Raw genomic sequence first — 58,961 nt, forward strand, 5'->3', positions numbered from 1 at the left:
CTCTCTGTCCCTTGTACTCTAAGTCTACAAGCTCAGTTGTAGGAATCAGCTGTTTAATTCCCTCAAATCCGATTGTCTTCACATATTCTCTAGACATAGGGAGGTGCGTGGCGCCTTCAGGCTTCTGTGTCACCACCAGCTGGCACCTCCCACTCGGATCTTCCGGGCACCCCTATAGGCCAGCTGCTGGGCCTCCGTAAGGGTTCATCACTCCTGGAGCAGGTGTAGTAGGAGGCCAATATCCTCCTCCTTGGCTCCCCCCTGCGCCCCCCTGGGGCCTGTTGCAGCAGGTACAGGCTAGATGTCCATTCTGGTCGCATTGGTAACACGGTTCTAGCATCTTCTTCCCTGCTGCTGTCCATCCCCCTGGTGGTGGTCCTTGGCCAGGCTGTGTGTACATCTGGTATGGAACCGCTTGCACCCCTGGTGGCCCTTGTGGGTATGGATACCCCCCTTGTGGCCCCTGTGGGTAGGACTGGTAAGTAGCAGGATACCCCCCTTGTGGCCCCTGTGAGTAGAACTGGTAAGTAGCAGTCTGCACTCCAGGTGGCTGTTGCTGTGGGGCTAAAGCCTGCACTCCCTCTATGTTCCTCTCGCTTTCAGTCAATTGCAAATGAGTCAATATTCTGAGGGATTCTTCGTCTCGTGCCTTCTGTATCTGAATGTTCTTTCGATATAACTCAACTTGATGAGCTACGTGGTCTATATAAACAGCTTTGTTCATGTGTCGTAGCCCCACCACTTCTGCTAGCTTATCCTTAACTGGGGTAGGAAGCCCTTCTTGTATTTTTTCCCTGATTATGGATTTTTCTAAGGGGTTATCTTCAGCGTCTTTCCCTGTCACACTTCTCCATTGAGAGTGCACACGGGCAACATAACCCCTGGGATTCTCATCCCCCCCCAGTGGCTTCACAATGATATTGTCTGGGTGAATGTGAGTAGGGTAGGTCTCTCTGATTGCTTTCCACAGCCTGCCTCTGTTTGCTGCGAAGAGCTCTGGATCATAAACTGATGTATTGATATATCTATGAAGTCCTGCCTTCATCAATATTTCCTGCATTGTATCCAATCCTGCAATAAAAGCTAAGAGTCTTTTCAGGTCTCCCATCGCGGCCTGCGTTCCTGTCAGTATCACGTCGACCTCTCGCGTCCACGAATGTCCTCCCTCTTGAAGAACGGGGAGTTTCTCGATCACTTCAGACAGATCTGTATGATGCCACGGATGATATTCCATCTTGTTACCCCGAATCAGCACTGGACAGTTCTTTAATGTATTTGATGACATTCGGTGACAATCTCCCTCTTTCTCCGGGCGTCTTCTCCCACCTTTCCTTTCGGCTGTGGCTATCATCTTCCTGACCTGCGCGTTGTAGCCTCCATCTGCATTGTCGTCATCACTTGAGTCTTCACTGCCATCTTCGCTGTCATCTTCCTCGTCACTCCTGTCGTCCCCTTTTCCCCTTGGCTCCTTCTTCTTCTGGGAATGATCCTCCAGTGCCTTAGCATATGGAGGGGGACTGGAGGCAGGACACAGGTCTGGGGATGAAATGTTCAATTTCTGTTCCAGTGTTCTGGCCAATTCTTTTTTCTTTTCCGGTTCCATCTGAGCTATTTTCTGTCCCTCTACCTTAAAGAGGTCTAAGATGTCTAATTCTAACTTGCGTTTCTCTGACCTATCTTTCCCTTTCTGATTTGCCTTGTGCACAGTGATAAGTATCTCCAATGTTGCAATTAATTGTAAATTAAGGCTGCCCTCTTTCGGCCACGGCTGTTCAATGTATGCCCAACGGCTATTCCATTTCGTTGACATTTTGCTAATTTCCCTAACAAGAGGATTCATTTTTTCCACTATAGCCATAGGGGATAACGTAGCCAACATTCCACGATGTTCACTAATATCTTTTAACAGCTTCGTTGAATTCGACCCCATTCTACTTTGCTCAATATGCTGACAATATTCTATATTAGATAAGGTGTACGCTTCTTACAACCCACCTTATTTTGTCTTGTTTGCTAAACAAATGCTAGTCCAATATAACTGTATTAACCATCCCCACAAAAACCCTGCAACTTCAGAATAACAGACTTGCCTCTTGTGTATGTCAGTGCAGTATTAACTTAAATCTAATAGCTGTGTAAGTACTTTATACTTAAATGTGTTTCCTAATTGTTTATGAATATGTGTCACTTGATTACTCATTCAATACTAATTACAGTTCTGGTCAACACAATTATTAAATCACAAAGGCTGGTCACACCTAAGTATTCACTGATCCACAAAAACCCTTTTACTGCTCAACTATCAAATATGTACTATTCTGCTATTCCTTAATCAAACACTGTGGAAATGACCTAACTAAAATAAAAGATGTAAATTACAAATATTAATTATAACCTGTAAAGAAATCGACTTGTTATTTGGAAAAGAATGAATGATTAATTATTAATTACAATCTGTAAAGAAATCGACTATTATCGACACAAAGAAATGGTTATTATTAGATTATCACAAAACAATTGATCAAAGTTCTGTGAAACAGAAAATGAAATGATCTGAATAATTAATTCAATCAATTAGTAATTAATTAAATTAATTAAAGTAATATCTAACAATCATCTACAAACATCATCAATGAAGGAGGGTTGTATTTCATCAATTTACAGAGCCAATGTTTTAAAAATGTCTTGTAACTTTTTTGTCCAGCAGGCGGCGCCAAGCAACCGACTTGCGTATCGATTGCACATGCGCCAGCTCCTCCGTGTAAAATGGAGTAGGGGAAGGAGGGGCTAGTCTTTGTCCTTCTGCTCTGTGGGGAAACCGCTCCTGTGAAGAGATTAGTCTCACAACATCCACGACACAACAACTTCACGATTATCTTTCAATCCAGTTAGACTATTATTTATCTCATTCAAATATTCTACAATGCAGTCTCTTCACAGAGATATCTAGGCTTCTTTGTGTCCGCGTGTCTGCGCGCGTGCCCGAGCGTGCGTGTTATCGCTCCGTTTACACAGGACAATACAAATGGCGTCTACGCTCCGCTGACAGTACACTGCAAATGGCCGCTTACACAATGGCGTCCTTTCAAACAGACAAAGAGCCTCACATGTTCTCCACTGCTACAATACAAAACAGACTACCCAGTCCACCCACACTCCAACACATAAACACAACCTCACCGAATTTTACACAGACACACACGATATTCCAATACCGTACAAACAAATCACATACCTTACCATCAAACACTATATTTTACAAAAAACGGGCTTCAAAGTCCGGCTCTCACCACCCACTTATTAAAGATTATGAAAAGTTTGTTTCTATTCCAACAAGATTACCGTTACACAAAGATTCTTTTGACTATAACTTATCTGAGATTTACAGTCTATTTTGAACACACCAATCGACTAGAGAGAGAGGTCTCTGCAGAAAATCTACCTTCTTCGTTAGATTGAAGTTTGCAAAATACTGTAAATTAAGCTATATTATCTCCGTTGCTTGCTCGCCATTACTGTCGTGTATTTCTCTTATTGGTTACGAATCAAAGAACAATTATTGAGTTTAAGATGATTTAATTAAAGTACAGAAACAGGGTATACGTATACCAACACTGGAGCCTTGTCTCTGTCCTCCTCTCCTGGGATCCGCTGGTCAAGAGAGCCCCCCTTGGGTCTCAACCCTATCCATCCACAATATGCAAATACAGTCACAGGTCATAGCCTATCACCTTATCCAGATGGCCATGAGGGCCGTCCCCTGTGATGTCACCACGGCCCCAAGTCCGAGGGGCTGGTCAGATTACAAGAGCCATTGCACAACACTAGAAAATAGGATATATATAGTAGAAAATATACGACATTGTTTTATGGGACTATATTCTGTGGCGGAAGGATATATGTATTCTGAAATGATAGAAGTTGTGGAACAGCAGTCAGTCTTCGTCAAACGAAGAAGTGAGAGAACGTGCTGGTATAGAGATGGTAAGTAAGCACGCAGGTCAGAAAGAGAAGATGGAAGTACATCGGCCACGTGTTGAGGAAAAGCCCGGATGACCATCAACGCACAGCCCTCAGATGGACCCCTGATGGACGAAGAACAAGGGGGACGCCCCAAAGAAACCTGGAGGAGAACCGTCGAGAGGCAGCGGGACATGCCGGGTCTGAGACCCCGGGAGGCGGCGGCCGCTGTGGCGAGGGACAGAGACCGGTGGCGTAAACTCGTTGGAGGCCCTACTCTTCACACCCGAAGAAAAAGGACCTAAGTCAAGTAAGTCAAGAAATGATTAATGATTGTAAATAAATGAATTTAATGTTACAACTTACAACTGTGTATTTTTTAATAATGTTACATCTGTGTATTTTTTATAATATGTGGTAGCTTTTGTAGAAAAGCAATTAACCATTCGAGGGCAGGGGGTTGTGGAGACATTTACCACTAGGGTACTCCACAACTAGGGCTGGGCAAACAATCAACATTTCTTTTTCGATAATCGCAAGAATTAACGATCAATTATCGATTAATTGATACGCTTTTTTGAGCTTTTTTTTTCATTTTTCATTTCATTTTATTTTTATTTTATAAAATCCCTTCCCAGACTCATACACATCTACAACCCTCTTTCTGCAGGCCTCAGAGAGCTCGATGTATCTCTCCATGGTGACACCACTCACTTCAACAATCAAGAGCAAACCAAACTAAATGTCTGAGGTTTAAATAAGACAGGCTCCTCCAAAATCCTCTCTAACAATGTTCTAATCATTTACACACAGAGTAGCAATACACAAAGTAGCAATACATGTGGGGGGTGTCTTGTTTTTGCTCACAAGAAAATTGCATTTCCATTAATTCCATTTTACAAATAGATTAAATATTTAAGAAAATAATAATTTCTGTTTCATTTGATTAGTTATATTACCTCCATCCATCAATATTGTTCAAATGAAAATCAAATGTCCATATGTTTAAATATGTTGAAAAAGACAATGGTTTTCATGTAGTATCCTATCTTTTTCACATGACGGCTGCCACTAGAACTGGGATACTTGTCTTAATTAGTGTTCCTACTACTACTACGTAGGAACAGTATTGTTATTGGTGGTATACTCCTTATTATTCTTTTTCCCCGCTTTGGTCAAATAGCTCAAAAAGTCCCTGACCGAAAATGCTATAAATGTGCATGCCACAACTAGAGAGCATCAGTAACTATGGCAGAAAGAATGACCATGATTAAACCATAGGTGGCGCTATAATAACCAAAAGTAAATAATTAACTTCAGAATGCTGGCATTTCCACCCCGGATGTATGAAACTTGGTACGTATGTGTCTTTCCTCATGGGGAACATATTTGCCTCAAGAACCGATAAGGTCCGCCATGATGGATTTTTCTGAAGGTGCAAAATCTGGCCAAACTTATAAAAATTAACTTAAAATCACCTGTAAGTCTGATTGGTCCAAAATTGCATATGGACATGCATGGTGCATGTATCTTCTTATGGTTTTAAAGGATAAGAGATCCATTCCAAGTTGGCGGAGAAAAAATATGACGGTCACAGTACAATTATAATGTCATAAAATCAGGATTTATACTGTGTAGACTAGGGATGCTCCGATCTGGATTTTTGGGGCCGATACCGATCACCGATTTTTTTCCTCAAGATCAACCGATACCGATACCGATTTTTTTTTAAATACATAACTGTAGGCCTACTGACTGGATAGCCTACATATTATTTGCTTTTTAGACAAAAGTTTTGATCCATTAGGCACCAAGCAAACGCAGACCCATTTTTATGGCATAGTAAAGGTCTGGCCTATCACCCAGTTAGGGCCTGAAGCCCAAGTCAGTCGATATGGCTGTATAAAAGACATCATAAACGTGGCCTTCATGGTTTACATACTGTTACGTCCTCCTATGTTTTCTGTTCAGTTATCTGTCTTCCCCAGGAAAAAAAAAAAAAAAAAAGGAATTTTTTTTTTCCGGTTTTTGCGATCGGCCATTTTTGCCGATAACCGATCGAGTCATTTGGAGTGAAATCGGCCGATTTAAATCGGTGGCCGATAAATCGGAGCATCCCTAGTGTAGACCTGTTCACAACAATACTACCAGACTATAACTGTGGTCCTATTAACAACAATACTACCAGACTATAACGGTGGTCCTATTAACAACAATACTGCCAGACTATAACTGTGGTCCTATTAACAACAATACTGCCAGACTAAATTGTGTAAACACTTGTGCCCCCTGTGGGGAGCATGCAGCGTCTGGCCAGTAGAGGGAGCTACAGGACTGGTGGAGAGTAGATGAAGACATGATTGAAGACTGGTTGGTGTCAATCATGTCATTGTCATTTGGCATTTAACTTGTGTGTTTTTTTTCTCTTCCGACAATCATTAGGAAGTGATGGTGAGACCAAGACATAGGCCTACACTATGGACCAGTGATTCAGTAGGAGACATAGGCCTACACTATGGACCAGTGAAGACATAGGCCTACACTATGGACCAGGACAGCTTGGCCCGTGCGTCCTCTCTCTCCCTGGGTCGGCGCACGGAGACGGAGGCCCCCCTGGTGGGGCTACCGCAGCAGCAGCAGCAGAAGCCTCCGGGTCTGGGCGGGTCACTCTCCTCCAGCCACAGCCAGTACACCATCCTCCTGGAGGAACCCCCACCACCACCCCACTCCTCCTCCTTCTCTTCCACCCGGCCAGGCTGCTCCACACCGCCTCCTCCTCCTCCTCCTCCCCTCCACCCCCACCTCCCCCATCGCCCCAGGGAAAAGCACCACCACCCCCACCACCACCACTGCCAGGGCAGGCAAGTTCACTCCAAAGTGCTCTTCAGGTAGCTGCTCCCCTCTCACAGGTAGTAGAGGAAGTCATCCAGGTTCATGTTGGGCTCTCTGTGGATGCTCTGTCCCACCAGGAAAGCAAGCTTGTAGGCATACTGGCAGGGTGCAGGCACTCGGATGATCCCCTGAAATAATTGGGGCAGACAATCAACGACAATTTATGCATCAAAAAACAACTTGCATGCCTGAAATGGGAAAACCATATGTAAATACAGTATGTTTGATTTCATAACCAATATGTCGGTGGGGGGGGGACGGCGTCTGGGGTAGCGGGGGGCCCGGGGCCGGGGACGAGCCCTACTTCTCCCCCTCCACCTCCTCCTCCGCCACCTCCCCTCAGGGTGCCCCCCAGGACAGCTTGGCCCGTTCGCCCTCTCTCTCCCTGGGTCGGCGCACGGAGACGGAGGCCCCCCTGGTGGGGCTACCGCAGCAGCAGCAGAAGCCTCCGGGTCTGTGGCTGCTCCACACCGCCTCCTCCTCCTCCCCTCCACCCCCACCTCCCCACCCCACTCCTCCTCCTTCTCTTCCACCCGGCCAGGCTGCTCCACACCGCCTCCTCCTCCCCTCCACCCCCACCTCCCCCTTCGCCCCAGGGAAAAGCACCACCAGGCCCTTCTCTGGGGTCACCGCCTGCATGGACTTCTGTGCCCACGCTCACAAGGACCAGAACAACCCCTGGCTCTCCTCCAGCCACAGCCAGTACACCATCCTCCTGGAGGAACCCCCACCACCACCCCACTCCTCCTCCTTCTCTTCCACCCGGCCAGGCTGCTCCACACCGCCTCCTCCTCCTCCTCCTCCTCCCCTCCACCCCCACCTCCCCCATCGCCCCAGGGAAAAGCACCTTTGAAAAGAGATATGCAAGACACGTAATGAAGTGCTTTTGGGCAAACAATGATGCAACAATCAACAATACATTTTGTTGTCCTGGTGACGCCATGACGTATAATAACATAACGTCATCATACATTGATATATAGCCCATAACAATCATCAACAACATTCAGACACGCTGTATCTATCAGAGAGTACACGTATTGCGACAGACTGCGCTTACTTATCTATAGCCATGGCGATGTTACCGGACCGTTAACATGTCAGCCACTTCAACCAAATTCGTGCGCTTCCGCGTGCCCTTGCAGTCGTCTGCAAGCTTGGATCCAAGCTCGGTTCCAAGGTTGGTTCCCAGCTCGGAGCTTCAAGGTTTCGATGCGGTCATTGGATTGCAGCTCATGGTGTGTATCCTCTCCTTGCTCTGGCTCCTGAGCTGGATGATTAACCGGAGGAAAGGTGGCACCGGCGCGCTCCCGGCAAGCGAGGTAAACTGCGCGTCAATATTAATATTAATGAGCGTAAAGCACCGTTGGGCTAGTGCTGTGTGTTATGATTAGGGTTGTGTGTCAGGGCTGTGTGTTTTAATGCTGTGTGTCAGGGCTGTGTCTTAAGGCTGTGTGCTAGGGCTTGCGTGTATTTAAAAGGCTAATACTTACATTACATTCCCATTTTGTATTTGAACAGGAGGAAATCTCGACACCAACAATTGACCAAAAAATGTAAGTGTCATTAATTATGATTTGTCATAATTCTTTGTTAAACTAAAGTGGTTTGATGATAACATGAACAGCCTAAATGCCTGCTGTGTTAGCCAGAATGAGAACCCTGTTTGTTGTCCTCCTGCAGAAAGCTGTTGTTCACAGACCAAATAAAAAAAAAGCGATTGGAGAAGATGCTGGACATCCTGGAGTTTAAGCTGGATACTCACCTGGGCTCTGACTCCTCCTCTGACTCCGCCTCCTGCTCCAATTGGCCCTCCTCCTCGGCTCAGTCGTCCAGCTGCTGCTCTCAGAGGCCCTGTAGAACGTGTCGCCATAGGAACAGAAGAGGGGGGGGGGGACAGGTGTCCAGGCATGCCAGACTTCTTCCAGTCAAAAAGTTCAGCCTGCCAGCAAGACTCCAGTGCCTGTCACAGTTCCTCTAAGAACACGACCCGTGACCCCCTGCTGTCTCTGGATTTTCAAGACTCTGACCCGGACCTCCATCACAACCAGCACAAACAAGACCTGACCACTAACCCCCACGCCACTCTCAACCAGAGCCCCGAGCAGAGTACTACCCACGCCACTCTCAACCAGAGCCCTACCCCCAGACCGGGCCGGCTGGTCGTGCAGTGGAGGCGTGGACCCCCGGAGGCCCAGTGCCACCCCAGACGCCCCCTGGAGTCCGGCACGAGTGCCTCCTGCCCACGGGCCAACTCTCCGTGCCAGCCTGTCACCACGGCAACGGAGGGCAAGCCCATCATGATGTTCCTGCGGGCCGCCTCCGTCCCCTTCATCTCTCAGGAGACCAGAGAGAAGTTGGAGTCGCACGTCCGAGGCAAACTCAGCCATCGTCTCTGGGGCTTCCCCCAGCGGGTCACCAGGTACGTGGGAGACCTGACGCCTCTTCTGGTGCCCTCGCTGGCCACGGGAGACAGCAGGGTCATGGGCCATGTGACCGGCTCTGTGTTCTCTCTGTGGGACAGCCGGCTGAGGGACAAGAGCAGACCACAGGTTAACCCCAACCTGAACACAAAGCCTAACCTGAGAACGGTCATCCTGCCCCAGCCGGCTAGTACTGGTGACACCAACCCTTCCCAGAGGGCTTTGCAGGAGAAGCAAGAGCCCAGGCTGGACATGAGCCTGAGGAGGAAGTGTCTGGAGGTCAAACTGTCTCACAATCAGGGAGATTCCCTCCATGAACCAGCCAACCAGGGAGGTACCCTCCACCAACCATGTCATCAAGGAGGTTCCCTCCACCAACCAGCCAATCAGGGAGGTTCCCTCCACCAACCATGTCATCAGGGAGGTTCCCTCCACCAACCAGCCAATCAGGGAGGTCCCGTCCACCAACCAGATCATCAGGGAGGTTCCCTCCACCAAACATGTCATCAAGGAGGTTCCTTCCACCAACCAGCCAATCAGGGAGGTTCCCTCCACCAACCATGTCATCAGGGAGGTACCCTCCACCAACCAGCCAATCAAGGAGGTCCCGTCCACCAACCAGATCATCAGGGAGGTTCCCTCCACCAACCATGTCATCAGGGAGGTTCCCTCCACCAACCAGGTCATCAGGGAGCTTCCCTCCACCAACCAGCCAATCAGGGAGGTTCCCTCCACCAACCAGGTCATCAGGGAGGTTCCCTCCACCAACCAGGTCATCAGGGAGGTTCCCTTCAGCCAGCCTATCATCAAGCAGCAGCTCTCCTCAGGAGGAAGGTATCGTTGTTTATGACCCAGGAAGCTTTGAGGCGTGTGGAGGAGAACCTGGTCATGAAACGCCGGAATAATATTCCGGAAAAAAAAGCTCAGTGGCTGTCAGTGGCTGTCTCAGTGGCTGAGTCAGTGGCTGTCTCAGTGGCTGTCTCAGTGGCTGTGTCAGCGGCTGTGTCAGTGGCTGTGTCAGTTGCCGTGTCAGTGGCTGTCTCGGTGGCTGTCTCGGTGGCTGTCTCAGTGGCTGTCTCAGTGGCTGTCTCAGTGGCTGTCTCTGTCACGTCCTAACTCTGTCACGTCCTAACTCTGTCACGTCCTCTCATTTGAGTGAGGATGCTGCAGTCATGGCTGATGCAACAAGAAACAGCAGAAAAGCTGGTTCAATCCCATGGCTCCGGGACATATTAAGCATTATATTTTGGATATTTTGGATACAGTGGAAGATGTATACATTAAACTGTCTATCTTTCTCGACATATTTCTCAATTTTGTGTTCCTGAGCTGATTGTTGACTTCATGTAGCCTATGGGACCAGCCTCATTTATAAAGCTTTGCGTATAACTGGCGTAAACGGCTTGCGTACCTACGCAAAGCAAGAACATTTACCCACACCAACATTCGGATTATCAGGCATAATAAACCTGCGTCAATAAAGAGCATTGTTACACATAACAAACACTCTTTACAGACGGCAGACCATCCCTTTCGAAGGCCTTGGCTTCCAATCGAGTCACACTCGAAAATGAGCCATAGGGGTAGAAAAGGGAATCGGGATTGGCCCTTAATGTATTCCTCTCTACCGGTGCCATACTCTCACACATCCACCAGGGGGACCAAACACTTTTGAGATTGCCAGTCTCAAACCCTTCCAACCTCAAAGCCAGTGCTAATGCTTTTAGTACTTCTTCCTGCCAATTACAATAAATAAACATCAACAAATCTTTGGAAAAAATAACAATAAATAAAAGAAAGGTTCCAATATTCTAAGTTCATGATTATTATATTTGGTTATCATTTCCACCTTAAGAGCTAAGCTGTGCGTAATATCACCTGCCACCTTAAGTGCGCAGTGCATTCAGGACCGCATTGATTCAGATCGGAGAAGAAGTTGAAAGTACCACAAGTTTCTCATGTTACAACTCCAGTCAGTTAGCCAGCGGTGTGACATCAACAGTAAGGCAACAGTAACACTACTGTTATTTTATGAAACTCCGTTGTCAGATGTTGTTGTAATTGTTATTTCATTTTTATGAATCTGTAATTATGAGTCAACGACGGGTTTTGCAAGAACCACACATACACCCATTGTAGTGTTTGCAATCATCCTACCCATGCCTGAACTGTACCCTGCCTGAACCCACTAAAGAAACCTGAACACAAAGTCAATCTCCTGTCATGTGTGTCCTGATCGACGCCCCGGGGGCGAATGGAGCATACTCTCATTGAACTATTCACCTTATACAGTCCTTTCCCATAACCTCACTAACAGCCTATTTATTTTCAAAATTTTATTCTATTTTATTTTATCTGATAACAGGCATATGAACGGAAATTAGGCTAGCCTATGTGTCACGCCAGAAGCCTACATGTAACCTCTTGCACTTTTCAATAAAATGCTATAAATCTAGACATTGTGGTATTTCTTTATATACGTATCCCAGCCTGCCTATCAATTGTTTCTCAATAAACAGTTATGTTCTCCTCATTGTCATACTCCCGAGTCCGATTAAGTATGAATTGACAGGCAGCTAAACTAAATGCCTTCCCAACCAGCGAGACCTGGTTATAGAAATGACGTTGTTTTATTGATAAAAAAGGGTAAAACTGGAAAGAGAAAATAGAAAACTCACATTAATCCCAAACAATTTAACAGACTTCAGTTAACGTAATGTGGAGTCCGTTCATTGATCGATGCAGTCTGTTCAGTTCCCAGTGTGGCGCGCGTTCAGCGCTGGACATAATGGCATAGCGCGCATGCGAATCATGAAAGCCTATATTATTATATTTATTATATAGCTCGCATCTAATCGTATCGGATGAGAAATAGACATTAAACGGCATATATAGGCTACACAACAGTAATCACCGCGACAAACAGCTATATTATATTTTAATATGATGACCGGAATATCTCACGTTTGTCCGGTAAATTGAAATCTTCCCGGACACGTTGACCGACACCAATTTTTTCTAACGGAAACCCTGACACACACACAATAACTTGTGTACGTTCGTACACAACAAACAAAACCACACTAACAAAAAACAAACAAACAAGCTTCTAACAAAGCTAGATAGCTAACAAGCCAACACCTGTGTGGCTAGCCTAGTAAACACTGACACAGCGTAGCATGTAACTCAGTACACTAGTTAACAAACTAACACGTTTGGCTATGGAATGTGATTACATAGTTAACAAACTAACATGTTTGGCTATGGAATGTAACCTACTACATAGTTAACAAACTAACACATTTGGCTATGCCATGTAACTCACTGTCGGTGTGTCGGCAATAAACATACAAACTTGTACATACACACAGCTTAGTAAACAATGCAGGGGGGTATTCCACGTACGTTGATTAGTATATCAGCGATTAAAATAAAAACCGCGTTCAGGCAACTCGTGAATGGGATTCAAGCCTCAGGTGATTCCTCGAACGAGGATCAGGCTTATGTCATCAGTGTTCACAGAAGACGAAAAATAAGATGTAAAATAGTGCAATACTGCCGCAATTAACAAGGCGAGGGAAATGGTTTGGCAAGAAATTGCTGACCGATTAAATGCGTAGGTCATACTAGCCCCAGTTATTGTTAAATGTTCATATTTTAATGAATGAATATTTACTACTGTGGTGATATCAGTAGCAGGCTACATATAGTCATATTGTCACGATGACATAGTGGTTTTGACCGCTGCCATAGTATTAAATCATCATTTTAAGATGATGGTTCAAATCCCTCTTCAGACACACTTTTTACTGCATTTCGTTGTCTGAATCTAATCTAAAATCTCATCTAAAAAAGTATGTAGGCTATAAAATGATGGTGTAGAGTAGACTCAGAGGATGTGTCAGAGTTGACTGAAGATGGTGCCGTTGCTGATGACAGCGAGGACACACAAGTAAAACAGCTCCAGATTAACCAGTTTCTGATCAGCCAGATGGAGAATCCACAGACCATGCCAAAGTACCAGAGGAACTAGCAGAAGCCTCAGATCTGTATGACAGTGTTATGGCTGCCACCATAACCGGGACAAATGCAAGTGAATTACTCCAGATCATAGCTCAGCGCTTGGAGGCAGAGAAGACAACCTTGGTAGATGACCGGACAGCAGCACTCTGGCCACAGTACATGGAGATGATTGACCTAGTCCGTGCATTCATCAGATTGGAGAAAACTGGAAATTGGGATCAGCACCTTGATACCCTGACAGACATGATGCCATTCATTCCGGCTGCCTCCGGACATAGCTTGTATGTGAAATATACAATAATCCTATAATTCTATACCCGCACCTGCTAACTGTAACTTGAATACACAGCGAAAATGTGGGCCAAATACAATTCTCTTCGTCGTTGATTTGAATGTGAACGATTGATAGCTTTTCCAAATGTCTCTTAACTTTTTCTAGATCTTTGATGGTATTACAAACATGTATTTGATGACATCATTGGTTATTTATTGTTTAACAGATATTATTATTGACAAAATACTAGTGTTCCTTCTTTATTTTACATAAATGAATATTCAGATCTTTTCCATACCTCCAGAAAATGCGTCAAATAGAAGACACACATCCCCAAGTTAACAAAAGATTTCTGGAAGATGGTCTGCAAGTTGTTCATACGTCAAATTAATACTAGGCTGGACTATCCCCCGACCTTGTAATAGAACAAGCCCTCATGCGAAGTATGAAACACAACGTTTGGTTCTAGTGGATGTGGGTTCTTTCCAACCCGGCAACATCTGAAATCAACAATGCAATGAAAGAAGTGACAGGGGTAAACTATGAAACTAGTGAACAGCACAAGGACCGTTCTGCATCAACACAGGAAAGAGACAACGCAGACACTAAATAAACAGACATAGGCAGACATCAAAATACTTGATGATACTTGATTGTTGGAGTCACAAAATCTGTTGCCGGGTATGAACACCTTCAACACCTAATCACTGGTGTGACAGCCCATAATACGGTGAATGTGGACCATTCAAAAGAGGTTGGTAGAAGGGTCTTAAATCTCACAACATAGCTATCTATCTCACGGCATTTGTTAACAATGTCGAAGCGAGAGGCGTTTATAGCTTCGGTCTGCAAAGAGAATGTGGAGGACTTTCTACATTTTGAAAAACTCCACGTAAGTTCTAACTTTGGAAAGATTACACCACGATTATGAACAGCCTTCATTTAAAGGACATGGTAGGGAAAAAGGTGACAGAATATACCTTCAAGAGGAAAGCACAACCTGCGCTCTGCTCAAAAACAGTGTTTCTCCCAGTGAACAAACCCCAAATTGCAAAAGCAATATGGAACGCAGTCCCTCATGATGGTGCCAGAAAGAGACATCCCGTACTTTACTTTACTTTTATTTATTTGTATAGCACTTATTAAGACAGCAGTCACAAAGTGCTTCACAGTACATTTGGTAGAATATTGCATAACACAGCAAATAAACAGCCAGCGTAATTCATAAAAAAGTAAACAAGCATTTCACACAAGCAATAAAACAAATGATAAAATGAACGAATGATAAAATGAATGCAAATATCAGAAGTAAAAAGAGAAAACAACGTATAAAAATGCCATCCTATATAAGTGGGTTTTTAAACGTTTTTTAAAAAGTGGTACAGACCCAGCTAACCTGACAGTGAGGGGGAGGCGATTCCATAATGTTGGAGCTCCAACAGTAAAAGCACGGCCACCCTTTGTTTTGAGCCAGGTGTGTTTTAAGGAGGGATTTAAAAATCTCCAGGGTCTGAGCGGCCCGTACATGGAGGGGGATGCTGTTCCAAAGTTTAGGTGCAGCAGCCGCAAAGCCTCATGGTCATGAGCCCATGTGGCTGTGGCATTGTGTTGAAGACAGGCTGAAAGCGATGCAAATGACTCCACCCTGCCCCCACTGTGATAGATGACTCCAGTCCAGTATGGAGGGTTACCTGCTGGTTGCCACCTCCAAAGTGAGTTTCTTTAATCTCTCTGCTATATTTACAAGAATAGTTCTCACTATAGTCTACGTGAATAACTACGTCATTCTGGGTCAGGGTTTCTCTCAAACTCCTCAGTCTTTCAAACTGGTGCTTGATATTGTAAATGTGCCTGGAGAAGTTTGAGAGGTGTTCCTGTGTGAGCTCCACCAACTTCTCAATGGAGGTATTCATCAGAGCAACGCATCCGGGTACTTTCCCTCCCGTAATGTCCACGCCCCTTTTTGGGTGATAGAAGAGTAGAAGTTTGACTGGCGGTCAATGGGAATTTCTGGTCTTTGCTACTTTAATCCGATAAAATAAGAAAACCGTAGTGCTTTTTAGATATTAGGAGCACAAATCCGATGGCCAGTTAGGCAAACTATTACATAGTGTCATTGCCGATCAATGATCGACGTCGTTATATAGAGAAAATGAATGAAATAGGGGTTGATTCATCAGAGCAGTCATACGTCATCTCCCTGTCATCAGGCATTTGTAGTTCTTCAGTTGATTTGCCGTGTAAATCCCCAGATGAGTGTTACATTAGTTTTCTTAAGATAGGATAATAAATAAATCTGTTCAATGGGCATTTGCCAAAGTAGCCTACTGTTAATCAGTATTTATCCTGTATGGTGTTTATGAAGATGTTATGACGTTTTATCATGAAAATAATGAACAGCAAGCTCGATCCAAAACTAGGGCCGGTGGAGGAGGGCAATTGTCACATTGGACAGACTACCAAAACAGAAAAATAAAGTATCTTAACGACAGCAAAAGTGATGGATGTCAGAAATACATTACCTGGAGATTCAATAAGGTACTTTTATATGACAGGATATTGGTTAGGGTTATATGACACCTGTAGCGAGATAGAGAGATAGAGCCAAAAGTAAAAAGTCGCTAATAAAAAAAGTCACTAGTAATTGTATGACACGCCAAACAATCCGCTGAGATGAAAAGTACGTTTTAGAGCATTTATTGAATAGAACAATCAAACTTGGCGACGTACAAAAATAATCCATAAGCGATCAAAACCAGAAAAATAACAAACTATGCGTATAGAATATGCGTATAATGCGGTCAACAAAAATACATCGTTCCCCTCTCTCTCCACTACCGCCATGCAAGGTGCGCAGGTGATTAAATTACCTTGCAATATCACCCCCCATAACCATATGACTTCTCAATACGGTGATCTAGGCAATAAACAAACAATCAAAGTAAACTCACAATAAACCCATTAGCCTGTTATACTAAATACCCCCTACATCATATTCATACCTCCTACAACACCTCAGGCCTTTGGGTCGGGTGGTTCATCCACATGGATGGAGGCAGACTGAAAGGACACACATTCATTGCCTATTTCATAAATGTTCTCCATATAACGACGTCGATCATTGATCGGCAACGACACTATATAATTGTTTGCCTGACTGGCCATCGGATTTGGGCAGTCTGGGGATTTACACGGCAAATCAAATGACAGGGATTAAAGCAAAAAAAAATCTCCTGACGGAAAAAGAAATTCAGGCCAAATCGGGGCCGGTGGCTTTCCGTGCGCAAAGCGCGCGTGCGATTTTCCGTTCTATGTTCTAATGCTTTGACTTTTCTTTCGAAAAATGTGAACACATTTCCGCGTTGTATAAAATCAATGACACATCGCTAGTCAACTAACACAGCTTGTTTTGTGAGCCTGCTAACACTGTAAAGTAGTGTTATAGTTAACTAGGTAGCAGTCCAATCCATTTCGCTGCAGTATTTTGGCTTGACTAGCGAGTTTGTGTTGTGATTCTCAACAACGTTGAAACGTAGTTTCACCCTTTTCCATAGTTTTGAATAATAAATGTGTGGACTAACGATGTAGCGCAGCCTAACTTATTCTAATAATTATTTAACATAGTTTTATTGTGATAATTATTCCCCCCTCCTCCCAGACTTACAAGGTCACATTATTATTGGATTGGTTGTTTGCGTGCCGGGTGAAGTTAGCTAAACATTTAACCTGCTAGCTAGCAAGAGACACATAATGTCACTCTCCAAAGGTCTAAAGAGGAAAGTTGACGGTGAAAACAGGGCATTTAAAGAGGAATGGACAGCGAACTATGCATTCATCCTACCTGGTTTCATCAATGCAAAGCCGTTGTGAGACTCACATTTTACGTGCTCACAATGAATGTTCCCTTCCACCTATACATGCGAGTCGTCCTTTCGTCAATGAATGCGATAAAGACGGACTAGAGGAATCGATTGATGCATAAAAACCTTGAGAACTGCCGGATTAAAGTGACGTCCATAATAATAATAAATAATAATAATACATTAGACTTATAGCGCTTTTCTAGACACTCAAAGACGTCCATATCACCAGATAGCCAACAAATAGTGACCGATGGGAGATGCCAGTTTTCTCATTAAGTGAGATTTAATAGCCTAATATTATTTTTTCTATTTTTAATGAATGGCTCATTGTAATTATTATCCCTAGTAATGTAGCGTGTTTGCTCTGTCGTTTCAGGAGCATATAGGCTAAGCGGATTCAGCTTTCTTTCTTTTTTTGCGCCGATTTTGTTGTCAATGTTTTTCATAAAATTAAACTGCATTTGCTTTGTTACTGTTCACATGTGTGGTGCAGTCACATTCACATAGCCTATAAGTAAACATTAAGTTTGAATGATTTACTGAGCTGGCGTTACTTTTTTCAAACCACACACCGCATATCGGCTATTTCAGCACCACGCATTGTCCACCTATTTATCACTATGAGGGGTTCAGCGTCAGTGCACCCCGCTCTGTTACTGTCGCATAGTTGTAGCCAATAAAGGCCTATATGTAGGCTATATAGGCTATTATATATCATTTATATACCTAATACCAACATCAAAATAGATTGTATGCCTCTACAAATCATATTACACCAGGTAAAATCCGTCACAACTTGGAATAAATCCGTCACAACTTGGAATAAATTGACGGAAATCCGTCGTAGCGACGTAATCCCTGAAATTAAGAACTCCAAATCCCTGATGACAGGGAGATGACGTATGACTGCTCTGATGTCTGAGGCTTGATTCGGATCCGCTTTTCCATGTTTCACGTCAGGGTGATGCCTCAATAAGTGGTTTCCGTAGATGTGTGGTGTTTCCACAAAATGTAACCTCCACTGCGCACAGCTTGCATATGGCTTTGCTTTTGGCGACTGTAAAAAGTATTAATGTGTGTAGACTTCCTAACACTGTAGGGTATTGACTTCCTACACTGTATGAGGGTGTAGCAGGTTACTTTCTGCTGGGTTAGTATTCTGCGTTGTGTCTTTTTCACGAAGAAACACCGGTTGGATGAGCAGTGGATTTATTCCCTTTAACATAGACACATCAGAAACAGGAGTCACATCAGTTCTCTTCCACCATCCACATACTGTAAAAAATAAATACAATGATGAACACCAACATATTGTGACGTTAGAATTATATCTATCTCAATTTTTGTCAACATTTAGTTTTCTACATAATCTGATCCATTAGGTGTTTATTAATGCCTGTGTGGTGTTATCTTTAAAATGTTGACATTTTTCAGTTAGTAATTAATCAAATACAAAGGTTCCATCTCATAGAACATAATGGAATGTAAAAACGTTGGTGCTCAATATCTCTGAACTACCCTAAATGGAGATAGAACCTTCTCATTCTAAGCTCACAATATACTGTATCACGAGGCAACATCGCCATTACAACTGGCACAATGTACATTCTCAAGACCAGCGCACGCCTCTCCCCTCACGTTCACACGATGGCTAGCTGCTAGCATACAACCTAGTAGCCAGTCTCACTCCTCAATCTTAATCAAAACAAAATATAAGAAGACAATTTCTTCTACACAGCTTAGCAAACACATAAACATCCACATTATATTCTGTTACAGTGTGTGTCGCAAAAATATTCAACCCCCAAATCTCAAATAACGATGGAGAGAGCAGACAAAGACCGTGTCACCAGCTCAGAGTAAAACGCGTTCTGAGCTGGACCATGCGTGTCACCATAATAGCGCCCCCACGGGAAACAAAAAAATGTATGCAATGTAATTAACGGGGTAGGAACCCATAATCTCAATCTCATTTTGGGGAAATTCACAACACAAATAAAATAGCATAATAAACAATATTGACTTGGCTACAAGGGCATAGGCTACTGTATGCTAATGTATCTTGCTGTAACCTTCTGTACTCTTCCTGTAGTTCTGGGTGTACATTTTGGCTCTGAATTTTGTCAGCCTAGCCTTTGCTAAAGCTCTCGTTTTTTTCCACCTGCTGACTGTCTGCAATGAAACAGGACATAAAGCAAAACATATAAACAGTTAGTACATGTTTACTCATTATACATAATTAGACAATAATGAAGTAGCCTATATAATCTGTCAACTGTATCATAACACCGCTGATTGATTGATTTTCAACTGCATGAAATACCATAATGTCTATGGTTCACAGAGTCGGTCAGGAAGTCCAACAGCCAATAGCACAGCGAGGTGTTCACTCCCAGCCCATCCAGTTTTTGTACAAGCTGCTGGGGGATGATTGTGTTAAAAGCTGAGCTAAAGGTCCCCCGACCTTGTAATAGAACAAGCCCTCATGCGAAGTATGAAATGTTTGAAACACAACGTTTGGTTCTAGTGGATGTGGGTTCTTTCCAACCCTGCAACATCTGAAATCAACAATGCAATGAAAGAAGTGACATGGGTAAACTATGAAACTAGTGAACAGCACAAGGACCGTTCTGCATCAACACAGGAAAGAGACAACGCAGACACTAAATAAACAGACATAGGCAGACATCAAAATACTTGATGATACTTGATTGTTGGAGTCACAAAATCTGTTGCCGGGTATGAACACCTTCAACACCTAATCACTGGTGTGACAGCCCATAATACGGTGAATGTGGACCATTCAAAAGAGGTTGGTAGAAGGGTCTTAAATCTCACAACATAGCTATCTATTTTATAGCTTCGGTCTGCAAAGAGAATGTGGAGGACTTTCTACATTTTGAAAAACTCCACGTAAGTTCTAACTTTGGAAAGATTACACCACGATTATGAACAGCCTTCATTTAAAGGACATGGTAGGGAAAAAGGTGACAGAATATACCTTCAAGAGGAAAGCACATGCAGTCACCATGGATTACAAATCCACAGTCAAACTGAACAAATTATCTGAAGCCTTCAAGTATGAACTCTGTGGGTATCCACCTGTGCTCTGCTCAAAAACAGTGTTTCTCCCAGTGAACAAACCCCAAATTGCAAAAGCAATATGGAACGCAGTCCCTCATGATGGTGCCAGAAAGAGACATCCCGTACTTTACTTTACTTTTATTTATTTGTATAGCACTTATTAAGACAGCAGTCACAAAGTGCTTCACAGTACATTTGGTAGAATATTGCATAACACAGCAAATAAACAGCCAGCGTAATTCATAAAAAAGTAAACAAGCATTTCACACAAGCAATAAAACAAATGATAAAATGAACGAATGATAAAATCAATGCAAATATCAGAAGTAAAAAGAGAAAACAACGTATAAAAATGCCATCCTATATAAGTGGGTTTTTAAACGTTTTTTAAAAAGTGGTACAGACCCAGCTAACCTGACAGTGAGGGGGAGGCGATTCCATAATGTTGGAGCTCCAACAGTAAAAGCACGGCCACCCTTTGTTTTGAGCCAGGTGTGTTTTAAGGAGGGATTTAAAAATCTCCAGGGTCTGAGCGGCCCGTACGTGGAGGGGGATGCTGTTCCAAAGTTTAGGTGCAGCAGCCGCAAAGCCTCATGGTCATGGGTAAAGGTGAGCCCATGTGGCTGTGGCATTGTGTTGAAGACAGGCTGAAAGCGATGCAAATGACTCCACCCTGCCCCCACTGTGATAGATGACTCCAGTCCAGTATGGAGGGTTACCTGCTGGTTGCCACCTCCAAAGTGAGTTTCTTTAATCTCTCTGCTATATTTACAAGAATAGTTCTCACTATAGTCTACGTGAATAACTATGTCATTCTGGGTCAGGGTTTCTCTCAAACTCCTCAGTCTTTCAAACTGGTGCTTGATATTGTAAATGTGCCTGGAGAAGTTTGAGAGGTGTTCCTGTGTGAGCTCCACCAACTTCTCAATGGAGGTATTCATCAGAGCAACGCATCCGGGTACTTTCCCCTCCCGTAATGTCCACGCCCCTTTTTGGGTGATAGAAGAGTAGAAGTTTGACTGGCGGTCAATGGGAATTTCTGGTCTTTGCTACTTTAATCCGATAAAATAAGAAAACCGTAGTGCTTTTTAGATATTAGGAGCACAAATCCGATGGCCAGTTAGGCAAACTATTATATAGTGTCATTGCCGATCAATGATCGACGTCGTTATATAGAGAAAATGAATGAAATAGGGGTTGATTCATCAGAGCAGTCATACGTCATCTCCCTGTCATCAGGCATTTGTAGTTCTTCAGTTGATTTGCCGTGTAAATCCCCAGATGAGTGTTACATTAGTTTTCTTAAGATAGGATAATAAATAAATCTGTTCAATGGGCATTTGCCAAAGTAGCCTACTGTTAATCAGTATTTATCCTGTATGGTGTATATGAAGATGTTATGACGTTTTATCATGAAAATAATGAACAGCAAGCTAGATCCAAAACTAGGGCCGGTGGAGGAGGGAATTGTCACATTGGACAGACTACCAAAACAGAAAAATAAAGTATCTTAACGACAGCAAAAGTGATGGATGTCAGAAATACATTACCTGGAGATTCAATAAGGTACTTTTATATGACAGGATATTGGTTAGGGTTATATGACACCTGTAGCGAGATAGATAGATAGATAGAGCCAAAAGTAAAAAGTCGCTGAGAGACGCAACCAGGGTCTGGGCTGGTAATTGTATGACGCGCCAAACAATCCGCTGAGATGAAAAGTACGTTTTAGAGCATTTATTGAATAGAACAATCAAACTTGGCGACGTACAAAAATAATCCATAAGCGATCAAAACCAGAAAAATTACAAACAATGCGTATAGAATATAGAATAGAATAGACTTTATTGTCCTTGTACAGTTGCCTATACAATGAAATTGTAGTGGTTCTTCTGAAGGTGCAAAAACAGAAAAACATATTCACATATTCACAAACCTATACACATAACATATCACAAATATTACACACTAGACAAATTCAAAAGCGAAAATGCTATAAAACAAGCTAAGAGACAATGAGGTCCGTGGTGTCAAGTGCAAATAAAGACAACAATATTAAGAAAATAAAAACAACTATAAAAGCAAGCTAAAAGACATGAGGTCAGTGTCTCATCATATGACTTCTCAATACGGTGATCAAGGCAATAAACAAACAAGTAAACTCACAATAAACCCAGCCTGTTATACTAAATACCCCTGTCGTGTATTCTTATTGGTTATGAATCAAACAACAGCTAGTGAGTTTAAGATGATTTAATCCGAGTTACAAACAGATTTATACATACACGTGTTTAAGCTGGGGCCTGGTGACAAAAAGAGGCCGCTTCCTCCCTTCCTCGCTGGTTTTCCCTAGTTTCCTAGATCCCTGCCCTCTTATGCAAATACAGTCACAGGTCATAGCCTATCACCTTATCCAGATGGCCATGAGGGCCGTCCCCTGTGATGTCACCACGGCCCCAAGTCCGAGGGGCTGGTCAGATTACAAGAACCATTGCACAACACTAGAAAATAGGATATATATAGTAGAAAATATACGACACATCCCCCCTCGGACCACCCAGAGGGTGTTCCGAAACTAAACGACCACAAAACAAAAACAAAAACACAAAACCCCACATAAAAAAATATTTTTTTTTTTTTTTTTTTTTAAAGAAACAACAACAAACAGAAAAACTACACCAACACACAACACAAGAAGCACAATAACACAGACCAACCCAGGACCAGTATTAGGAACCAAAGATATCATAAACAAAAAATAGAAAACAACCAATAATAAAAAGAATTTTGAAAATAACAATCACAATTAAACTAAACACAGTTCATCATGCACAAATCAATACAGAAACTTCCAACGACCGATGTTTTCTTTGTCCTTGAAGCGTCAGGGTCAGAGGTTACTAGCACTTGTACCCAGTTGGAGAACAGCCTTTACCGCTGTCTCAGATTGATAACACTTTCATAGTCAGCAGCTTCCATTTTCGTTGCGCTAGGAACAGAACCTCTTTCCTATCTTTGCATAACCACTACATCACTTCTCAACTGACATCAATCACATACGATATAGAAATAAACAAACAATACACAAATAATGACATTCAGTTATCATAACACATAATTCTCCAACAGTAAGCATAGGACAAAGGGAATGCATTAATGCATAGATCTTCACCTCAGGTGAGGACTAGTCTTCTGAAAAGTTCATTAACGTGGACTGAGTGACTGATTTTCCAAAAACAGTCAATGAGGCCCTGCCTCCTAAGAAAGTCAAAAATCATGTCTGCTATAATAGGTGCGCCTATCTTAGCAAAGTAAGTTTCCCATGCCCCTAAGACCGTTTCCAGCCATGCTATCATCTGCTGTCCATTCCCGTCGTTCCCTTTGATCTGCTGCTTCACTACCCTATTCATAGTCTTTAATCTTTTCCTAACTGGTCGTCGTCCGTCAGTGTCATTGAGGTTCGGGCAGCCGCCTGGTCCCCTCCCACGCTGATCAAGGTCTGGGGAGTCGCCCTCAGCATCATCTGAAGCATGGTGCAGGCACTCGCCAGCATCCCCAGTAGCACAGGTGTCCAGGCTTTGGACACTCCCAGGCTGGACCTCCAGACTGTCAGCACTCTCTGCTTCGTTGGTTTCTGGTTCATTGGCATCTGGACAGCTTTCCACTGTCCCCTCGGTTTCAGGCACTGCCGGTAATGTCACTGGCTGTAACACTGGCATTGCCACTGGCTCTGGCAACACCACAGCATCTCGTCGTAGCTCCTCCTTCTCAGGTTCTCTGGGGACCTCGGCACCTGTTGGCACAACATCCTGCCTACTCTGTACATCCACCCCCCTGTCCACCACCCGTGGCCCTATTGGGGTAGGGATATGCCCAGACACCACTGGTGTACCCACTCTGATGTTGTTTCTCCAGCAGACCCCACATTGACCCAAAGCATGGTCAATCTGTTCCATCAAATATGGACTCCAAAACCCATATTCCTTGGTGATTTTGCGTCTTACCTCCCCCCTAGCCACATGTGCTAATCCATGAGCTTCCCGTATTAACATGCCTATTAAATCTGAGGGTGCTACAACCAACCCCTCATGATTCCTCCATAGACCTGTGTCATCCTGACTTGCCCCCCTTGCTAGCCAAACGTTCTTGTCTAACATAGTTGCTCTACTCTGTAACATCAATAAATCCTCAAGTGTGACCATGCCCTGTAATTGCTTTTCATGTGTGACCAGAAGACCTTTACCTGCCTTGTCTGCTCCTGTAATGGCTTTGGCTGCATCTTCTGCAGCCCTGTTACCTTGTGTGACATGTGATGAGTCAGACCTGTGTGTGGCACACTTCACTATAGCTAATTCCTTTGGCTTAATCATGGCTTGTAACAGCTTCATGATCTGTGCGTGATGCTGTATAGGCGTACCATCAGTTCTCTTAAAACCCCGCCCCCTCCATACAGCTCCATTAAAATGACAAACATTATGTGCATAGGCAGAGTCGGTGTACACTGTCACTCTCCGTCCGGTTCCCAAGTTGCATGCTTCTGTGAGGGCAATCAATTCAGCCAACTGAGCCGAGCAAGGCTGAGGAACTGCCTCAGCCTGTTCTACAATAAACTTTGAATTTTGTGCTTTAACTAAGGAATACCCAGCGCACAAAGTTTCTCCTACCCCGTAACAAGACCCATCAACCCAATATTCTATATCAGCTCCCTTTAAAGGCAAAACTTGTAGGTCTGTTCTATGCTTAATCACTCTGGCTGTCGATGGAACCTGAGCACCGGATGGCATCGTCACCTGACAGCCGTCAGGTGTGCATTTTACTGTACAGTTCAATTGGCATAGAGCATCTCTCCCTAGCAGCCCTGTTGGCGTGTGTTCTGACACAAGTGTTGACAGAGTTGCTCTCTGTCCCTTGTACTCTAAGTCTACAAGCTCAGTTGTAGGAATCAGCTGTTTAATTCCCTCAAATCCGATTGTCTTCACATATTCTCTAGACATAGGGAGGTGTGTGGCGCCTTCAGGCTTCTTTGTCACCACCAGCTGGCACCTCCCACTCGGATCTTCCGGGCACCCCTATAGGCCAGCTGCTGGGCCTCCGTAAGGGTTCATCACTCCTGGAGCAGGTGTAGTAGGGGGCCAATATCCTCCTCCTTGGCTCCCCCCTGCGCCCCCCTGGGGCCTGTTGCAGCAGGCACAGGCTAGATGTCCATTCTGGTCGCATTGGCATGGTTCTAGCATCTCCTTCCCTGCTGCTGTCCATCCCCCTGGTGGTGGTCCTTGGCCAGGCTGTGTGTACATCTGGTATGGAACCGCTTGCACCCCTGGTGGCCCTTGTGGGTATGGATACCCCCCTTGTGGCCCCTGTGGGTAGGACTGGTAAGTAGCAGGATACCCCCCTTGTGGCCCCTGTGAGTAGGACTGGTAAGTAGCAGTCTGCACTCCAGGTGGCTGTTGCTGTGGGGCTAAAGCCTGCACTCCCTCTATGTTCCTCTCGCTTTCAGTCAATTGCAAATGAGTCAATATTCTGAGGGATTCTTCGTCTCGTGCCTTCTGTATCTGAATGTTCTTTCGATATAACTCAACTTGATGAGCTACGTGGTCTATATAAACAGCTTTGTTCATGTGTCGTAGCCCCACCACTTCTGCTAGCTTATCCTTAACTGGGGTAGGAAGCCCTTCTTGTATTTTTTCCCTGATTATGGATTTTTCTAAGGGGTTATCTTCAGCGTCTTTCCCTGTCACACTTCTCCATTGAGCGTGCACACGGGCAACATAACCCCTGGGATTCTCATCCCCCCCCAGTGGCTTCACAATGATATTGTCTGGGTGAATGTGAGTAGGGTAGGTCTCTCTGATTGCTTTCCACAGCCTGCCTCTGTTTGCTGCGAAGAGCTCTGGATCATAAACTGATGTATTGATATATCTATGAAGTCCTGCCTTCATCAATATTTCCTGCATTGTATCCAATCCTGCAATAAAAGCTAAGAGTCTTTTCAGGTCTCCCATCGCGGCCTGCGTTCCTGTCAGTATCACGTCGACCTCTCGCGTCCACGAATGTCCTCCCTCTTGAAGAACTGGGAGTTTCTCGATCACTTCAGACAAATCTGTATGATGCCACGGATGATATTCCATCTTGTTACCCCGAATCAGCACTGGACAGTTCTTTAATGTATTTGATGACATTCGGTGACAATCTCCCTCTTTCTCCGGGCGTCTTCTCCCACCTTTCCTTTCGGCTGTGGCTATCATCTTCCTGACCTGCGCGTTGTAGCCTCCATCTGCATTGTCGTCATCACTTGAGTCTGCACTGCCATCTTCGCTGTCATCTTCCTCGTCACTCCTGTCGTCCCCTTTTCCCCTTGGCTCCTTCTTCTTCTTCTGGGAATGATCCTCCAGTGCCTTAGCATATGGAGGGGGACTGGGGGCAGGACACAGGTCTGGGGATGAAATGTTCAGTTTCTGTTCCAGTGTTCTGGCCAATTCTTTTTTCTTTTCCGGTTCCATCTGAGCTATTTTCTGTCCCTCTACCTTAAATAGATCTAAAATAGCTAACTCTAACTTGCGTTTCTCTGATCTAATCTTTCCTCTTTGATGTGCTTTGTGCCCATTGATAAGTATTTCCAATGTTGCAATTAATTGTAAATTAAGGCTGCCCTCTTTCGGCCACGGCTGTTCAATGTATGCCCAACGGCTATTCCATTTCGTAGACATTTTGCTAATTTCCCTAACAAGAGGATTCATTTTTTCCACTACAGCCATAGGGGATAACGTAGCCAACATTCCACGATGTTCACTAATATCTTTTAACAGCTTCGTGGAATTCGACCCCATTCTACTTTGCTCAATATGCTGACAATATTCTATATTAGATAAGGTGTACGCTTCTTACAACCCACCTTATTTTGTCTTGTTTGCTAAACAAATGCTAGTCCAATATAACTGTATTAACCATCCCCACAAAAACCCTGCAACTTCAGAATAACAGACTTGCCTCTTGTGTATGTCAGTGCAGTATTAACTTAAATCTAATAGCTGTGTAAGTACTTTATACTTAAATGTGTTTCCTAATTGTTTATGAATATGTGTCACTTGATTACTCATTCAATACTAATTACAGTTCTGGTCAACACAATTATTAAATCACAAAAGCTGGTCACACCTAAGTATTCACCGATCCACAAAAACCCTTTTACTGCTCAACTATCAAATATGTACTATTCTGCTATTCCTTAATCAAACACTGTGGAAATGACCTAACTAAAATAAAATATGTAAATTACAAATATTAATTACAACCTGTAAATAAATCAACTGTTAAATGAAAGGAATGAATGATTAGTTATTAATTACAACCTGTTAAAGAAATCGACTTGTTAAGTGAAAGGAATGAATGATTAGTTAGAATTATTCATTGACACTTCATTGATGTAAACCTGCGAAGTCATTCAGCTATTATCGAAAAAAGAAATGATTATTATTAGATTATCACAAAACAATTGATCAAAGTTCTGTGAAACAGAAAATGAAATGATCTGAATAATTAATTCAATCAATTAGTAATTAATTAAATTAATATAAGTAATGTAATACATTACAATCATTTATAACCATCTATTTATTAATGTATCGGACTGTTTCATAGACCTCAGCTGTATCTCCCTGAGGATTTAGTGTTTTAAAATGTCTTGTCGTATTTCGTCCAGCAGGCGGCGCCAAACAACCGATTTGCGTATCGATTGCGCATGCGCCAGCGCCTCCGTGTAAAAATGGAATAGGGGAAGGAGGGGCTAGTCTTTGTCCTTCTGGGGGAAAAACCCGCTGTGGACTCCCAGATCAATCTTTACAATATAACATTGCTTTTCCACAATAATGCCATCTTCCACGACACAACAACTTCACGACTATCTTTCAATCCAGTTAAACTATTATTTATCTCATTCAAATATTCTACGTTCACGTTTCCCTCATAAAGATGGCCTCTGTGTGTGTCCTTTCTCAAGGACAAAGAAAAATGGCGTCTAAGAATAGATTCTCTGACAGAACACTGCAAATGGCCGCTTACACAATGGCGTCGTTTCAAACAGACCCTTAACACAATTCTACACACACACTCACGATATTCCGTAATACCGCTATTAGTTACACAACTAATATCTTAACATAAAAAAGCGAATTACCAAATTCAGCCCTATATCACCAATATACCAATCTAATCGTATATTTACAAAAACGGACCTCAAAATCCGGCTCTCACCAACCCCAGCTTAAAGACTATGAAAGATGTGTTTCTATTCCAACAAGATTACCGTTACACAGATTCTTTTGACTATAACTTATCTGAGATTTACAGTCTATTTTAAACACACCAATCGACTAGAGAGCGATCTCTGTAGAAACCTACCTTCTTCGTCAGATTGAAGAGTTTGCAAAATACTGTAAATTAAGCTATATTATCTCCTGGCTGGCTCGCCATCATTGTCGTGTATTCTTATTGGTTATGAATCAAACAACAGCTAGTGAGTTTAAGATGATTTAATCCGAGTTACAAACAGATTTATACATACACGTGTTTAAGCTGGGGCCTGGTGACAAAAAGAGGCCGCTTCCTCCCTTCCTCGCTGGTTTTCCCTAGTTTCCTAGATCCCTGCCCTCTTATGCAAATACAGTCACAGGTCATAGCCTATCACCTTATCCAGATGGCCATGAGGGCCGTCCCCTGTGATGTCACCACGGCCCCAAGTCCGAGGGGCTGGTCAGATTACAAGAACCATTGCACAACACTAGAAAATAGGATATATATAGTAGAAAATATACGACACCCCCTAAATCATATTCATGCCTCCGACAACACCTCAGGTCTTTGGGTGGTTCATCCACATGGATGGAGGCAGACTGAAATTCTGTAATCCTACTTTGATTGTTTGTTTATTGCCTTGATCACCGTATTGAGAAGTCATATGGTTATGGGGGGTGATATTGCAAGGTATTTTAAGCACCTGCGCACCTTGCATTGCGGTAGTGGAGAGAGAGGGGAGCGATGTATTTTTGTTGACCGCTGTTAGAGCAAATTATCAATAAAGGCAGCCTGTTTCGTTTCAAGATGTATAAGAAATGATATTTAATATTTTCCTCTATAGAAGGAGGAAGTTTACAGGTTCGTCAGACGCATCTGAAGATTCAAAGTTCCTCGTAAAGTCAAGATCATTCATTACATCTCAGTATTTATGCACTCAGGTACCCTCAGGTAAGAGGTCCGCCCTCGAGTGAGGTCTAGACCAATCATGAGCAATGGGTGTGGATTTGTACATCGAGGAAGATGATGGGGGATGAAGGTTAAGGGGGAATCGGCCCCCACTTTCTCCTAAAGACACAAAGGTGAAAAAGGAACACAATGGCTACAACTGGTTTAGTCTGGTCTTAGAGTACTGGGTCTGGGGAAACACAAAAGTCCAAAACTGCTCTAGATGGCTTAGTCCATCTTGGTAGAAAAGAGAGCAATCAGGTCTTTGTAATCATTTAAATGTCTGTTGTCTAGCCAATGTCAAGCTTCAAGTAGAGAAACTGGTTTCATTTTGTGTTTACAACAGGAAATCAGTTTCTATAGCTTTCTCTAGATATTCAATTTTCTGTTGTGAAGTTTCAATCTTAAATGTAGAAAAATGTCTTATTACATATAATAGTTTTCTCTCACACCGCATTATACGCATATGACACAGATGAACCACTGATGAACCAGATGAGACACTGACCTCATGTCTTTTAGCTTGCTTTTATAGTTGTTTTTATTTTCTTAATATTGCTGTGAATATGTGATAGGGCTGAATGAGGTTTTCACAATGTTAAATAAGGTTTTCATTAATGTTAAATAAGGTTAAAACAGGATACTCTATATATGTTAAATGATATAGTTGGATGTTCTGTATGATTCTGTGTAACACTGTGTAAATTTTGTACAGCCTATCTCTTAGCTCTGTTAATGATTCACCCATTTTGTCCCTGAGCCCCTTCTCTCCCCTGCTTATCAGATTTAAAACAGGTTTTGGTCGCCTCACGGCCACGTCTGTTACTCTGATAGGATGACCACTGCCTCCTCCTTTCCATTCTGTATGAGAACTGAACCACATGTGTGCCTTTCTGAGAGAATAAATAAACTGGCTTACTCAGGAGAAATTTAGTACCAGTATGGGGTCACCCTCTCAGGAGAGGCCTCATATTCGTCCTCCTTGCAAGTAAATAACAACCATGATTGATTCCGTGTCCTCTTTGTTGTTTAAGTCTAGTACGGTCTGTTTGAATTAGCGACGGGTTAAGCATGGCTTGCATTACAACCAAGCCGTATAGAATATGGCATTTAAGCCCAGAACCAGAAGAACCCGACATTTTGGTCCTTCTGAAGCCGGATCTCAAGGTCGTCTGATGGGGGAAGAAGACTCGACAACGCCGACAGTCTGTCGACAGCCCGGATCCAGGATCCGGACAAAGTCCTGGAACGTTGAATTCGCTCCAGGCCGGTGACGTTAGATGTCGAACCTTTCTCCTCCAAAAGGACGGCTGACGAGATCCAGACCAAGACATAAGCAACAAAGACCGGTAAATAATAGAAACTATGAATGAAAGTGAATTATAATAGAAAAAGAAAGATTGCAATCGAAATGAATAAGTCTATCTATCCTAAATTGTACAAAATAGGAGTTGTTTGACATGCAAAAAGAATGCACTTTAAAAGACAGATGTATATCTTTTTATATGTAAACAGTAGACTAACGGAAATTAGACTGTGGAGTAGTTTGACATACGAAAGGAATCCACTTTGAAAGATAAATGAATATCCTTTTCGTGTTAGGTAAACAGCAGACTAAGAATGGAACTGAAACTATGACTGAAAGTGAGAATTACAAAAGTGTAGAATTAGAAAGTGTATGTGTCAGAATTAGAGGAGATTAAGGATACTGTATGTTCAGTGACAGAGAGAGAGCAGAGAGAGTGTGTGTGTTTAAGACAGAGAGCGAGTGTGGTGTGTGTGTGTAAAGAGATAAGAGAGTGTGAGAGTGAGGAACAGAGAGAGAAATGAGAGGACTCAACTAATCACAGACGTGTGTATGGTTGTGTTTAAACTACAGGGAAGTGGTTTCAGCTATAAAAGAAAAGACAGGGCAAGAAGTGAAGAGAGAGAGAAATGTTAAAGTTGTTTAAGGACGAGGGTGAGGAGAGAGAGAGAAGGAGAGAAAGCAGGAGAAAGCAGGAGAGAGAGAGAGCAGAGGAGAAGGCCACAGGGTGGGGGCTATTTGAAGAGTGTATGTGTGTGTTTGAGTAAGAGATAAGAGAGAGAGACAGAGACAGAGAGACAGAGAGAAGGAGAGAAAGCAAGAGGAGACGAGGAGAGGAGACTAGGAGACTAGGAGAGGAGACGAGGAGACTAGGAACCAAGGAGAGGAGACGAGGAGACTAGGAAACGAGTAGAGGAGACTAGGAACCAAGGAGAGGAGACGAGGAGACTAGGAAACGAGTAGAGGAGACTAGGAACCAAGGAGAGGAGACGAGGAGACTAGGAGACTAGTAGAGGAGTAGAGGAGACTAGGAGACGAGGAGAGGAGATGAGGAATAGACAGACAGACAGGAGACAGACAGACAGAAAGAGAGGAATAGACAGACAGACAGGAGACAGAGAGACAGACAGACAGAGAGACAGACAGAGGGAGAGACAGACAGACACAGACGGAGAGAGAGAGAGAAAGTTGTTTAAGGAGAGGAGACGAGACTAGGAGACTAGCAGAGGAGACGAGGAGACTAGGAGACAAGGAGAGGAGACGAGGAGACTAGGAGACTAGGAGAGGAGACGAGGAGACTAGGAGACGAGTAGAGGAGACGAGGAGAGGAGACGAGGAGACTAGGAGACGAGTAGAGGAGACGAGGAGAGGAGACTAGGAGAGCAAGAGAGGTTTAAAGGCTGGCAGCAGCACCATGGCCTTGAGGTCTTATCTCTGCCCCTCGCTGTGTAGGAGAGAGAGAGAGAGACAGAGAGAGAGGGAGAGAGAGACTCAGAGTGAATTTTGACGAATGACAAAATTTGGAATAGATGGGAAAATTGTATTACCACAAAGCCTCTACAAACAGCAGCTAATTTGATACATGGTCTTTTTAATGACATGTATCAAAAAGCAGGGAAATGATGATTGACAGGAGTTAACGCACATTTTCACGTATATAATTACACAATAAAAAAAAAAAAAAATATATAGTGATAATGGCGCACATTTCGTGAACGAATTGATCAAACACAGTGTCCAAACACCTGGACATTGAAGAGTGTTTCTCTAATGGAAACACACATGACAATAAAATTGAGACCTATGGGTTTGATATGAATGAATGAATAAATGAATGAAATAAATGAAATTAATGAATTTGAAATAGTAAATGGGAGATTAGACTACCCATAGTAGACGACATTAGGGAAGTATTGATTGATTGATTGAAAACTTTATTAGAAGATTTGCAGAAGCAAGTGACATGAAAGTACATATTTCAATTGGGGTCTTTGATACTCAATTCATCGTTATATGTAAAGCAGATTTGGCAGAAACGGAAAACACACTGGCCACGTGGACAGCTATTTAGGAAACAGGAAATAGCCAGAACAAATTATCTGCCAGACATTTCTGTTTCAGGAAACAGGAACCGGAAACCTAACCCTACAGGATCGAGAATACAACCTGACCAGATCCTCATCGACGAGATGGAAGGAGAACACTGGCAGCCCGCGGTGGGTTGAACCATTTGGGGTGCTGCTGAGCATCTCAACTGCTGTCAAGATCGCAGAACGAGATGCACAGAGCCATTGAGGGAGGGTGACATTGTTTCCCTCGAACGACGGGTAGTGGTGGAAGCCCGGGCTACAAAGGGGTTTTCAGTTAGTGAATTACGTCTCAAACCCGGTGAAGAATTCTTCAGATCCACTATCTCTTAGAATGAGGGGACGAAATCCTCCCGACGACCCAAACGAGACGCCCGTCCAGGCACACGACCCAGTCTGGGGCAGTGATGTCCCACATGACATAGAGACCCTGAACTATCAATCAGAGACATTTGTAAATGCATCCCTTACGATAAACGAAGCCTACAACCGCGAAATCGATCAGATCAGACTGATGGTACTCCAGAACTGAATGACTCTTGACCTATCGACTGCTGAGGCAGGAGGAACATGTGTGATGCTTGACACCAAATGATTGTTTGTTGTGTCTTCCCCTGCTTCAAAGCTATGACTAACAAACTGATTTCAGGACCTAACCCAATTTGAGAAACTCTAATCCAAGTTGAGGTTCATGTGTGATCTGTACGGCGATGTTGAATGACAGTTAAACTAGAAAATATGAAAGAAAGTTAAAACGACCTGAATAAAGAGAGAATGTTTGTATCGTGATAAATTATGAAAAACAGCAGGGAATGATAGGGCTGAATGAGGTTTTCACAATGTTAAATAAGGTTTTCATTAATGTTAAATAAGGTTAAAACAGGATACTCTATATATGTTAAATGATATAGTTGGATGTTCTGTATGATTCTGTGTAACACTGTGTACATTTTGTACAGCCTATCTCTTAGCTCTGTTAATGATTCACCCATTTTGTCCCTGAGCCCCTTCTCTCCCCTGCTTATCAGATTTAAAACAGGTTTTGGTCGCCTCACGGCCACGTCTGTTACTCTGATAGGATGACCACTGCCTCCTCCTTTCCATTCTGTATGAGAACTGAACCACATGTGTGCCTTTCTGAGAGAATAAATAAACTGGCTTACTCAGGAGAAATTTAGTACCAATATGGGGTCACCCTCTCAGGAGAGGCCTCATATTCGTCCTCCTTGCAAGTAAATAACAACCATGATTGATTCCGTGTCCTCTTTGTTGTTTAAGTCTAGTACGGTCTGTTTGAATTAGCGACGGGTTAAGCATGGCTTGCATTACAACCAAGCCGTATAGAATATGGCATTTAAGCCCAGAACCAGAACAACCCGACAATATGTGAATATGTTTTTCTGTTTTTGCACCTTCAGAAGAACCACATTTTCATTGTATAGGCAACTGTACAAGGACAATAAAGTGTATTCTTTCAACCCTTCCAACTTCCTGAATGAGCAGGGAGAGTTTGAGAAGCCTGAGGCCTTCCTGCCCTTCTCTGCAGGTATATAGCGCAAAACAAAGTACATCGCTATAGATAAATGTTGATGATGGATGGAAATAAATGGCTGATTGAGCTTTTTTCTTGTTATTGTTGTTAATGTTTCAGGGCCTCGTATGTGTCTTGGGGAAGGACTAGCTCGTATGGAGCTTTTCCTGATTATGGTGACGCTTCTGCGACGCTTCCAGTTTGTCTGGCCTGAGGACGCAGGGGAACCTGACTACACTCCTGTGTTTGGAGTTACTCTGTCCCCCAAGCCCTATAGACTAGGTGTAAGGCTGAGAGGGAACCAGTGAGGGGGAAGAGGTCAGGTATAGTCTGATATTATCGATGTGATATAGTTAAACCCTGTATGTTGTTGTTGTTGTTGTTGTTGTTGTACGTAAATCTATTGTACTTGCTATTGTGTTTTACACAAATAATTGTTGCTGTCAGTTTTGCTTTGTATAACCTTGATTAAGATTGATGGAACACTTGGCGCACTGTGTGACAAAATGTTGGTTCAAGTAAATATGTCTTCCTCCTTCGTCTCCTTCCTTACATGCGTTACCATTGAAGAGCATACGTTGTTAAAATGTTATTGGACTGGTATGTAATATTTTTGTAAAATAAATAGTTAGCAAACATTAGTTTAACATAAGTTATGTGGAATGTTTGGCTTGCTGAATTCTTAATAAAAGTATTTATAAATGATTGTTCTGCAGTTGTTCCTCGTCTCTAAAGCATCTTTCACACAGGTCACAACCAATGAATCGAGACTAGCAACCTGTCTTGTACAGTTGCAATCAAAATTATTCAACCCCCAATTGCACATTAGGTTTATTGGCAAACTATTTCTCAGCTGTTTGCAATAAACAAATTACACAATAACTGTTTAAGTAGTTCAATGAAACTAATATTACACGTTTAAAAAGAAATTCCAAATTCAACACAAAATTCTACTTGAGTAGGCTACAGCTCAAGCAGGAGTTGAAAATGTGAGAAAGATGCGGTGCCAACAACAGATTAACATCGCTATTAAAATCGATTTTCTCTGACCTAGCAAAAGTGAACCCTCGCATATGGAGTATACGGTTTAGCAATCGGTTTTGCGAATCACATTATTGCATTACAATTTGAATATTGACTCAAATAACGCAGGCAAAAGTGGCAAATGAATATGCTATTTTGGGATTGCATAGTCATTTGCACATTAGAATGAACTTTAGAATTTTGTCAGCTACAAAGCAGCGCATGACTTTGAAATTTAAATGTCAAATGGCTTTGCATTATAATTGTAATATTGACAGTGAATGTGCACATCAGGTACATGAAAATGAAAATGCAAATCATTAGAATTGCATTTGAATTTGAATATTGTCTGAAAGAATGCATGCAAAAGTGGAACATGCAATTGCAATCTCATATTGCATTAGCATTTGAATTGAGTCTACTATATGCTTCCATACCTTGGTAGCCTAGTGACCATGTCGTTGCTCATTGATAGTACAGTATCGTGTCCTCACTCTCCATAAAATTGGATAGCCTGGTTATATTACCCCACATTAACCACTGTAGCCTACTGTCTATTCATTGACATGTAGATACTTTTATCAAGCTGAAGCAAGCATATTTTCTTCAGAATAGTCATTTATTAGTGACGTTGATTACTGTGAAGTCAATGCGGACGGTGGTCAAGTTGTTAATGTAGCCTCGCGCTACGTGCACTGAATATGAATGTAAAAAGTAAATATATTTGCATGAATATCAATATGTACAGTAAAGATATATCTATACAGTGTGATGCGTACAGGACAAGGACGAATAAGATATGTGCAGTGCGCACGTATCCTTTGTGCACTCCTTCATAATACGTGAGGCAATATTTCTTATGTCGGTGGAAATGGTATCCATTTCAAAGCGTTTCTCCTCTTTCATACTTCTGCCAGCGGAGGCGCAGTTGATAATTTCTCCAGTTTCTATGCGTACGCATGGCTGCCAGTGTGCTTAGAGGTGCGCACAGTTTCACAAGATCTCGCCTCTTGGGGTATCGATGATCATGAAATGCATCTGCGTTTCCTGGGGCCTCATTTATAGAAAGTACTTTGGATCAAATTTGATCTTACCCGTGTCGTACGTAGAAAACCACGTCAAAGTAGTGATTTCTAACATTTCAACGTGAGTCAATTTGACCGTGGAAACGATCGTAGCTCTACGTCAGGTAATTGACTTGACGTACGCACATTACCTACTGGTTATGCGGAGTTATTACAGGCATTTTTCGGAGTTCTGTCTGGCTTTTGACTGACCATTTATATGCAACGTTTGCAGGAAAAGTGCTATACAAATACAAAGTTATTATTATAGGCAACTATGGGCGTCAAAAAGGGTGGTACAAGATACTCGTTCACGTGCACAACATTTTAGAGTTGATTGTGATTCATAAATGGAAGCAGGCGTGGGACTTGCAAATGCCACTGGCGTGCGCACCGTTTTATTAATCCGAATGTTGGTGTGGGTAAATGTTCTTGCTTTGCGTAGGTACGCAAGCCGTTTACGCCAGTTATACGCAAAGCTTTATAAATGAGGCTGGTCCCATAGGCTACATGAAGTCAACAATCAGCTCAGGAACACAAAATTGAGAAATATGTAGAGAAAGATAGACAGTTTAATGTATACATCTTCCACTGTATCCAAAATGTCCAAAATATAATGCTTAATATGTCCGGGAGCCATGGGGTTGAACCAGCTTTTCTGCTGTTTCTTGTTGCATCAGCCATGACTGCAGCATCCTCACTCAAATGAGAGGACGTGACAGAGTTAGGACGTGACAGAGTTAGGACGTGACAGAGACAGCCACTGAGACAGCCACTGAGACAGCCACCGAGACAGCCACTCACACGGCAACTGACACAGCCACTGACACAGCCGCTGACACAGCCACTGAGACAGCCGCTGAGACAGCCACTGAGACAGCCACTGAGACAGCCACTGAGACAGCCACTGAGACAGCCACTGACAGCCACTGAGACAGCCACTGACACAGCCACTGAGACAGCCACAGCCACTGAGACAGCCACTGAGACAGCCAATGAGACAGCCACTGAGACAGCCAATGAGACAGCCACTGACAGCCACTGAGACAGCCACTGACACAGCCACTGAGACAGCCACTGACTCAGCCACTGAGACAGCCACTGACAGCCACTGAGCTTTTTTTTCCGGAATATTATTCCGGCGTTTCATGACCAGGTTCTCCTCCACACGCCTCAAAGCTTCCTGGGTCATAAACAACGATACCTTCCTCCTGAGGAGAGCTGCTGCTTGATGATAGGCTGGCTGAAGGGAACCTCCCTGATGACCTGGTTGGTGGAGGGAACCTCCCTGATGACCTGGTTGGTGGAGGGAACCTCCCTGATTGGCTGGTTGGTGGAGGGAACCTCCCTGATGACCTGGTTGGTGGAGGGAACCTCCTTGATGACATGGTTGGTGGAGGGAACCTCCCTGATGATCTGGTTGGTGGACGGGACCTCCCTGATTGGCTGGTTGGTGGAGGGAACCTCCCTGATGACATGGTTGGTGGAGGGAACCTCCCTGATTGGCTGGTTGGTGGAGGGAACCTCCTTGATGACATGGTTGGTGGAGGGTACCTCCCTGGTTGGCTGGTTCATGGAGGGAATCTCCCTGATTGTGAGACAGTTTGACCTCCAGACACTTCCTCCTCAGGCTCATGTCCAGCCTGGGCTCTTGCTTCTCCTGCAAAGCCCTCTGGGAAGGGTTGGTGTCACCAGTACTAGCCGGCTGGGGCAGGATGACCGTTCTCAGGTTAGGCTTTGTGTTCAGGTTGGGGTTAACCTGTGGTCTGCTCTTGTCCCTCAGACGGCTGTCCCACAGAGAGAACACAGAGCCGGTCACATGGCCCATGACCCTGCTGTCTCCCGTGGCCAGCGAGGGCACCAGAAGAGGCGTCAGGTCTCCCACGTACCTGGTGACCCGCTGGGGGAAGCCCCAGAGACGATGGCTGAGTTTGCCTCGGACGTGCGACTCCAACTTCTCTCTGGTCTCCTGAGAGATGAAGGGGACGGAGGCGGCCCGCAGGAACATCATGATGGGCTTGCCCTCCGTTGCCGTGGTGACAGGCTGGCACGGAGAGTTGGCCCGTGGGCAGGAGGCACTCATGCCGGACTCCAGGGGGCGTCTGGGGCGGCACTGTGCCTCCGGGGGTCCACGCCTCCACTGCACGACCAGCCGGCCCGGTCTGGGGGTAGGGCTCTGGTTGAGAGTGGCGTGGGTAGTACTCTGCTCGGGGCTCTGGTTGAGAGTGGCGTGGGGGTTAGTGGTCAGGTCTTGTTTGTGCTGGTTGTGATGGAGGTCCGGGTCAGAGTCTTGAAATTCCAGAGACAGCAGGGGGTCACGGGTCGTGTTCTCAGAGGAACTGTGACAGGCACCGGAGTCTTGCTGGCAGGCTGAACTTTTTGACTGGAAGAAGTCTGGCACGCCTGGACACCTGTCCCCCCCCCCTCTTCTGTTCCTATGGCGACACGTTCTACAGGGCCTCTGAGACCAGCAGCTGGACGACTGAGCCGAGGAGGAGGGCCAATTGGAGCAGGAGGCGGAGTCAGAGGAGGAGTCAGAGCCCAGGTGAGTATCCAGCTTAAACTCCAGGATGTCCAGCATCTTCTCCAATCGCTTTTTTTTTATTTGGTCTGTGAACTCCTTCAACAGCTTTCTGCAGGAGGACAACAAACAGGGCTCTCATTCTGGCTAACACAGCAGGCATTTAGGCTGTTCATGTTATCATCAAACCACTTTAGTTTAACAAAGAATTATGACAAATCATAATTAATGACACTTACATTTTTTGGTCAATTGTTGGTGTCGAGATTTCCTCCTGTTCAAATACAAAATGGGAATGTAATGTAAGTATTAGCCTTTTAAATACACGCAAGCCCTAGCACACAGCCTTAAGACACAGCCCTGACACACAGCATTAAAACACACAGCCCTGACACACAACCCTAATCATAACACACAGCACTAGCCCAACGGTGCTTTACGCTCATTAATATTAATATTGACGCGCAGTTTACCTCGCTTGCCGGGAGCGCGCCGGTGCCACCTTTCCTCCGGTTAATCATCCAGCTCAGGAGCCAGAGCAAGGAGAGGATACACACCATGAGCTGCAATCCAATGACCGCATCGAAACCTTGAAGCTCCGAGCTGGGAACCAACCTTGGAACCGAGCTTGGATCCAAGCTTGCAGACGACTGCAAGGGCACGCGGAAGCGCACGAATTTGGTTGAAGTGGCTGACATGTTAACGGTCCGGTAACATCGCCATGGCTATAGATAAGTAAGCGCAGTCTGTCGCAATACGTGTACTCTCTGATAGATACAGCGTGTCTGAATGTTGTTGATGATTGTTATGGGCTATATCAATGTATGATGACGTTATGTTATTATTACGTCATGGCGTCACCAGGACAACAAAATTTATTGTTGATTGTTGCATCATTGTTTGCCCAAAAGCACTTCATTACGCTGTGTCTTGCATATTGTGTTTAAATGACCAATACAATTTTATTTCATATTTTATTGCACTGTAAATAATATAGCTCTGCGACTCCTTCCATAGTAATATCCTTTCAGTCTGATATGCATTGTTGCTAAAACCGTATACTCCATATGCGAGGGTTCACTTTTGCTAGGTCCGAGAAAAATCGATTTTAATAGCGATGTTAATCTGTTGTTGGCACCGCATCTTTCTCACATTTTCAACTCCTGCTTGAGCTGTAGCCTACTCAAGTAGAATTTTGTGTTGAATTTGGATTTTTTTTTTTAAAACGTGTAATATTAGTTTCATTGAACTACTTAAACAGTTATTGTGTAATTTGTTTATTGCAAACAGCTGAGAAATAGTTTGCCAATAAACCTAATGTGCAATTGGGGGTTGAATAATTTTGATTGCAACTGTACAAGACAGGTTGCTAGTCTCGATTCATTGGTTGTGACCTGTGTGAAAGATGCTTTAGAGATGAGGAACAACTGCAGAACAATCATTTATAAATACTTTTATTAAGAATTCAGCAAGCCAAACATTCCACATAACTTATGTTAAACTAATGTTTGCTAACTATTTATTTTACAAAAATATTACATACCAGTCCAATAACATTTTAACAACGTATGCTCTTCAATGGTAACGCATGTAAGGAAGGAGACGAAGGAGGAAGACATATTTACTTGAACCAACATTTTGTCACACAGTGCGCCAAGTGTTCCATCAATCTTAATCAAGGTTATACAAAGCAAAACTGACAGCAACAATTATTTGTGTAAAACACAATAGCAAGTACAATAGATTTACGTACAACAACAACAACAACAACAACAACAACAACAACATACAGGGTTTAACTATATCACATCAATAATATCAGACTATACCTGACCTCTTCCCCCTCACTGGTTCCCTCTCAGCCTTACACCTAGTCTATAGGGCTTGGGGGACAGAGTAACTCCAAACACAGGAGTGTAGTCAGGTTCCCCTGCGTCCTCAGGCCAGACAAACTGGAAGCGTCGCAGAAGCGTCACCATAATCAGGAAAAGCTCCATACGAGCTAGTCCTTCCCCAAGACACATACGAGGCCCTGAAACATTAACAACAATAACAAGAAAAAAGCTAAATCAGCCATTTATTTCCATCCATCATCAACATTTATCTATAGCGATGTACTTTGTTTTGCGCTATATACCTGCAGAGAAGGGCAGGAAGGCCTCAGGCTTCTCAAACTCTCCCTGCTCATTCAGGAAGTTGGAAGGGTTGAAAGAATAGACTTTATTGTCCTTGTACAGTTGCCTCTACAATGAAAATGTGGTTCTTTTGAAGGTGCAAAAACAGAAAAACATATTCACATACCGGTATTCACAACAATATTAAGAAAATAAAAACAACTATAAAAGCAAGCTAAAAGACATGAGGTCAGTGTCTCATCTGGTTCATCAGTGGTTCATCTGCGTCATATGCGTATAATGCGGTCAACAAAAATACATTGCTCCCTTCTCTCTCCACTACCGCAATGCAAGGTGCGCAGGTGCTTAAAATACCTTGCAATATCACCCCCCATAACCATATGACTTCTCAATACGGTGATCAAGGCAATAAACAAACAATCAAAGTAGGATTACAGACTTTCAGTCTGCCTCCATCCATGTGGATGAACCACCCAAAGGCCTGAGGTGTTGTCGGAGGCATGAATATGATTTAGGGGGTATTTAGTATAACAGGCTGGGTTTATTGTGAGTTTACTTGTTTATTGCCTTGATCACCGTATTGAGAAGTCATATGATGAGACACTGACCTCATGTCTTTTAGCTTGCTTTTATAGTTGTTTTTATTTTCTTAATATTGTTGTCTTTATTTGCACTTGACACCACGGACCTCATTGTCTCTTAGCTTGTTTTATAGCATTTTCACTTTTGAATTTTTCTAGTGTGTAATATTTGTGATATGTTATGTGTATAGGTTTGTGAATATGTGAATATGTTTTTCTGTTTTTGCACCTTCAGAAGAACCACTACAATTTCATTGTATAGGCAACTGTACAAGGACAATAAAGTATATTATATTCTATATTCTATACGCATTGTTTGTTATTTTTCTGGTTTTGATCGCTTATGGATTATTTTTGTACGTCGCCAAGTTTGATTGTTCTATTCAATTAATGCTCTAAAACGTACTTTTCATCTCAGCGGATTGTTTGGCGCATCATACAATTACCAGCCCAGACCCTGCTTGCGTCTCTCAGCGACTTTTTACTTTTGGCTCTATCTATCTATCTCGCTACAGGTGTCATATAACCCTAACCCATATCCTGTCATATAAAAGTATGTTATTGAATCTCCAGGTAATGTAGGCAATTTCTGACAACCATCACTTTTGCTGTCGTTAAGATACTTTATTTTTCTGTTTCAGTAGTCTGTCCAATGTGACACTTGCCCTCCTCCACCGGCCCTAGTTTTGGATCTAGCTTGCTGTTCATTATTTTCATGATAAATTGTAGCTAGCTAGCTATAACATCTTCATATACACCATACAGGCTACTGATTAACAGTAGGCACTGATTAACATTAGGCAAATGCCCATTGAACAGATTTATTCATTATCCTATCTTAAGAAAACTAATGTAACACTCGCATCTGGGGATTTACACGGCAAATCAAATCAAAGATCGACACATCCCTGATGACAGGGAGAGGACGTATGACTGCTCTGATGAATCAACCCCTATTTCATTAATTTTCTCTCTATAACGAAGTCGATCATTGATCGGCAACGACACTATATAATAGTTTGCCTAACTGGCAATCGGATTTGGGCTCCTAATACCTAAAAAGCACTACGGTTTTCTTATTTTATCTGATTAAAGTAGCAAAGACCAGAAATTTCCATTGACCGCCAGTCAAACTTCTACACTGCTATCACCCAAAAAGGGGCGTGGACATGACTACCCGGATGCGTTAGAATTGCATAGAGAGTTTGAATTTTTAAAGCGGATGCGTTTCCTAGAACATGTAAATGCAATTGCTGATCACATTATTGCATTACAATTTGAATATTGACTCAAATAACGCAGGCAAAAGTGGCAAATGAATATGCTATTTTGGGATTGCATAGTCATTTTAATTTTGTCAGCTACAAAGCGGATGTGTTTACTAGAACATGTAAATGCAATTGCGAATCACATTATTGCATTACAATTTGAATATTGACTCAAATAACGCAGGCAAAAGTGGCAAATGAATATGCTATTTTGGGATTGCATAGTCATTTGCACATTAGAATGAACTTTTGAATTTTGTCAGTTACAAAGCAGCGCATGACTTTGAAAATTAAATGTCAAATGGCTTTGCATTATCATTTTAATATTGACAGTGAATGTGCACATCAGGTACATGAAAATGAAAATCATTAGAATTGCATTTGAATTTGAATATTGTCTGAAAGAATGCATGCAAAAGTGGAACATGCAATTGCAATCTCATATTGCATTAGCATTTGAATTGAGTCTACTATATGCTTCCATATTAAAAAGCTCCTCTTCCTGTTTTAACCAGGACAAGTTTCTGCTTTACTTTTAATACTAAGCAGAACAGATGTGTGGATAGCAACAGAGATCTGGAGGTTTTTAAATTTCCCTGGCCTTCCCCCCCACTTAGCCATTGTTATGTCCCTGGCTTTTATTGTTTTTAGTCCTTTTATCTTCTCTTCTTTTAAATTGTTATCACATCTTGTATTGTGTTGCATTTTATTTAATATCCTGCACTTTACCTGTTTTACATATGTGAAGCACTTTGGTTCAGCTGCTGCTGTATGTAAATGTGCTATATAAATAAAGTTGACTTGACTTGACTTGAGATTTGACGATTGAAACCTGTATGTTATTTTAACCTACAATCAGGGAATATTCAAATATGTATAGGAACTTAGTGTGATTTTGAGATCCTAACCTGGGCAATGTTGGAAGCAGCTGGCAGGCATAAGCAATCAAAATAACTTTTCCTGTACAAAATCGCCGCCCTGTGGTTGAAATAGATATAACATTGAGCATATCCATGTGTCAGGGTGACTAATCATGGTGACCTGATTGGTTACCATAAAACTTGCTATGACATTACAATTATGGCATTATAATTATCCATAAAAGGCATCATGTACTAATGCTTAGCTGTTGCAGCCGGGCATAATAATATGATCAATGACTGTGTTATAAGTAACATTTACATTGACCTTTAGCAGACCTTTAGCAGACGCCTTTATCCAAAGCAACTTACGTCTAAAGTAAGTGAATCATCTATACATCAGTCATCATAACAAAAACAAATATATACATTTACAGAGAGGCACAATTGCAGACAATGGCATTGTAAATTGGGGGGTAGGGCCATGTGTGACATTCCAAATATAAACACGTACTGTATTAAATACTGTATTAAATACATTTTAATAGAATCAGTGGCAGCCTACGGCCATGGGAGACATTCCTAACATTGACACTTATCAAATGTATCTCAATGGAGGGATAGGTTACTGTGTCAAAGTATCACAATCGGTAAATGGCTGTATTGGCTGTATGTGATATACTGAATGGTAAAGATGTGTTTACACAAAAGCACACCGACACTCGTGACATCTCAAACAGCCAGCATGTTTTGTCTCGAGAAAGATGCATGAAGCATGAACATGGAAATGCCAAATGTCACCGTCATAACACTTGAATAGGTTCACACATATCCATTCCATGCCGTTGGGGGGGCTGAGTATGCATGGTTGTTCACAGGTGGAGGCGGTGAGGTTGATCGCAGCGGGGAAAGCACCAAAGATCACCCAATCAGAGGAGGGAGCCACCTATGAGGGCATCCAGAAGAAAGACAACGCAAAGGTACTGAAGACCTAGTCCTGGACAGAACACTCTAGACTGCTCCTGCCATCTTGCTTTTCCCACAAGTACTACTACAATGCTATCTGGAATTCCATAGAAATTCGGTGATGTCAAATCTATTATGACCAGACGTACTTACATTTGTACTTACTCACTAGGGTTTCTGCTGTGTATATTGGTCCATTGTTAGAATGAGATGGACAATTGATCAGTATTTTTGCATTTTGTCTGTGATGTAGATTGACTGGAACCAGTCAGCCGAGGCCCTTCACAACTGGATCAGAGGTCATGACAAAGTCCCCGGTGCCTGGGCTGATGTTGACGGACAGGTAAGAATATGCCCACAGTGGGGCGCTTGGGTGGTGTAGCGGGTTAAAGTGCTGACCATGTAACCGCAGGGTCCAAGTTCGATTCCGGCCGGGGACATATCCTGCATGTCATCCCTTCTCTCTCTCACCCATCCTTCCTGTCATAATCTCTATCTGTCTCTGTCATTAAAAAGAAAACCATGAGTGGGACTGCCCCACTCAGAAAAAAAAGAATACGCCCACAGTCAGTCTTATAGTGGAAGTCCTCTGAGACAGAGACTGAATCACAGTAGTGTAAAGTGGCCTCTCCCTCTCCCTCATCAGCCCACAGTCAGTCTTATAGTGGAGATCCTCTGAGACAGAGACTGAATCACAGTAGTTTAAAGTGGCCTCTCCCTCTCCCTCATCAGCACTGACTTGAAAACACAAGAGGTGAAAGGGAGGACTGAGATGCACCTCAGAAACTCATCCCACTGTTGTCATGCCAACCTTTCTCTGTAGAAGATGACGTTCTACGGCTCCACTCTGGTAAACGACGGCACCGCTGCTAACGGACAGCCCCTGGAGATCCCTGGTGCCAGCCGACCTGGTCTGGTCACCAAGGCAGGCCTGGTGCTGTTTGGCAGCGATGGCAAGATGGTAAGTTGCCAGATGTTACACAAACATCATTACGACGCACTGGATATTACCAGAGTTTCACTTTTGGGGGATTGTCTTTGGCTTGTTTTTCGCACTTTCTTCCTCATTATTCAAGTTAAGATTCCTCTGAATAAACCATAGCCATTCGTTCCATTCGCTTTTGTGAGACTCTGAACTTGTAGTATACCTACATGCAACCATACTACCTGACCATGAAGTATGCAAATAGGTCATGACTTTTATAGAGGCCATGTGTGCTAGGCTAACCTCTTGGTGTAGCGGGCCATGTATGCTAAGCTAAGGCGTGCTAGGCTAACCTCTTGGTGTAGCGGGCCATGTCCCAGGCTAGGCTAGACTAACCTCTTGGTCTAGTATGTATATGTATGAGTTAGCATAAAGGACATGTAGATAGAGAGAGGAGGATACTGCTGCTTTAGATCATTGGGACACACCTGGACTGGCTGGTTGATACACGGGATATATTGAGATAAATAACAAATAAATGGCCAAAAGGACATTCTGAAAGTATGTGAAATGTGTTAAAAAACAATGAAAACTAACTTGCCCTCATAGCTGGTATTGCACTTTTTGGCTGAAATTACCTCAATTAAATCTTTGACACAGTTTTTCCCATTCCTCCATGCAGAATTATTCCAGATGTGTTGGTGTTTGAGGGGTGTCTTGTCTTGCATGCACAGCCCGTTTCAAATCACCCCACAGCATCTCAATAGGATTCAGATCTGGGCTTTCACTTGGCCTGTTCCAGAACTCTCCATTTCTTTCTTTTGAGCCGTTCGTTGGTGGATTTACTGGAATGTTTTGGGTCATTGTCATGTTGCATGGTCCACATCTGCTTTAGCTTCAATTCTGCATGGTCTCACATTTTCCTCAAGCACCCTGTGATACAATATAGAATTCCTAGTGGATTCTATGATGGTGAGCAATGACTTCTCCAACAGCATGTTTGGATACTGGATTCTGATTGGCTAGCAACAGTGGTAAATACCCCCCAACTCCCTTCAGTTCAGCTCCGACCGCATTTCCAGTATCAATGCGCCTCCCAATCAATCTGATTAAGAACACCTGTGCTGACTCCGCCCACTGTTTAGCCAATAGCAGTCTACCAATCTGGAGTGTCATTCCAAGGCACCAATCACGAACAAGTTGGCTCAAAGGCAAGTGAACGTGGCCTAGCCTACAATGCAATCGTTAATGTTGTTTATGGGACTATATTCTGTGGCGGAAGGATATATGTATTCTGAAATGGGTGTCAAACGAAGAAGTGAGAAAACGTGCTGGTAGAGAGATGGTAAGTTAGCACCAGTGTTGCCACAGTTACTTTGAAAAAGTATTCTGATTACTGATTACTGATTACTCCTTTAAAAAGTAATCTAGTTACTTTACTGATTACTTGATTTTAAAAGTAACTATGTTAGATTACTAGTTACTTTTTTAGTTACTATTGGCAGCTGCCTAGGCACCCGACCCCCCCCCCCCCCCCCCCCCGCAACATAAAAATGAAAACTGGTTTTGCCAAAACTCACTTTATTTTAACAGTAACTTAAATGACATAATTAAACTTTAAACAATAACTTAAAACAACAAAAATAAAGAGTCTTTCTTTGCCTCACCCAACATAAATACTTGTTTTTAAACAATAAAATAAATATAATCTTTATTTAACACAGTAACTAGCAAGGAGTGGTTTCACAAAACCGAAAACCTACCCTGACCATTCAGATATGATCCTAATATAATCCTAATCCTAAACTGGGTGAGTCTGAGTTTATCAATGAAGAGTGAACTCAGCTGTCAAGACTGGAAGGAGGCCATGAACACGCTATGGAGGCCATGAACACGCTATGGAGGCCATGAACACGCTATGGAGGCCATGAACACGCTATGGAGGCCATGAACACGCTATGGAGGCCATGAACACGCTATGGAGGCCATGAACACACTATGAGTGAAACAGTGGAAAGGGGCGAGTAAACCAGTGGTTGTATCTCATTAACAGAAGCTTCTCAAACCTCTTGTCAGAAAGTCTGTTCCTTCTAGGCGTGAGCACCAAACCTCCCAGACTAAAGAGCCGCTCTACAGGAGCGCTAGATGGGGTTGGAGTGTTATACTTCAAGAAAATGTTCTTAATGTTTGGATACTGATTCAGAATCTGAAGCTCATGCCCTGACCTCAAGTAGTCCATGACTTCCTTTTCTGCCGAGTAGGTCTCCTCTGGCTCCGCCTCAAAAGCAAAAAAGTCCATCTCGCCTTGGTTGGCAGTCGTGGTGGGTACACTGGCAGGGCTCTGTGCTGCAGGAGCAGTTTTGCGACATTCTGCTGTGAGAAGCTCCTTTACTTGCTCCCTCCTACCTTCATCTCTCAGCCATCGGAGTTTGAATTTTGGACAACTAGCAGCTGCGAGAAGGGCATCTTTGTTGTCCAGCACACTGGCAAAACGAGTCTGGATAGCCTGAAAGATATAATTTGATATGTTTATTATTATCTAGTTGTAGCCTATAAGGTCTATTATTTATACCTTTATTTACTAATTATGTATGCAATTAGTTTGTGCAACTGACAACCTACATACTGCAGTATGGTGTGACTCTGCTCCATGTTCATGAATAGTGCAATGAAAATGTATTTATTTATCTTTAAGATGGAACAACATAGCATACCTGCACTATGGCATCTGGAAGGCCTGCAGTCATCTTGGATAGGGTGTCTTTCACAGCAAGGGTCTTCTGCATCAGGACTTCAAGTGTGGGCAGTAAAGTCCCATACGGACAGTCACCTTGTAGGATATCCAGTGCTATAGTTAGAGGCTTCATGACGGTACAGTACTCATGCAGGTACTGGTACTCCTGGTCTTTGAAGCACTTCACTCCCAGCTTGTTGCACAGAGTAGTCAGCTCATTCATGGGGATTTCTGCGATTCTCTTTATGGCTTCGTAAAAGGAATTCCACCTTGTGGATGTCGGTACCAGGAGCTTTCTTTTGTTAACCTCCTCCACCGTTTCTGACGCAACGGTAGATCGGCTTGCTTTCGTCCAGAGAGCTGTGCATTTTGCTGTGCTGCTCCTATACACAGCCTTGCTCTCTGGTTTGGAAGTGATGTACTTCTCCACATCACTTGTAGAAATAAGGTTGAGGGTATGTGAAGCACACCTTTGGTGCGGGGGAAGAATCAGCTGGCCATCACTATCATCCTCAGCTGATAGGATTTCTGACACATCTAAAAAAGTGACATCATCCGTGGCCTCCTCCACCGTCTCATCATCGGACTCTGTGACAGCAGGCTGATAGACTTGAAATGCCTTGACAAAGTTAGATCCATTATCTGTCACTGTTGCTACTACTTTGTTGATTAGTCCATATGAAGAGTGAATGTTTTCGATTTCTGCACCAATAACATCATACGTGTGTCTACCGCGGATTCTCCTACACGCCAATGCAGCCTTGTTGCGGTCTAATGTGGATCTACTAATCCAGTGGAGCGTTACTCCCATATAGCTCCTATTGTTAGCTGTCCAAATGTCCGCTGTAGTTGACACATAGTCGACCTCGTTCAGCGCAGCCTTCAGATGTTTTTCCATCTCTGCATACTCCTTCTCCAAGTACGAAGAAAAAGATGTTCTGTGAGGTAGCTCGGCATTGGTAGTAGTGGGGATCTTGTTAATGATGGCACGGAAAGAGGGCGAGTCAACTGTGTTTATGGGCAGCATTTCCTCTACAACATACCGCCCGACCAATTTATTCAACTCTCCCACACTTACAGGTTGTGATTTTGTAGGCCTACTGAAGTCCAGCTTTTGTTGCTTGAGCGGTGTGGGACCTCCCGCAGAAGTCGAGGCCGCGGTCTCTGGGACTTTCTCCGCGAGCTTGACTGTGCTGTGCTGAGATTCCAAATGTTTCTTTAAATTTGATGTTGTGGTTTTACCACAGGACAATATTTTCTTTCCAGCACAGAGTGTACAATGAACATTTATGTTCTTGTCATCCTTTGCTGACACAAACTCAAAATAATCCCTATATTTCCAGCTATTTAACGCATATCTCTGTTCTCGCTCCATTGTGTAGGCTATACGCTTCTGTTTACACTGTGCAATCAGCGTGGTGATACACGTGAGCGATTCTGCTGCACCTCGTGTTGAAAACGTGATCACTGACGTCACTCCCCAAGACGTGAGAAAAGCAATAAATGTTTGTTTACTATCGAACATTACAAAGAAATACTGCATTTAGCCTAAGTTATGAGGTAGTAACGCAATAGTAACGCACAGTCACTTGAATAAGTAACTTTAATCCGATTACTGATTTGGAAATAGTATCGCGATAGAATACTCGTTACTGGGAAAAGTAATCAGATTAGAGTAACACGTTACTTAGTATCGCGTTACCGGCATCACTGGTTAGCACGCAGATCAGAAAGAGAAGATGGAAGTACATCGGCCACGTGTTGAGGAAAAGCCCGGATGACCATCAACGCACAGCCCTCAGATGGACCCCTGATGGACGGAGAAAAAGGGGACGACGCCCCAAAGAAACCTGGAGGAGAACCGTCGAGAGGCAGCGGGACATGCCGGGTCTGAGACCCGGGGAGGCGGCGGCCGCTGTGGCGAGGGACAGAGACCGGTGGCGAGGGACGGAGACCGGTGGCGTAAACTCGTTGGAGGCCCTACTCTTCACACCCGGGGGGTATTCCATCAACGTCGCTAAAGGAAAATCCTGGCTTATTTTTGATAACTTCTCGCGAGACTTATCAGAATATGCCTGGATATTTTTAGGAACTCTCGCGAGACTTGTCAGACTAAACCTGGATTTTCTTTTAGCGTTGTTGATGGAATACCCCCCCTGAAGAAAAAGGACCTAAGTCAAGTAAGTCAAGAAATGATTAATGATTGTAAATAAATGAATTTAATGTTACAACTTACAACTGTGTATTTTTTATAATGTTACATCTGTGTATTTTTTATATTATGTGGTAGCTTTTGTAGAAAAGCAGTTAACCATTCGAGGGCAGGGGGTTGTGGAGACATTGACCACTGGTACAGGGTACTCCACAACCCCCTTCCTCTCATGGTAAGTTGCTTACATTTCCACCCCCAGGCTTCACAGCTGGTATGAGGTTCTTGTGCTCAAATGCTGTCTTTGGTTTGTACCAAACAAGTCTTCTGTTACTGTGCATAAATACTTCATCCAAAACACATTGTTCCAGAAGTCATGGTGTTTGATAATGCTTGGACGGGCCTGACCTGGCCATGTTGGCAGTTGTTTTAAATGTTCTCCACTTGTAAATTATTTTCAGGACAGTGGAATGGCTGATTTCTAATTTTTTGGAGATCTTTATAAATCCCTTCCCAGACTCATACACATCTACAACCCTCTTTCTGCAGAGCTCAGAGAGCTCGATGTATCTCTCCATGGTGACACCACTCACTTCAACAATCAAGAGCAAACCAAACTAAATGTCTGAGGTTTAAATAAGACAGGCTCCTCCAAAATCCTCTCTAACAATGTTCTAATCATTTACACACAGAGTAGCAATACACAAAGTAGCAATACATGTGGGGGGTGTCTTGTTTTTGCTCACAAGAAAATTGCATTTCCATTAATTCCATTTTACAAATAGATTAAATATTTAAGAAAATAATAATTTCTGTTTCATTTGATTAGTTATATTACCTCCATCCATCAATATTGTTCAAATGAAAATCAAATGTCCATATGTTTAAATATGTTGAAAAAGACAATGGTTTTCATGTAGTATCCTATCTTTTTCACATGACAGCTGCCACTAGAACTGGGATACTTGTCTTAATTAGTGTTCCTACTACTACGTAGGAACAGTATTGTTATTGGTGGTATACTCCTTATTATTCTTTTTCCCCGCTTTGGTCAAATAGCTCAAAAAGTCCCTGACCGAAAATGCTATAAATTTGCATGCCACAACTAGAGAGCATCAGTAACTATGGCAGAAAGAATGACCATGATTAAACCATAGGTGGCGCTATAATAACCAAAAGTAAATAATTAACTTCAGAATGCTGGCATTTCCACCCCGGATGTATGAAACTTGGTACGTATGTGTCTTTCCTCATGGGGAACATATTTGCCTCAAGAACCGATAAGGTCCGCCATGATGGATTTTTCTGAAGGTGCAAAATCTGGCCAAACTTATAAAAATTAACTTAAAATCACCTGTAAGTCTGATTGGTCCAAAATTGCATATGGACATACATGGTGCATGTCTCTTCTTATGGTTTTAAAGGATAAGAGATCCATTCCAAGTTGGCGGAGAAAAAATATGACGGTCACAGTACAATTATAATGTCATAAAATCAGGATTTATACTGTGTAGACCTGTTCACAACAATACTACCAGACTATAACTGTGGTCCTATTAACAACAATACTACCAGACTATAACGGTGGTCCTATTAACAACAATACTGCCAGACTATAACTGTGGTCCTATTAACAACAATACTGCCAGACTAAATTGTGTAAACACTTGGGCCCCCTGTGGGGAGCATGCAGCGTCTGGCCAGTAGAGGGAGCTACAGGACTGGTGGAGAGTAGATGAAGACATGATTGAAGACTGGTTGGTGTCAATCATGTCATTGTCATTTGGCATTTAACTTGTGTGTTTTTTTTCTCTTCCGACAATCGTTAGGAAGTGATGGTGAGACGAAGACATAGGCCTACACTATGGACCAGTGAAGACATAGGCCTACACTATGGACCAGTGAAGACATAGGCCTACACTATGGACCAGGACAGCTTGGCCCGTGCGTCCTCTCTCTCCCTGGGTCGGCGCACGGAGACGGAGGCCCCCCTGGTGGGGCTACCGCAGCAGCAGCAGAAGCCTCCGGGTCTGGGCGGGTCACTCTCCTCCAGCCACAGCCAGTACACCATCCTCCTGGAGGAACCCCCACCACCACCCCACTCCTCCTCCTTCTCTTCCACCCGGCCAGGCTGCTCCACACCGCCTCCTCCTCCTCCTCCTCCTCCTCCCCTCCACCCCCACCTCCCCCATCCCCCCAGGGAAAAGCACCACCACCCCCACCACCACCACTGCCAGGGCAGGCAAGTTCACTCCAAAGTGCTCTTCAGGTAGCTGCTCCCCTCTCACAGGTAGTAGAGGAAGTCATCCAGGTTCATGTTGGGCTCTCTGTGGATGCTCTGTCCCACCAGGAAAGCAAGCTTGTAGGCATACTGGCAGGGTGCAGGCACTCGGATGATCCCCTGAAATAATTGGGGCAGACAATCAACGACAATTTATGCATCAAAAAACAACTTGCATGCCTGAAATGGGAAAACCATATGTAAATACAGTATGTTTGATTTCATAACCAATATGGCGGTGGGCGGCGTCTGGGGTAGCGGGGGGCCCGGGGCCGGGGATGAGCCCTACTTCTCCTCCTCCGCCACCTCCCTTCAGGGTGCCCCCCAGGACAGCTTGGCCCGTTCGCCCTCTCTCTCCCTGGGTCGGCGCACGGAGACGGAGGCCCCCCTGGTGGGGCTACCGCAGCAGCAGCAGAAGCCTCCGGATCTGTGGCTGCTCCACACCGCCTCCTCCTCCTCCTCCTCCTCCCCTCCACCCCCACCTCCCCACCCCACTCCTCCTCCTTCTCTTCCACCCGGCCAGGCTGCTCCACACCGCCTCCTCCTCCCCTCCACCCCCACCTCCCCCATGGCCCCAGGGAAAAGCACCACCAGGCCCTTCTCTGGGGTCACCGCCTGCATGGACTTCTGTGCCCACGCTCACAAGGACCAGAACAACCCCTGGCTCTCCTCCAGCCACAGCCAGTACACCATCCTCCTGGAGGAACCCCCACCACCACCCCACTCCTCCTCCTTCTCTTCCACCCGGCCAGGCTGCTCCACACCGCCTCCTCCTCCTCCTCCTCCCCTCCACCCCCACCTCCCCCATCGCCCCAGGGAAAAGCACCTTTGAAAAGAGATATGCAAGACACGTAATGAAGTGCTTTTGGGCAAACAATGATGCAACAATCAACAATACATTTTGTTGTCCTGGTGACGCCATGACGTATAATAACATAACGTCATCATACATTGATATATAGCCCATAACAATCATCAACAACATTCAGACACGCTGTATCTATCAGAGAGTACACGTATTGCGACAGACTGCGCTTACTTATCTATAGCCATGGCGATGTTACCGGACCGTTAACATGTCAGCCACTTCAACCAAATGTGTGCGCTTCCGCGTGCCCTTGCAGTCGTCTGCAAGCTTGGATCCAAGCTCGGTTCCAAGGTTGGTTCCCAGCTCGGAGCTTCAAGGTTTCGATGCGGTCATTGGATTGCAGCTCATGGTGTGTATCCTCTCCTTGCTCTGGCTCCTGAGCTGGATGATTAACCGGAGGAAAGGTGGCACCGGCGTGCTCCCGGCAAGCGAGGTAAACTGCGCGTCAATATTAATATTAATGAGCGTAAAGCACCGTTGGGCTAGTGCTGTGTGTTATGATTAGGGTTGTGTGTCAGGGCTGTGTGTTTTAATGCTGTGTGTCAGGGCTGTGTCTTAAGGCTGTGTGCTAGGGCTTGCGTGTATTTAAAAGGCTAATACTTACATTACATTCCCATTTTGTATTTGAACAGGAGGAAATCTCGACACCAACAATTGACCAAAAAATGTAAGTGTCATTAATTATGATTTGTCATAATTCTTTGTTAAACTAAAGTGGTTTGATGATAACATGAACAGCCTAAATGCCTGCTGTGTTAGCCAGAATGAGAGCCCTGTTTGTTGTCCTCCTGCAGAAAGCTGTTGTTCACAGACCAAATAAAAAAAAAGCGATTGGAGAAGATGCTGGACATCCTGGAGTTTAAGCTGGATACTCACCTGGGCTCTGACTCCTCCTCTGACTCCGCCTCCTGCTCCAATTGGCCCTCCTCCTCGGCTCAGTCGTCCAGCTGCTGCTCTCAGAGGCCCTGTAGAACGTGTCGCCATAGGAACAGAAGAGGGGGGGGGGGACAGGTGTCCAGGCGTGCCAGACTTCTTCCAGTCAAAAAGTTCAGCCTGCCAGCAAGACTCCAGTGCCTGTCACAGTTCCTCTACGAACACGACCCGTGACCCCCTGCTGTCTCTGGATTTTCAAGACTCTGACCCGGACCTCCATCACAACCAGCACAAACAAGACCTGACCACTAACCCCCACGCCACTCTCAACCAGAGCCCCGAGCAGAGGGCCGGCTGGTCGTGCAGTGGAGGCGTGGACCCCCGGAGGCCCAGTGCCACCCCAGACGCTCCCTGGAGTCCGGCACGAGTGCCTCCTGCCCACGGGCCAACTCTCCGTGCCAGCCTGTCACCACGGCAACGGAGGGCAAGCCCATCATGATGTTCCTGCGGGCCGCCTCCGTCCCCTTCATCTCTCAGGAGACCAGAGAGAAGTTGGAGTCGCACGTCCGAGGCAAACTCAGCCATCGTCTCTGGGGCTTCCCCCAGCGAGTCACCAGGTACGTGGGAGACCTGACGCCTCTTCTGGTGCCCTCGCTGGCCACGGGAGACAGCAGGGTCATGGGCCATGTGACCGGCTCTGTGTTCTCTCTGTGGGACAGCCGGCTGAGGGACAAGAGCAGACCACAGGTTAACCCCAACCTGAACACAAAGCCTAACCTGAGAACGGTCATCCTGCCCCAGCCGGCTAGTACTGGTGACACCAACCCTTCCCAGAGGGCTTTGCAGGAGAAGCAAGAGCCCAGGCTGGACATGAGCCTGAGGAGGAAGTGTCTGGAGGTCAAACTGTCTCACAATCAGGGAGATTCCCTCCATGAACCAGCCAACCAGGGAGGTACCCTCCACCAACCATGTCATCAGGGAGGTACCCTCCACCAACCAGCCAATCAAGGAGGTCCCGTCCACCAACCAGATCATCAGGGAGGTTCCCTCCACCAACCATGTCATCAGGGAGGTTCCCTCCACCAACCAGGTCATCAGGGAGGTTCCCTCCACCAACCAGCCAATCAGGGAGGTTCCCTCCACCAACCAGGTCATCAGGGAGGTTCCCTCCACCAACCAGGTCATCAGGGAGGTTCCCTTCAGCCAGCCTATCATCAAGCAGCAGCTCTCCTCAGGAGGAAGGTATCGTTGTTTATGACCCAGGAAGCTTTGAGGCGTGTGGAGGAGAACCTGGTCATGAAACGCCGGAATAATATTCCGAAAAAAAAAGCTCAGTGGCTGTCAGTGGCTGAGTCAGTGGCTGAGTCAGTGGCTGTCTCAGTGGCTGTGTCAGTGGCTGTCAGTGGCTGTCTCAGTGGCTGAGTCAGTGGCTGTCTCAGTGGCTGTGTCAGTGGCTGTCTCAGTGGCTGTCTCAGTGGCTGTCTCAGTGGCTGTGTCAGTGGCTGTCTCAGTGGCTGTGTCAGTGGCTGTCTCATTGGCTGTCTCATTGGCTGTCTCAGTGGCTGTCTCAGTGGCTGTGGCTGTCTCAGTGGCTGTCTCATTGGCTGTCTCAGTGGCTGTCTCAGTGGCTGTGTCAGCGGCTGTCTCAGTGGCTGTCTCAGTGGCTGTCTCAGTGGCTGTGGCTGTCTCAGTGGCTGTCTCAGTGGCTGTCTCAGTGGCTGTCAGTGGCTGTCTCAGTGGCTGTGTCAGTGGCTGTCTCAGTGGCTGTCTCAGTGGCTGTCTCAGTGGCTGTGTCAGTGGCTGTCTCAGTGGCTGTGTCAGTGGCTGTCTCAGTGGCTGTCTCAGTGGCTGTCTCAGTGGCTGTCTCAGTGGCTGTCAGTGGCTGTCTCGGCGGCCGTGTCGGCGGCCGTGTCGGCGGCCGTGTCGGCGGCCGTCTCGGTGGCCGTCTCGGTGGCTGTCTCAGTGGCTGTCTCAGTGGCTGTCTCTGTCACGTCCTAACTCTGTCACGTCCTCTCATTTGAGTGAGGATGCTGCAGTCATGGCTGATGCAACAAGAAACAGCAGAAAAGCTGGTTCAACCCCATGGCTCCCGGACATATTAAGCATTATATTTTGGATATGTTGGATACAGTGGAAGATGTATACATTAAACTGTCTATCTTTCTCTACATATTTCTCAATTTTGTGTTCCTGAGCTGATTGTTGACTTCATGTAGCCTATGGGACCAGCCTCATTTATAAAGCTTTGCGTATAACTGGCGTAAACAGCTTGCGTACCTACGCAAAGCAAGAACATTTACCCACACCAACATTCGGATTATCAGGCATAATAAACCTGCGTCAATAAAGAGCATTGTTACACATAACAAACACTCTTTACAGACGGCAGACCATCCCTTTCGAAGGCCTTGGCTTCCAATCGAGTCACACTCGAAAATGAGCCATAGGGGGAGAAAAAGGAATCGGGATTGGCCCTTAATGTATTCCTCTCTACCGGTGCCATACTCTCACACATCCACCAGGGGGACCAAACACTTTTGAGATTGCCAGTCTCAAACCCTTCCAACCTCAAAGCCAGTGCTAATGCTTTTAGTACTTCTTCCTGCCAATTACAATAAATAAACATCAACAAATCTTTGGAAAAAATAAAAATAAAAATAAATAAAAGAAAGGTTCCAATATTCTAAGTTCATGATTATTATATTTGGTTATCATTTCCACCTTAAGAGCTAAGCTGTGCGTAATATCACCTGCCACCTTAAGTGCGCAGTGCATTCAGGACCGCATTGATTCAGATCGGAGAAGAAGTTGAAAGTACCACAAGTTTCTCATGTTACAACTCCAGTCAGTTAGCCAGCGGTGTGACATCAACAGTAAGGCAACAGTAACACTACTGTTATTTTATGAAACTCCGTTGTCAGATGTTGTTGTAATTGTTATTTCATTTTTATGAATCTGTAATTATGAGTCAACGACGGGTTTTGCAAGAACCACACATACACCCATTGTAGTGTTTGCAATCATCCTACCCATGCCTGAACTGTACCCTGCCTGAACCCACTAAAGAAACCTGAACACAAAGTCAATCTCCTGTCATGTGTGTCCTGATCGACGCCCCGGGGGCGAATGGAGCATACTCTCATTGAACTATTCACCTTATACAGTCCTTTCCCATAACCTCACTAACAGCCTATTTATTTTCAAAGTTTTATTCTATTTTATTTTGACATCCCAGACCCGTTCACCATCAATGTGCAGCAGAAGCACTCCCCGAGGGTTACAGCAGCCCTCTTCATCTAGAACACACAACCATTACAGCTAGAATAACGGAGAAGGGAGAAGAGTGTTTTCCGGTTGTTAGCAGTGACTTACTTGTGGCCTGGGGGGGTCCAGTGGTCTAGCACCGCTGTCTACAGTGCACACATATGCCCATGTTGGCATGGGTTAGAATCTGGCCCGTGCCCTGCTGACATGCCCTCTCTCCCTTCTTCTCCTTACTTTTCACTGTATCTGTCAAAAATAACTTAAAAAAAAAAAAGCAGTGACATAATTGGTTAAATGAACCTCTCTTGTCTCCCCCCTCCTCTTCTCTCCAGCCCCACGGCAGTGAAGTCGCCCACCCTGCCCAGGCCCCGGCGGGCCAGCGTGGTCACATCCTCACGCCCCGCCCCCGCCTGCACCTCCTCTATGGACGACTTTGACGAGCTGATGAACGAGTTCACTGACTGGCTGGAGGATGACTTGGAGCTGGACCCCGGCAAGGGAGAGGACGACCTCCTGCTGGAGCTGTCAGAGATGATTGACAGCTAGGCCGCCCCCCCCCCCATCCCCTATCCTCTAGTGACCACGTCTCAAATCACCACCCATTGAACTACCAATCACTGCCACAGGGGGGCGCTGGTTTTCCAGTACTTCTCATTGACCTCAGCGAGGCAGAGGATGTTTCTGAAGCGCCTCAGTTGTTTTTCCATGCTGTCTGAGCAGAGACGAGGGTTGCTTTCATGTCAGTCTGAAGGGAACGGTCGTCACCATG

General features: G+C 44.2%; 1 long non-coding RNA gene across 1 annotated transcript; it reads left to right on the forward strand.

The window, feature by feature from the left end:
- Positions 1-4,250: 4,250 nt before the first annotated feature.
- LOC308171087 lies at positions 4,251-52,841 on the forward strand. The gene is made up of 3 exons (XR_013937819.1): positions 4,251-4,270; positions 6,403-6,483; positions 52,750-52,841. It is a non-coding gene; the product is annotated as an uncharacterized lncRNA (long non-coding RNA).
- Positions 52,842-58,961: the final 6,120 nt, after the last annotated feature.

This window comes from Nansenia antarctica (genome assembly GCF_963989245.1).
Source record: "Nansenia antarctica genome assembly, chromosome: 15".
In the NCBI taxonomy this organism is placed as follows: domain Eukaryota; kingdom Metazoa; phylum Chordata; class Actinopteri; order Argentiniformes; family Microstomatidae; genus Nansenia; species Nansenia antarctica.